Below are 72,089 nucleotides of genomic sequence, written 5' to 3'. Positions count from 1 at the left end.
TGGATGGAGACACACACACACAGGGATGGATGGATGGATGGACACACACACACACAGGGATGGATGGACGGACACACAGGGATGGACGGACACACAGGGATGGACGGACACACAGGGATGGACGGACACACACACAGGGATGGACAGGCATGTCTCACCCTCGGCTTATACACGAGTCAATAAGTTTGCCAGTTTTTTTGGGGGTAAATTGGGGGCCTCGGCTTATATTCGGGTCGGCCTATACTCGAGTATATACGGTAAGTACACAGAACACCAACAAAAGAATCACAAACTGCACAGATACACCAGTAAAGAACATATACTATGCACAGGAAGGTAGGTTGGCAACCTGCTGGAATACATACATACATGCCCTAGCAGCCCTACCATCCTAAGCTACAACCTATGTGGACTATGTAGAAGTCCATCAGTGGTTACAGTGCCTCATAGCTCTTTGTACAAGCAGTATTGAACAAGCAAATAATATACTGTATGCTTTGCTTTAAAATTGATATAGTATAATATAGTATAATGTTTGAAATACATTTTTAACTTATCCTGAAAAATGCTTCAGCTTACACCAAATAAATATACTGTATATATTGGTTTGTGCCGATCACACTTGTTATTTTGATAAGGGAGGGGAAAAAACGATCTTACCATTTTATAAAAGGTATATATTTGAGTTGCATATGCCTCACATATGCTAAATGCAATTATCTGCTTAGTAGCCCCATGCTTCTGTATTTCTGCTTGTTTGACATAAATGCTAAACAGTGGTCATCAATTTCACAACACATTAAAGGCCATGGGAATCGTTAGCACCAAGGACCTGCAGCACCTGCCCTGCATTTCTTAGGCCGCGTACACACGCGGGGACTGTTCGCTCAACTTTGTTCGTCAAACAGTTTCAGCGGACAGTCCGCTCAAAATTAGCATGGACGGACATGGCCACACACGACGTACGAACAGTTTGCTGAAACCGTGCGCGATGACGTGAACGGCACGTACGACGGGACTAGAAAACGACGTCCTATACACTGCAATGCAACCTTCGGCGTATAAATTCTTTCTGAGCATGCGCGGAACTTTGTTTGACGAACAAGCCTACACACGAGGGGACTGTTCGCTGAAACAAGGTTTCAGCGGACAGTTTTTCGGAAATTCCGAAAAACCTTGTTCAGCAGACTGTTCGCTGAAACTGTCCGCTGAAAGCCCACACACGAGCGGACTGTCCGCTGAAACACTGTTGAGCGGACAAAGTTGAGCGAACAGTCCCCGCGTGTGTACGCGGCCTTACTGGTGGCTCTGGGCCCCACCATTTTTTTTAATTGCAGTCCAAATCAGTGCGATGCAGACTTTGAGGCACTGCACCAATTCCCAAAAGTAGTTCCTACACTACTGGTGACTTGGGGGGTGATTTCAAAAGACATTTGTGCTTGAACCTGCACAGATGTCTTTCAAATTGCCCTAAAACTTGCACTGCAATGCAGGTTTGAAATCAGCTGAACTTGGGCAATTTCAAACCCGCCCTCAGTGTGAACGAGGGCTGAATGACAGCCACAGTGTTCCCAAGCCTGCACCTCCCTGTCCTAGCTCTGCTGTTAAGTGACTCAGATGCACTGTCTGTGTAGGTCCAACAAACAGCAAGCAGGTTATAGCACCAGCCAGCAAAGGACACCCTTTCAGGTTCAAGAAGTTACCTCCTAAACTTTGAGGTGCTTATATTCATGTAGGCTGTCCTGCAAAAGGAGAGGAGCAGTCATCTGGGACAGCAAGCCAGATCCTGCATCTACAATGCACATACTTTGAGCTGTGGTACACTTCAAATAAAAGGATATAAGTATTTTTATCCAATTTAGTGCATATTGAATAGGCTACCTAAACACAACCCATGTCAATGGACACAAAGGTGTGATTCCAGGTTAAAGACCTTTCCTGTTGAGAGACATTGCGTTACTACAAGGAATGCAATAAAAAGTGTAAGAAGGCAATCAGGATGGCTTAAATGACCATAAGAGACACATAGCGGAGGAAAGGAAAAAAAATCCCAAGAAATTTTTCAAATCTATTAACACTAAAAAAGTAAGATCAGAGCACATTGGCCCGATAAAGGATGATGGGAAATGGGGATGAATGGAAGTTGGTTACAAATGACAAGGCAAATTCAACTGCACTAAATGCATTCTTCTCCTCAGTTTTTACAAAGGAAAAGGTGGGGTAAAACAACCATGAGTGTACTATTAATAAGACATCATAGGGGGGCGTGGCTACCGCGCAGCTGGATGGATGTGTAAAGACACAGCTCCGCTCCAGCTTTCCGGACCAGTGGCAATAGCGACGGAACCGCTCTACAAACAACGCTCAGAACGAGCCAGAGACAGCGGGCAAGCTCGAGGGATGGCCCGCAAATGAAAAAATGGAGTGCAGCTAAAGAAAATCCAAGATTTCTTTTCCCCGCGAGATCGGGGCTTTTCTCAAGATGGCGCCGCAGCCGGGAACACTTCCCCTTCCTCCTCGGGAGACACGAGATCGGAGGCATCTAGCCCTGGCATGCAGCACAGCCTGGCTTCCAGTAAACCGGCCGCATCCACACCGCTCTCCCGCAGTCCAGCGAAGTCCAAACCATGATTGGAGGACTCTGCCCCACAGCATGACACAGCGCTGGAGCTCATGGATGATACGAGAGAGCTGGTGGATCCATTCACTGCATTTCCCACTATGGGTAAGCCAGTTTCAGATACCACACTTAAAGTGGTTGTAAACCCTTACAAACCACTTTGACCTACAGGTAAGCCTAGATTAAGGCTTATCTGTAGGTCCAAGAAATATCTCCTAAACATACACGGTTTAGGAGATATTTACAAAAAGACAGGCACCGCTGTCTACGGCGCATGCGACGTAGACAGTGGCACGCAGGCGCACTGAGCGGGCTGTAGATCACGGCGATATGCCGCTCGTGTCGGCTCCCATGCGCATGCGCGGGAGTGACTTCTTCGCGGCTCCGGCGAATCACAGCGCCGGAGCAGCGAGACCCAGAAGTCACTCTGGGATACATGGCAGCGGTGAAGATGAAGAAGAAGGGCTTCGTTCTCAGGTAAGTTATTCATAATGAGCTAGTATGCTATGCATACCAACTCATTATGCCTTTGCCTTGCAGGTTACATTTAAAAAAAATATATAAAGTGCCTTTACTTCCTGTTTAAAGACATGTTAGTGTCCCTTTGCAGCTCTATGCATAGAGACATGATGCAGTGTGTTACTGCATTTAAAACTGAGCTGAGCATGTTGGAAGGAAGGGTGACCCACATTGAATCTAAAATGGGGGACTTTGAGGCATCACATAACACAGTAATTGATGCACACAATGAAGATGCTGAGGAACTTGCGTGACTTAGAGCTAAAGTTGCGGAACTGGAAGACAGCAGGTCGCGGAGGAACAATGTTAAGATCCACGGGGTCCCTGAGACAGTTCCCCCTAGGCAGCTCCAACAATACACCCAAGATCTAATCAAAGCCATCGTTCCTACCAGAAAACATACCTCGAGATGTCCTGATGCGTGTCCGCTTTTTCCAGGTAAAGGAACAATTGATGACTGCATTTCGCAAAAACCAACGACCCCGGAAAAATATGCGCACATCCAACTATTCGCAGACCTATCGCAGCATACGATGCAAAAATGCAAATCACTAATGTCTGTGATCAACGCTCTACGTAACCACAATATACCATACCGCTGGGGATACCCCGTGAAACTGACAGGTACCCATGAAGGGAGCAACCTCAGTGATCACGGATCTGGAGGAAGGTCTGAAGCTTCTCAGATCACTGAACATCCTACCTGACCATCCCGTGGAGGTCTCTTCCCCACCGACAAAATAAGATAACCAATATGAGTGGCACACAGTGTCCAGAAGGAAGAGGGGTAAACAGCATAGCCCTACAGCAACTACCTTTAAGAAATAGGTTCTAATCTATACTGGTTCAGAGAAGTTCTGGAGGTTTCAGTTGCGACCCCTCTCTGAGTTATGAGCAGATGTTTTGCCCGCGGAATCACACCTCGATATGACTTTTATTATGCTATCCGTTCTTTTTTTTATAATTTTTTAATCTCACAGTTTCTTCCCCAGTTCTCCTTTCTAAAGAGAGGTCTTTACCCAGTGGTCTGGCCTCCTGGAGGTTCTCAGCATCCTCCCTGGAGTCGGAGGCGATCTCCCCTACTTGGAAACCAACTGGCTAACTCCAAGGACACTACCTCTTATGCAACAATCACTAAGGTACGATCATCTTTTTGTCTACCCACTCTCTCCAAATGGCTATAAAAATAGCTTCATTTAATGTAAATGATCTAAATCACCTGCCCAAAAGAACATCCAACTGGAAAGAAGCCACAGAACTCCAAGTGGATATTTGGTGTCTTCAAGAGACTCAGTTTGCTCATGGCAATGTCCTTTACCTCCAAAGCCGTAAGTTTCATAGTTTCATAGATAGTAAGGTTGAATAAAGACACCAGTCCATACAGTTCAACCTGAGTGTCTACAATTGTCCCCATCCTTGTACATTGCACACTCACATCGGTCCCTACCCTCAAGGAGCCCACAATCAAAGGTCCCTATTCATATACTAGGGCCAATTTTGGACAGAAGCCAATTAACCTACATTAAGTTCCCTCATATTTTCTCTGCACCAGCCCCTACTAAACAGAAAGGAGTACTTATCGCAGTCAGAGAATTCGTGTCTTTGAAAGTACTACATACCCTTACCGACCCAGCAGGCAGATATCTTATTCTGGTAGGAGAATTCAATAATAGAGTATTGACTATAGCAAACTTGTATGCCCCAAATTCACACCGGATCTGTTTCCTAAGTAGACTATACCAGAAAATTTATGAAATCAAGCAAGGCTCACTGGTGATCTGTGGAGACCACAACACCACTGTAGACCACACTATGGACACCACTTCTAAGTCCAGAAGACCCTCCCCCTCACTACAACCCTTATTGCATTCTGAAGATCTATTCGATGTGTGGAGGATTCAACATGGCAACGCAAAAGATTATACTTACCACTCCGCTAGGCACAATTCTTACTCCAGAATAGACTTGATAATGGTGGACAAAATGCTACTGCAGGCAGTGTCCTCCTCATGTGAAGACTTTTGAAAACAACCTAGTGGAATTTTTTGCTTTGAACTCTGGTTCAGTAACCGAACCTGCAATGCTATGGTGTGCCCATAAGGCATTTATAAGGGGGATTATGTTTCAAATATGTGCTTTAGAAAAGAGACGGAGGACACAGAAGTTTGACTCACCCATGGCTGAGCTTAAAAATTTAGAAAATCTAAGTAAGACAACACCGAACTCGGCCATAGCCCAAAAAATAATCCAGATTAGACATGACCTCAGACTCCTATATATAGAGCAATGTGAGAAACATGTTCAGTTCTTAAAACTATCTCCTTACTCAGCAGGTAACAGAGCAGGCAAACTCTTGGCTTGAAGGCTTAAAACAGCTAGAGCTAAAACTAAAATTGCATACTTGCTACATCCCTCGGATAATCGCGAAATAGTCAACCCAAAAGAGATAGCCAACTCTTTTGCTCAATATTATGAATTTTACGAAATTTATATAACTTGAAAACAGATTCTAGTACCCACCAGCTAAATGATATAGCCATCCAAGCATTCCTAGAAAAAAATAAAACTGCCATTCCTCTCGCAAACACAATTTGACTCTCTTAATGAGCCTATGACGGAGTCTGAGGTCATGAAAGTGATTAACACCTTGCCACTAAACCAATCACCAGGCCCGGACGTCTTGCCAAATGAATACTTCAAAAAGTTCCAGTCTAGCCTAACACCAACACTTATGAATGTGTTCTCTGCTGCGATGTCCTCCGCTTATTTTCCCACAGAAATGCTGAAGGCCTTTGTGGTAAAAATTCCAAAACCAGGTAAGGAGCTAACCTCTCCCCAAATTTTAGGCCAATATCATTTATAGCACATAGGCTACTCCCCCTCTTACCCTCCCTCATCAAATCAGACCGATCAGGATTTACCCCGGGTAGGCAAGCTGCAGATGCCACCAGGAGGGTACGTGGTGTTATGCAGTGTGCTCACTCTTGTCGGACGCCTTCTCTGCTCCTCTCTTTGGATGCGGAGAAGGCATTCGACAGAGTTCATTGGGGATATATGAGAAACGCACTGCAGAAGTTCGGCTTCAGGGGTCCTATTTTGTCAGCTATATTAGCGTTGTACTCCTCCCCATGTGCCCAAGTCTATACCTCTAACTTACTTTCGGATACATTCACCATATCCAATGGTACTAGGCAAGGATGCCACCATTTCCCCTACAATTTTCAATTTATTAATGGAGCCCTTAGTGGAAACAATTCAAACCCACCCCAAGATAGCAGGTTTCACTATCTGAGGACAAACCCATAAAATACATTTATTTGCAGATGACATCATACTGTTTCTAACAACCCCTAAAGTCTCCCTATTACATACCCATAACACTCTAACTGAATTTAGTAAAATTTCCTTTTACAAAATAAATTTTACAAAATCCTTAATCCTTGAGATGAACCGCTGTTAAAACATATTTACGTGAACGGTTCTCATATACCTGGAGTGGACCAAGTATTACATACTTGGGCATAAAACTAATGAAAAATTTACAACACTTGGCAGCAGCCAACTATATGCCTCTAATTGATAAATTATCTAAAGAAACAAAATGGATAGCAAACGTAGAGTTGACGTGGTCAGGGAGGCTGGCTTCGTTTAAGATGCTAATACTGCCACAGATACTCTATGTTTTCAGAACACTGACAATCCCAGTACCAAATAAATATATCAAGAGCCTCAATGCTTTACTTTCAAACTACATTTGGAAGTCAAAGAAACCTAGATGTGCCAAAACCTTACTGATCAAGCACAGACTAGCAGGGGGCATGGGATATATAGATCTCAAAGATTATCTCACAGCAGCAACCCTAACCCAAATTAATTCCTGGCTAGACCCTCTAAATGACTTTCCATGGCGCAACATCGAGGAAGCACTATGCCCAACCAAAAACCTAAAAAACCTCCTACTATTGGATATTTGGAAACAATTTCCCTTACAGGGATTGCCTCTTACCATCCAGGCCTCTCTGCTAGCTTGGAGAGGCCTGTGCGCAGTCTCGGCCCCGAACCAAGACTTAATAGATATACCACTGCCTCTTTTCATATTAGCCCATGCTATTCCCAACCTGAATGTCGCCGGATGGTACCAGAAAGGTATCAACTTAGTGGAGGACCTCTACTCAGGCAACATCCTGGTTCCCTTTGCAGAACTAGGTTCGGTACACAGTGTTCTCCCCTGTGCTGGAGGAACTGTGGAGAAATAGGAAATCTATTACACATGTTCTGGTCTTACAAACACCTAATTGGCTTCTGGAATTCTATTTTCCATATGATTTGGACCATTACTGGAGTACTAACTTGTCTAACCCGGCCTTGGCGATTCTCAATTTAGGCATTGATACCTTTGCGTTAAAGTTTAGAACAGTGATTACCCACATTTTGTTGGGAGCTAGAACCTTGATAGCGACCCATTGGGAAGCAAATAAAGCACCAAATGTATCAGAGGTCTTCAGAACTACCCAGGTTCACTATGCCTATGAGTCCCTCTTGGCTGGTAGAGCTGGGCGGAAAAAATATTTTCATAGGGAATGGAACTTGTGACAGAACCCACTGTCACTGTGTGTTTTGGAGGGGGGTGTGCTCTCGCCTCCTACCCACAGACTATGGCCCAGCAGAGAACATGAGGGCTATTTGCCGTCTCCCACCACCTGGAGAAGATGCCACCTCCAGACATTTGTGTTGGTTTGTTCATCGGAACTGGGTGAACTCGGGATCTGTGGCTGGGCTTGTGGAGTCATTCCTGGCTATATAAACCTATTGGCCCGTCTGGGTCAAATATATACTTTTATTCCACAATGTACTTTTAGCTGATAAAGATAGATACAAAATGATACTGAGATAATGTAATGCTACATCCCTTCTCCCCCCCCCCCCCCTTGTTGCTGTGTTTAATTGTGTTGGGTCATGGCATGTAGACAAAAGGTCTGGACTGGAGACACATCCCAGCAGGGGATATGTAAGGAGGGGCTGCCTGCTTATCATAATCTCTTTATGTGTTTCAACTGTAGTTGTTTGAATATACAAGTGTTGAGTTTCCATTGGTCCTTCCTTGTCCCCTACCCCCTCTATGACAAGGCTAAGGAGAGTGCCCCTAACTGTGTTTAAAGTGTATGTTTGAAACTTAATAAACAGTTTATGCTTTGGCTGTTTAACCCTCAACACCTGTGTGGCTTGTCTTGTGATTGAGGGGTTAAGGGCTGGTTATGGTGAATCTGCAGGCTGCGGGTGCATTTAGAGGACAGGAGACACAGGTCTGGAGGACATGCTCAGCAGGAGTATCCGAGATCCATCGCAGTGGTGGCAGTAGTGGGACATCTCCTGCAGTCCAGGACATCCAAATCACCACAGGTATTCAAGATCCGGGCAGCCGCCGCGGAGCGATACAGAGACCAGCCAACATGAGAGCAGAGTTCAGGAGGAGGCTGCAAGGCATGCGGAAGCAACATCGGGGACCAACAACAGAGCACACCATGCTTGGCTGGGAGGATGTGATCCGCCGGCAACTCTGGCAAGAGACGCTAAGCCACGAGTGGCGCCATCAGGGGAAGATCCTTCCCTCCTCCACAGAGATGTACTGGACGCAGTACCGTGCGCGAGAGGTGTTCCTGATGGAACAACCGCGAGATGAGTGGAAGATGGAGCTTGGAAGATTGGTTCGGGAAGAGATGAGGCTGGATGCCAGCTATAGAGCCCTCCGGTGGTTCGCAGCTCAACTTTGGCCAGGTACAGCAGATGGCAGCCCAACAGAAGGCGTTGGCTATGGCGGCGTGGGGCTGCTCCATCAAAAAATGTACAGAGACCCAGACTTTGGGAGCATGGAGGAGTGACGGCTGGAAGACATCCTGGACTTCCGAGATGAGGTGCTGGACCTCCCAGAAGAGGCATGTGACCTGGAGGAATTGGAGTTCCTGGTTGAGCAGGAATGGGAGCTTGAGATTGCCTACAAGCGGCTCTTTGATGGTGATCAGCAGCCTGGCATGGCTCCCGTTGCCTGGGACTGTCCGGGAGAAATAGCTGACAGTCGTGAAGATGCAGAGCAAATGGGGCCAGGGGTGTCCCTACGTTTTCCCGTCCTAACCGCAATGGAAGAAGCGGCGATGTTACAGAGGGCAGTACGAGTGCTAGAACGCCGGAACGCATCAGAGGTTCCCCAAGCAGTGAGACAAGCTAATAGCATAAAAATCTCAGAAGGGGGAGTTGAGACGGGCGCTGGAAGGCTGGTAGATGGTGATCAGCAGAAAGTCCAGAGTATTGCATCCGTTGCCCCAGCAGAAGCACTGGCTACGAGGCAGAGCGTCGCTGGCCTCTGCCCACCCTCAGAGTTAGATCCAGGGAGACAGAGGGATGACCCCAGTGAGCTGTTTGCCCAGCAGCAGATATTCCCACAGGGAGTGGAGAAAGCAATTGTCCCTCCCAAGCACTTGGACAGTACCCCAGTGTTTATATCCCCAGCAGAAGCGTTGGCAACGGAGCAGAGCGCCGCTGGCCTCTGCCCACCCTCAGAATTGGATTTGGAGAGTCCAAGAGATGATCTTTGGGAGCTGTTTCCCCAGCAGCCGATATCCCCACTGGGAGTGGAGAAGGCCATTCTACCTCCCCAGCACTTGGACACTACCCCAGTGTTTATCCCCCAGCAGAAGCGCTGGCTACGGGGCAGAGTGCCGCTGGCCCCTGTCCAGCCCTAAGTATGCTTTTGGAGGGTTTGGGAGACAGCCCCAGTCAGAAGTCGCCCCAGCAGCTGCTCACAGAACCAGGAGGGGAGAATATCCTTCCCCGTCTCCAGTGGCTGAACTCTACCTTTGTATATGTCCCCCCAGCAGAAGTTCTGGCTACGGGGCAGAGTGCTGTTGGTCTCTGGCCAGCATCAGAAAAAGAGATGGATAGTCCGGGAGATAGTCCCTGCAAGATATCTCCCCAGCAGCTGGTAACTACACCAGGAGAAAATCAAGTACATTTTCCTCCCCAATGGCTTAGCACTACCAACCTAAGCTCCCTACCAGCTGAAGCGCTGGCATCAGGGCAGAGGATTATTCAGCTCCCCCCAATACCTGCAACCAGGCCCCGGATCAGGGGTGTACGGACAGCTGTTCCCACTCTGCAGCGGCTGTTTTTATTCACGGGAGACCGTATGTGCGGTTTTACTCCCCAGCGCCAGAGTCATACTTTTCCTTTTCCTGTTTGCCCGGGGTGGGAATTTGTGACTAACGCAGGTCCAGACCAGTTGAGGGTCAGGGACCTGGTTAGTCTGTTTTTAAAAGGGGAGAAATGTGACAGAACCCACTGTCACTGTGTGTTTTGGAGGGGGGTGTGCTCTCGCCTCCTACCCACAGACTATGGCCCAGCAGAGAACATGATATCTGGAGGGCTATTTGCCATCTCCCATCACCTGGAGAAGATGCCACCTCCAGACATTTGTGTCGGTTTGTTCATCGGAACCGGGTGAACGCAGGATCTGTGGCTGGGCTTGTGGAGTCGTTCCTGGCTATATAAACCTATTGGCCTGTCTGGGTCAAATATATACTTTTATTCCACAATGCACTTTTAGCTGATAAAGACAGATACAAAATGATACTGAGATAATGTAATTCTACGTCCCTCCCCCCCCCTCCCCCCACCTCTTGTTGCTGTGTTTAATTGTGTTGGGTCATGGCATGTAGACAAAAGGTCTGGACTGGAGACACATCCCAGCAGGGGATGTGTAAGGAGGGGCTGCCGGCTTATCATAATCTCTTTATGTGTTTCAACTGTAGTTGTTTGAATATACAAGTGTTGAGTTTCCATTGGTCCTTCCTTGTCCCCTACCCTCTCTATGACAAGGCTAAGGGGAGTGCCCCTAACTGTGTTTAAAGTGTATGTTTGAAACTCAATAAACAGTTTATGCTATGGATGTTTAACCCGTCAACACCTGTGTGGCTTGTCTCGTGATTGAGGGGTTAAGGGCTAGTTATGGCGAATCTGCAGGCTGCGGGTGCATTTGGAGGACAGGAGACACAGGTCTGGCGGAGATGCTCAACAGGAGTATCCGAGATCCGTCACAGAACTTGTGGAGGATTTGGATCAAAGATAATTAATGGAATATTAGACTCAGATATGATAAGCTCTATTTATTGATAGTCAAATTAAACAGGATTACCAGACGACTAACCCATCCCTAACCTATTCCTTTCCCCATCCCTCCCCTTTCCCATTGTAACTTTCTTTTTCTTTTCAAATGTTTTTATTGAGATTTTTAGCAGAGTTAGTTACAACAAGGGTTACAAAACAAAAAAAATAAAAAATATATAGTAATAAAAGTAACATAACACAGTATAATGTAGTGACAGGGTTTTCTCAGCATAATATAGCATAGAAACAAATAATCCACAATAAAGAATAAAGTAGTATTCCTAAGTATCTAATATTCATAGTCATAAAGGGACTCGAACAAGAGTAAGTCTCTTAAAATTTGTATAATAAAGTCTGTAATATAATTATTGTAAGATTTATAAATAGCGATATGGATAATGGCCACTTCTGGACCCCAAGACACCCCTCACAGGGATCTATCTGTGTCTTGGAGTACCTAGGCCAACATCCTAAAGGAAATTCAAACACAGTAGTTATCTTTTATGAAGGAAAATAAAGATCTATTCTTACTCCGTAGCTCAATTCAGATAAACAAATATGTAATATATTTGTCACTTTGCTATGAAATTATTTTTAAAGCCATCCAAAAAAAAATATTAAAACGCACAGGAGTTCTTTCTTCTATATGATTAAAGAATCAGCATTATCTAAATTGTGGAAGTATAATTTTTGTACCATGTACTCCAAGGTTCCCATAGTTGTTGTTCCTTAATATATAGGGATTTGTCATTAGGAAATAACAATTCATAGGAGTGGTGGAGTTGGGTTAATTCTATAACTTCTGTCATAGTAGGAAGAGAGTCAGTTTTCCATTTTCTAGTTATGGATAGTCTCGCAGCTAAAAGTATATGTGTTACTACTTTACGATATTGTTTGGGAATCATATGTAAATTCATATACAGAATGGCTAGTTCTGGTGAAAGTTGAAGGACAATACCTGTTACGGAAGTGAGTAAATGAGAGATTGCCTGCCAGTAGTTATGTAAGCTTGGGCAGTCCCACATAATATGAAATAGGGTCCCCAATTGGGTACAATTTCTCCAGCAATTAGGTGACGAGTTCCCCTTGAATTTTGCTAGGCTATGTGGAGTCAGGTATTGTCTTTGAACAATTTTTTGTGCCAGTTCCCATAATGTAACACATGCAGTGGCCCTATATATGCTTCGTAGGGAAGCCATCCATTGTTTAATTGAAAAGTCTTGCCCCAAATCTTGTTCCCATTTAAGGAAGGAAGGTAGTTTGCTGGGTATGTTTTTTTCCCCTAGAATTGGGTATATTGTAGCTACTCCTTTCTGTGAGGTGGCATGGTTATTGAGGAAAGACCATATTTTAACCGGGATTGAAGCTCTGAGTTGTGGATTGTGTAGCAGACACTTTTCTATTTGAATATATGTAGATCGCTCAGAATTCGGAAGCTGTAATTCATTACTTAACTGAGAAAAAGACATTAATGAGCCCTGTTGGAAGAAGGAACCAAGTTTGATATCCCCACCCAAATTCCAGTCGTGTATTTGTACGCCAGGAATTAATGTTGGTATAATTGTTAGAGGAGGGTTTAACACCGTGATTGGAGTTTTATCCCATTTGTATGTGATGATTCTCTGCCAAGAGTGTAGCGTCGCTTTCACCGTTGGTGGGTATTGAGCTGTAATTGTGGACTTAATTTTCCTACTAAGTAACCAGAATTGCATATTAGGCTGTCGTGTGATGTCTTTCTCAATTTGTCCCCATAAAGTTTTAGGAGTAGGCAAGAACCATTCTTGCAATTGGGTCAAAAGAGTTGCGTCATAATAATCCTGTAGATCAGGTACGGTCGCACCACCTACCGTATATACTCGAGTATAAGCCGAGATTTTCAGCCTCTTTTTTGAGGCTGAAAGTGCCCCCCTCGGCTTATACTCGAGTCATCGCTGTCTGCCCGCTCGATCAGCGTGTCGAGCAGACAGACAGCGGCCATTCTATTCAAAAGCCGCGCCTCCGGCTCCGCCTTCGCCTGTGATAGGCGGAACACTGAATTTCCCAGCAGCCTGTGTTCCGCCTATCACGGACATCGTATCATCCTCGTACTACGGACGAGGATGATACGACGTCTGTGATAGGCGGAACACAGGCTGCTGGGAAATTCAGTGTTCCGCCTATCACAGGCGAAGGCGGCGGCGCAGCTTTTGAACTTTACAATGGCCGCCGACGAAGAGGGCACGGGACGGCACGGCACGGGACGGGACGGGACGGGGGCAAGGCAAGGCACGACACGGGACGGATGCAAGGAGGCAAGGCACGGCACGGGACGGAGGCAAGGAGGCAAGGCACGGGACGGAGGCTCGGGACAAAGGTAGGCTGGACACACACACACACACACACACACACACACACACACACATGGATGGAGACACACACAGGGATGGATGGATGGATGGAGACACACACACACAGGGATGGATGGATGGATGGAGACACACACACACAGGGATGGATGGATGGATGGATGGAGACACACACACACAGGGATGGATGGATGGATGGACACACACACACACAGGGATGGATGGACGGACACACAGGGATGGACGGACACACAGGGATGGACGGACACACAGGGATGGACGGACACACACACAGGGATGGACAGGCATGTCTCACCCTCGGCTTATACACGAGTCAATAAGTTTGCCAGTTTTTTTGGGGGTAAATTGGGGGCCTCGGCTTATATTCGGGTCGGCCTATACTCGAGTATATACGGTATATTTCTATGTTTAATTAGTATATGGTATGCGCAACGGGATTTTTTGCCATTCCATAGATATTTTCCCAAACTGCTTTGTAAGGATTTAAAGTAGTATTTAGGGATACATATTGGAAGGGACCTGAGTTGATATAATAATTTTGGTAAGGTCATCATTTTGAAAGCTGCCAGGCGACCAGCCCATGTAAATTCGAATTTACTAAGTGTTGTCAGATCTGTTTCAAAATGTTTCTTAAATGGTAAAAAAGTTTGTTTTAAATAACTGTTTTGTTTTGTTAGTGAGAGTGATTCCTAAGTAAGAAATCCCCTCGTCTTTCCAGTGGTAGGGGTATTTATTAGACAATAACTGCCTGGTTGTGTTATCTAATCCTAGGTCTAAAATATTGGACTTAGTTTCATTGATTTTATAATATGATGCTGCTCCAAATGTCGTTAGTATATTTTGGAGATTCGGGAGAGATGAAATAGGATCAGACACTATAAGCACTATGTCATCTGCGAACAGACTTATTTTATTATCTATTTGCCCAATTTTTATACCAGATAGTTTTGTGTCAGATCGTATACGTTCTGCTAGAGGTTCGATGGCTAAATTAAATATTAAAGGAGATAAGGGGCAAACTTGTCGTGTTCCATTCGAGATGCTAAAGGGCCTAGACATCATATCATTTGTGTATACTCTTGCTGAGGGGCCCTTATACAGTGCAAAAATTGCCGATAAAATATTTCCACGAAAGCCAAATTTTAAAAGCACTGACTGTAAATAGCCCCAATGGACCCTATCAAACGCCTTCTCTGCATCCAAAGAAAGGAGCAGAGAAGGCGTTTGATGTCTCTCAGTGAAGTGTATAATATCAATCAGACGTCTTGTTGCATCTGAAGATTGTCGACCTTTAGTAAAGCCAGATTGATCTTTGTGAATGAGGTCTGGTATGTAGTTCATCAGTCGATTCGCTATTGCTTTGGCGTATATTTTGATGTCAATGTTCAATAATGAAATCGGTCTGAAATTTTGGGGAGCATTGGGATCTTTGCCTGGTTTCGGCAGTGTTATGATCAAGGCCTGAAGCATCTCAGCCGGAAATTCTGATTTGGATGCCGCTTCGTTAAAAAGTGAGCATAAGTGGGGAGCCAGTATATCTCGAAGTAATTTATAGTATTCTCCTATCATTCCATCTGGGCCCGGAGATTTATTGTTGGGCAGGGAGTCTATAGTTCTAGCAATTTCTTCCACTGAAAATGGGACGTTAAGATCAGAGATTTGATCAGTAGTTAATGATGGGAGACTAATAGTATCCAAGAAATCACTTATTATCTTTGGGGTAGGTGTGGGAGTTTGAGAATCATCTTTAAGATTGTAAAGGGAGCTATTAACAGCTAAATGCATTCGCTATGTCTTGGGGGTCTTGCAATTTTTCTCTAGTAATAGGGTGGTATAGATATGGAATCTTTGATTTGGAATATCTGCCTTTGATCCGAAGTGCCATGTTTTTTCCTGCTTTGTTGCTAGTATGGTAATATTTAGCTTTAAGTTTTCTAGTATGTTTTTCAAATGTATCCAATAAAGTCGTTCTGAGTTCCTGTCGTAATATTTGTAGTTTAGTTTTCAGTTGTTGTGATGGGTGAGATTGGTTTTGGAAATCAAATGTTTTAATGTCAGCAGTAAGTTTCTCAATGAGTTTCGTTTTATTTTTCCTGAATTGAGCATTCAGTTGCATTAGGATTCCCCTACTAAATGCTTTATGAGCACCCCATAGGGTGGCGGAGTCTGACACCGATCCCACATTATATTTAAAGAATTTAGTTATCTGGTTTTGTATAGCTGTAGCATAGGTAGGCATTTTGATAAGATATGCATTTGTTCTCCATAGAAAATGGGTCGTTTGAGAGTGTTTAGGTAGAATAGTCATACTAATTGGGGCATGATCAGTCCAAGTGATGGGTGCAATGTCAGACTCCCTCACCCGCTGCAATAACCACTTATCCGTAAAAATATAATCGATACGAGTATAGGTATTATGTACCAGGGAATGATATGTGTATTCACGATCTCCAGGATGATGGCATCTCCATACATCATAGAGATTGCTTTTATTCAAAAAAGTTTTAAGTGCACAGTTGGTTCTGGTTTTGGGATTAGAAGTGTCTAGTTCTTGTTCATGTATTGTGTTGAAGTCTCCACAAATTATTAAGGCACCTTTTCGGCATTTACCTATTTTTCTCATCAGGCCATTCAGAAAATGGGATTGCCTTTTATTAGGCGCATACACATTTACCAATGTAGTAAGTGTATTATCAATGGTACATATTAACATGAGGTATCGTCCATTGGTATCTACAATAGATTCATGCAATTGAAAATTAACTGAATTATGTATGGCAATAAGTACTCCTCTTTTTTTCTGTTGGCCTGATGCTGTAAATATGTGAGGAAAGTTCTTATGGGTGCAAGTGGGAGTAGCGCCCGTTTTGAAATGGGTTTCCTGTATACACAATATTTGACATCGCTGGGTGTTAGCCATTTGCCACATCGACGCTCTTTTTGCTGGATGGTTAAGACCATTAGTATTTAAAGATATTAACTTTATACTCATAAAAGGATATTAATAAGATGGAAAAAGTAAGTACATACTACCCTGATAATAGCTTTAAATTCTACTTCCATGTGAACAATCTGTAGTCTGAAATGACTATGAATGTCCAAAAATTTAGTGACTGAAAAGTTTTGATTCAAATTTTGTAGGTTCACAACATACCTGTCCCTTTGAATGCTATGAGTTGTGTATAGGATACTGTGAAGAAAAAAATAAAAGTAAAAGCACAAACAAAAATATAACCAAACATTAAACTTAACTTGCAGTGGTAAACATTTCAATGTATACTGCAACATTAGAATGGGGAATTAGTTCAAAGGTCAGCTGTTCCAAAGATTTAGTATCGCACGGCACGGCGGGCAAGCTGATAGATCGGTTTCCTATAGATAGGATTGTATTTTGACCGGATCTAGTCAATGAAAGCTAATGCCATTGTGGCGTAAGTTTCTCCAGATTCTTCTTAGCTCCGATAGGTGGAGTTGGTTCGGGGATAATACCCCATGCGTGAAGTAACTTAATGCCTTGTTCCACAGAAGTGATTGTATGGTAGGTGCCGTTCTTCTGTATCAGTAGTTTAGATGGTTGTTTCCAACGGTATTCAATTTTATGATTACGCAGAGCTTTTGTAATCGTGGAAAGTTGTCTTCTCATATCTAGAGTATGTTTAGACAAGTCAGCATAAATCTGTATTGTATTATATGGTTGTGGAAGTTGTCCTAGATGTCGCACTTTATATAGGATTTGTTCTTTAACATGGTAGAAGTGTACTCTAAGTAGTACATCACGTGGTATCTGTGGAGGGAGAAATGACGGTTTCGGAATCCGATGGATACGATCAATTGTGAGCTCTAAGGCTGGTATAGCTGGCAGCAAGTTGGAGAATAAGTCAGTGGCATATTTTTTAAGATCAGACTGCTGTATATTTTCAGGGATACCCCTGATTTTGAGATTGTTCTTCCTTGAGCGGTCTTCTAAATCTGCGATTTTAAATTTAAGCCACTCTTTTTCAGCTTTATTTTCTTCATGAGCATCTATTAAATCATTAATAGTATTGGTCATGTCTCCCATAGAGTTCTCAATAGTGTGTACTCTTTCACCTAAGGAGTTCACTGCTTTGGAGAATTGATTTGTGAGTTGTAAAATATCCGTATGAAGCGAAGTATGTAAAGTTAATAGCATTTCTTTTAATTGGGTGTCCAGAATAGGCTGGTTATTAGTGGGGAATGCGGCTATAGATGAAGCTATAGGAGTTATGACTGTGTTATCTTGACTAATATGAGGTATTTTATAGCTTACCTCCTGGCCTGTGAAATCCAGTTTGATACGAGTTTTAGCTGGGCTGCGACATGTAGGACTGAGGTAATCTTCCTCATGAGGAGATTCCAGATATGTTTTCTGAGGTGATTACTCTAGAGCAGCATCAGGCCTGTCAGTGTATTGCGCTCTCCCTGAGGAGGCTGTTGCTGGTACAGCAGCTGTGAGAGGATCTGTGCCATCTTTTTTTCTCCCTCCCGCTGACTGAGAGGAGAATGTCGTTAGTTTTTTCATTTTCCGTTCGTCTTTCCGCTTTTTTGACATCACCTTCGGATTCAGGAACTCTTCCGTTGTCTGTTCGTATCTTTTTTACCGATATTCGCTGTGAATTGTCGCTAATATGCCCGTTCGTGTCACAGAGCTCTCTCACAGAGCTTCCATTCAGCTCATGCGCTGGCCACGCCCCCTCCCCATTGTAACTTTCTAATTGTTTCGGTTTCTACAAATGCATTACTGAAATCTATGATATTGTTTAGAGCTACCTGGAATATGACTGCTTTATGGCAACTAGTATAAGAATTGTGAATGTAAACTACAGTTTTCTATGTAGCCACTTATGATTGTCAATTTACATAAAGGTATATTGCAGCCTGTATTTCTGAATAATATCTTCATGTAATTATGCTGTTGACTCTTTTTCATGTGATGCAATGTTCTTTCACTTTGCTACATTTATTTGTTTGTTATACTTTGTGAAAACTCAATAAAAAACTATTTACAAAAAAATAAGACATCAGAGGAGGTATCCTGGAGATAACAGAAGCTGGTGTCCAAAATAGACTTAGAAAATCTTAACACAAGTTAATCACCAGGACCAGGTGGCTTGCACCCAAGAGTCCTTGAAGAATACAGTCAGGTTATAGACAGACAAATTCCTCATTTGTATGGACAGCATACTGACAGGAATGGTACCAGCTGATTAGCAAATGCCTAACATGGTACAGATATTCAATAAAAGGCCAAGACATATATCTGGGAACTACAGACCAGCCAGTCCAACATCAATAGTACTATATGTAAAATATTGGAGTGGATGATAAGGGACTACAGTATATCCATGAATTTGCTCACTATTAGTAATCAGCATGGATTTATGAAAGGTTGTTCTTGTGAAACCAAATCTGTTAACACTCTAAGAGGAAGGGAGCTGCCATTTAGAGAAGGGAAGCCTGGTGGATGCGATATATCTGTATTGTCGAAAAGCATTAGAGTTCCCCATTAATTTACAAACTGGGGTCTGTAGGCATGGACCATAGGGTGTCTACAAAGAGTGGTGATAAAGAGTGAGTTCTCAGAATGGTCTAGAGTGATAAGTGGTGTACCCCAAGGCTCTGTCCTGGGACCAAGTCTTTATAATTTATTCATAAATGACATAACAGGTTGGTATAAATAGATCTATCTCAGTGCTTGACAATACAAAGCTACCTAGGGCAATAACTTCACAAGAAGATATAGAACCTTACAAGGAGACCTAAAAAAATAATGGGGTGGGCAACTACATGGCAAATTAGTTCATTTAATGTTGAAAAATGTAAAGTAATGCAATTGGGTGCTAAAAACTTGAATGCAAGTTATTCGCTAGGCAGAGAACATCTGGGAGAATCTAGGATGAAAAAGAACTGGGGGTCCTAGTATATCCCAGGCTCATCAATGACATTATATGCCAAGCAGCAGCAAGCATAACTATCAGAATATTATCATGCATAAAAAAGGGAATTTACTCAAGAGAGAAAAATATACTCATGTCACTTTTTAAAACTCTGGTTCAGCCACATCTTGAGTATGCCATCCATTTCTGGTCACCAGTCCTCAGAAGGGAGGTGCTTGAACTGCGAGGAACGACTACAAACATTAAACATATTTTCTCTAGAGAAGAGATGTATGAGAGGAGATATGATATTAATATACAATACCTCAATGGTGATCCCAGAATAGTAAGAAAACTATTCAGTCTCAGGGAGTGTAAGAAGACACGGGGCCACTTACTGAAATTGGAGGAGAAACAGCTTAACCTTAAACAGCGTAGGGTTTTTTTCACTGTCAGGACATTAAAGAGAAACTGCAGTCTGCTCACATAATTTTAAATAAAAACACCTTTGCCATTCTGAAGTTTCCCTCCAACCACTTTGCATAAAATTTTATATATACTGTGATTCTGTACTTGCCAAATATGCTGCAGAAATCTCCTTCCACTAAGTCTGGCTGCATCCATTTTAACTGTGGGCAGCTGAAGCTGCTGCCTGTCCACATCCTGGATTTACACAGACATGCAGACACACACCCCCAGCTCTGCAGCTTTCATTGGCCCTCTTATGACTCATGCCCTCTCCCCTCTTGGCAAACTCTCACAAGAGAGAGAGAACTGTGAATGATGGCATACGCCTAGGCTAATGACCAGAGAAGAAACAGGAAGAGGGCTGTATAAGGTATTTACTGGCAGAAAAAAATGTTTTACTATCCAAAGTTAAAACAACAAGGGCAGAAGATTTAATAGATGAAAAGATGAAAAATGGCTGAAGGTCCACTTTAAGGATGTGGAATTCACTTTCACAATTGGTGGTGTTAGTGTGAAGTATTGATAGTTTTAGAAAACTCTCGGATGGGTATCTTAGCACACACAGTATACAGGGGTGTGGGAAATTATTTTTGATATCAACACACACCCTCACAGGTTGAACTGGATGGACTGGTGTTTTTTTTTTCAACCTTACCAACTATGTAACTATGTTGCAGGCCTGTTTCCAAATCAATCAGCCAAAAATCAGTCAGAGGAATCCCCTGACAACTCAAGAACAGTCTGTTCCAGAGGAGAAGGCTCAAGGACTAGCAAAAAGGACATCAATTGAGAAAGCCCTCCCAGAGGGTTAGAAACCATCCTCACCCTGCCAGAGTCCAGCAATGTCTTGGTTTGAAGAGAACAGCTGGTGTCTATCTTAAATTACAGACTTCCTAACACAGAAAGAGAGACTGCACAAGCAGGGGATGCCATGGTAAAACTCTGGAATAGGGAACAGGCGCACGTGCACTCCCAAGATGCCGGCGTAAGCCTGGAGCTCCGCACAGTGCCGGCCATGCAGAGATAGCAGCAGGAACCAGCAGACAGAAGCTCCCAAAATAACAGGAGGTGGCTGCGGATACACCCGGGCCCCTTTTTATGCTGAGTAGGCACATAAGATGAGCTCTGGGGCCACAGTTTGAGACCTCGGAAGGTCGAGCAGAATCCAAGACGGCGGCCGCGTCTCGGCCACGAGACTAGGCCACAGCTGAATCCTCCACAGTGGGCAGGCAAGTTGTGCACCCTGCATTCCTCACATATGCCCCACAGTCCCCTTTGTCCCCTCTCTTGCCACCCTCTCACCTGCATCCATAGTATCCCTAATAGAGCGCTCTATAGGGCCTTTTGGACTGTCCTCTCTGGAAGCAACCCCCACTCACCCAGACTCTATAGCTACACAAGCTGCACAGGCTCTTGATGTTCCCTTCAATGTTTCTGAATTGTTTTCCAAAATCTCAGAATTGCTGGACAAAGGTTTGAGAGCATATTTTCAGAACCTGGGAGCCAGGACTGAACACAGAGCACAAGCTGGATGTTACGATATGCAAGGCAAACCAGAATACTGACCATTTGCATTTTATGCAAGAACAGCTTGATACTGCTCAAGCCTGGAACGATGATCTTGAGAATCGATCGAGAAGAGACAATTTTCAGATCAGAGGGTTACCGGAAACCGTTACTGATGTACAGTCTGCAGTCCAGGATGTTATCAAATCCTTGATCCTTAGGGTCCCAGTTAAGGATGAGCCGAACACCCCCCTGTTCGGTTCGCACCAGAACCTGCGAACAGACCTAAACTTCGTGTGAACTTTAAAACTCTATTAAAGTCTATGGGACTCGAACGTTCACAATCTAAAGTGCTAATTTTAAAGGCTAATATGCAAGTTACTGTCCTAAAAAGTGTTTGGGGACCTGGGTCCTGCCCCAGGGGACATGGATCAATGCAAAAAAAAGTTTTAAAAACTGCAGTTTTTTCAGGAGCAGTGATTTTAATAACAATTAAAGTGAAACAATAAAAGCGTAATATTCCTTTAAATTTCGTACCTGGGGGGTGTCTATAGTATGCCTGTGAAGGGGCGCATGTTTCCCGTGCTTAAAACTGTCCCTGCACAAAGTGTCATTTGTGCAGGAAAAAAAGTCTTTTAAAATCACTTGCGGCTATATTGTCGGCTCCCGTAATACAGAGAACACTCAATGAGTGTTCTCTGTATTAGCCGACAAGTCATTCATTGATAAAAAAAAAAAAAGTGTGGGGACTCCTCTAAATTCAATTACCAGGCCCTTCAGGTCTGGTATGGATATTAAGGGGAACCCCGTGTCAAATAAAAAAAAAAATTGATGTGGGGGTCCCCCTAAATATCCATAACAGACCCTTCAGGTCTGGTATGGATATTAAGGGGAACCCCGTGTCAAATAAAAAAAAAAAATTGATGTGGGGGTCCCCCTTAATATCCATAGCAGACCCTTCAGGTCTGGTATGGATATTAAGGGGAACCCAGCATCAAATGAAAAAAAAATGACGTGGGGGTCCCCCTAAAAATCCATACCAGACCCTTTATCCGAGCATGCAACCTGGCAGGCCGCAGGAAAAGAGGGGGGGACGAGAGAGTGCCCCCCCTCCTGAACCGTACCAGACCACATGCCCTCAACATTGGGAGGATGCTTTGGGGGTCTGTGACCCCTCAAAGCACCATGTCCCCATGTTGATGTGGAGAAGGGCCTCATCCCCACAACCCTGAGCGGTGGTTGTGGGGGTCTGCCAGCGGGGAACTTATCAGAATCTGGAAGCCCCCTTTAACAAGGGGACCCTCAGATCCTGCCCCCCTGTTTGAAATGGTAAGGGGGTACAAAAGTACCCCTACCATTTCACAAAGAAAGTGTAAAAATGGTTAAATAAGACAAACACACATTTGAAAAATTCCTTTATTAAAAATAAAAAAAAATAAAAAAAGATTCCAGCGGTGCTAATCCACTCTTGCTATCCAGCGATGGATGATCATATCCAGTGACGGGGGATCTCTCAGTCCAGCGCTGTCCATACATCCATCTTCTGTCTCCACTGCAGAGACACTGCGGGGATCCCAGCGCTGACGTTTCTTATATTAGGAGGGCGAGGGCCACCCGTCACCTGACCCCGCCCCCTCTGACGCTGGTGAGGGGAGCCAGGGATTCCCTTTTGATGTATGGGTGACCCTGGCCCCTCTGATGTAACGAAACCTGCGTTACATCAGAGGGGGGCAGGGTCACCCATATGTCACTGGGGAACCCAATAGCTTTCCTCACCAGCATCAGAGGGGGCAGGGTCAGGTGACGGGTGGCCCCGCCCTCCTAATATAAGAAACGTCAGAGCTGGGATCCCCGCAGTGTCTCCGCAGTGGAGACAGAAGACGGATGTATGGACAGCGCTGGACTGAGAGATCCCCCGTAGTTGGATATGATCATCCATCGCTGGATAGCAAGAGTGGATTAGCACAGCTGGAATCTTTTCTTTATTTTTTTTATTTTTAATAAAGGAATTTTTCAAAAGTGTGTTTGTCTTATTTAACCATTTTTACACTTTCTTTGTGAAATGGTAGGGGTCTTCTTTATGTTCCTTGATGGTATGTCTGTGTAAATTCATCCTTGCTTGCAACTTCTGTCCTGTTTTACCAACATAAGATCCTTTGCTGCACCTTTTGCATTGGATGAGGTACACCACATTACTGGAGGTACAGTTGTAAGATCCCATGATATTGAAGGTCCCATTTGTGTGTGTGACACTTTTGGATAGACTGATCTGGTTGCATAGTTTGCAACGCTTTTTATTGCAGGGTTTACTTCCATTATTTGTGACTTCATAATCAGAGTTAAGTTTTCTGCTGATTAGTTTGTGTCTGAGGTTGGGTGGTTGTCTGAAAGCCAATAATGGGGTTTTTTGGAATATTCCTTTCAGAGTTTCATCCTCTGTTATAATGGGTTGTAAATCTTTGATTATCTTTTTGATCCCTTCTAGTGCTGGGTTGTATGTGGTGACTAGAGGTACTCGGTTATTTGTTTTTTTCTGTGTATTGGAGGAGATTTTCTTGAAAACCCAAAGAAAAAAAAAAAGATTCACAAGCCAGGAAATCTAGGCAGACCCATTTTAACAGGTATGAATACACTTACCGAACATATCTCAAGCCTTGTAGAAAACATGTTAAAACCTTTAGTCATGAACACTGCAAGTTTCCTAGAAGACACCACTGATTTTCTGAACAAGCTTAACAATATACATTACCACCAAATACACTTCTAGTTACCATGGAAGTAGAATCTCTGTACAGTAACATCCCTCACAAGGATGGGTTGGTGGCATGTCACAGATTATTATCAATAATGGAAGCAAACCCTGCAATAAAAAGCGCTGCAAACTATGCAACCAGATCAATCTATCCAAAAGTGTCACACACACAAATGGGACCTTCAATATCATAGGATCTTCCAACTGTACCTCCAGTAATGTGGTGTACCTCATCCAATGAAAAAGGTGCAGCAAAGGATCTTATGTTGGGGAAACAAGTTGCAAGCGATGATGAATTTACACAGACATACCATCAAGGAACATAAAGAAGACAGTTTATGCACACCTGTGGGACATCACTTCTCACAACCGGACCACACTATAGAAGACCTCAATGTTTTAGTTCTTAAAGGGTATTTCAGAACTATCCAAGAAAGGAAAACCTTTGAACTAAGAATGATAATTCTTTTTGACACAAAAAAATGGCCTGAATTTAGATATAGGTTTCCTTACCCATAATACTAAAGTTTTACAACCCCCTCTGTGACTAGCACCCCCACCCCCTCAAACTTTTGCATATCTCTCCCTCTGTCTTATCTCACTAACTCTGCTGTTATCTTTATTGCCATTGATTTGTATGTGTTTTTTTTTTCTCTCCTTTCCCTCAGAGGTGTTTTTTTTTTTGGTTTTGTTTTTACATTCTGCTTAAAAATTTGGAAATCAGTACTGCTTGGACCTTGAAGAAGGGGACATACCCCGAAAGCTTGTACTGAAAAATTGTATGTTAGTGTAAATAAAAAAAGTATCACGGAAAGTACTCAATTTTCTCTGTCACAATTGCACTAATATGGCTACAATCACATTAAGTATTCCAAACACTGTAAATGTAACTTTAAAATGGAACTCAGAGACCCAGAGGGAAGATTCCTGCTAGTGAAAGGTGGGATTGATGATAGATTATATACATTCATTTCTTACTATGCTCCCAATAGAGGGCAGTTACAGTTCTTCAGACAAATGTTTAACACCCTTGGCCCACTTATGGAGGGTGTCATAACTATGGGCGGTGACTCCAATACAGCCTTCGATACTGGTCTTGACAAATCTAAACCACTTAAAGCACAATCAGTTAGACCCGGCAAAGCTAGTAGCCAAATAGCGCAACAGATTTTTCAGTCTGGATTAACTGACATTTGCTGGGAACTAAATTCAAACGCACAAGATTTTACCCATTTCTCAAACCCACACCAATCTTATTCATGTATAAATCACATCCTGCTCTAAACTAATCACATTCCATCTGCCCTTACATCCTCTATCTTAGATGTAGCTTGGTCAGATCATTCCATGGTTCTATTGGCATTGCGCCAAGACAATCGCAGACAACACGCCCCCATTGGACTCTCAATCAGTCTATGTTGAAGGATCCTATTAAGGTGACTGAAATACAGGGGGCTCTGATGGAATACTTTCACCTCAATGATGTGGGCAATGTTTCTGCAGAGACTCTATGTACTGCTCACAAGGCAACCATTAGAGGTCAATTTCTACAGATTGCAGCACAACGAAAGAAGGAGAGGGCAATAGACATAGAGAGACTGGAGAGAGATTTCATTACTATGAGCAAATACCACAAAAACGACCCCACTAAAGTCCTTAGTTCTACTCTCAATGCTGCTCGAGTGACACTTTAAATGTGGCCCTCACAGCAAAAGAGGATAAATCTATCAGATGGACTGGGGCCAAATTTTACCAGAAAAAAGACAAAATAGGACCCATGCTTTCTCATAAATTGTCCCCCAGACTTCACTCCCACACCCTACCCAAAATTAAACAGGCTTACCCTGAACACACAGCTCATAATGAATGCTTTTCAGGAATTCTATGCTGATTCATATAAAACAGATAAAAATCAAACTCCACTAAAGTAGAAAAAATCCTGTATGATTTACATTTGCCAACACTGACAGATAATCATAGAGCAGAAATGGATGCTCCCATTTCCGTTGAGGAGGTGTCAGATGTTGTCAAAGCATTAAAGGGCAGGACAGCACCAGGGCCGGATGGATTCTCCATGCCCTACTATAAAACTTTTTCTGAAATCCTAGCCCCATACCTCACTAGATTCTTCAATTCCATGACTAAGGGCACCCCAATAGGTAACCAACTCAATATGGTGTATTCCCATAATAACCAAACGAGGCAAACATGCCAGCCAGATAGGAAACTACAGACCCAATTCCCTAATTAATAACCATCTGAAAATATCATGTAAAGTATTAGCAAACCGATTAGCATCCTTCATAGGTTTATATATCCATAAGGACCAGGTTGGGTTTATTCCTGGCTAGCAGGGTCCGGACCAAGTGAGAAGAGCGGTTGATCTTATAACAATAATGCAGTCGGAATAGGGGGAAGAAATAAACAAGAAGGTATGATTTTATCATTGGACCTTCAGAAGGCATTCGATTTAATTTTGTGGCCATATCTCTTTGCGGTCCTTAGACGCTGGGGATTTGGCCCAAATATTTTAGGAATCCTGGAGGCCTTATACTCTACACCAGAAGCTAGAATCAGACTTCAGGGACTCTTCTCCAACCCAATTAAGATTGCCAGGAGCATACGTCAGGGCCGTCCCCTCTCTCCCCTGATATTCGTAATAATGATCAAATCCTTGGCGATAGCCATCCGTTAATAATCCAAATATCCGGGAGGTCCAGTGTGGCCAAGTATCTCATAAATGCACTCTATTCGCATATGATCTGCTGCTCTTTGTTACCTCCCCAACTTCCTCCTTACCCGAGATATGTTCTTTGCTTAATGCGCTTGTGGCAATATCAGGTCTCAGAGTGAACATGTATAAATCTCAGGCTATGAATGTATCTCTCCCAGGCTCTCTAGTCTCTCACTTACAGGAAACCTATAAATTTAGCTGGAATAATTCCTCTATTAAATATTTAGGACTTAACATCACTCCCATGATTGAGAGTCTTTATCGAGCAAATTACCCCTCAATGTACCAAAAACTAGAAGCTGATCTTAGGAACTGGAAATCACACAACATAGCTTGGACAGGCAGAATCAACTCGGTCTAGATGACCCTTTTACCAAGGCTTCTGTATCTATTTTGTTCCCTTTCTATCCTGATTAGAAGGGACCACCTGAAAACTTTTCAAGATAAACTTACTAAATTCCTTTGGAACAAGAAAGGACCATGTCTATCACATCGCAACCTATTTAATCATCCTAAACAAGGGGGCTTAGGTCTACCAAATCTTTTATGGTACTATGAAGCTGCTCAATTAGCACAACTGTCTGCTATATACCTTAAAGTTGAGAAGCCAGACTGTATAACAATTGAAAGACAAGCGGTACCTACATTCACCCTAGACTACTTATTATGGTGCCCACCCAAAAGCAGACCCTGCATCCTCTCCTCAACGCTCTTGCGCTCACTCACTATGTGGGACTCACTTAGGAGATTTCCTTCATTGGTCTCTGAACTGCAACCATCAGCTCATTTGTTCTGAAATCCTTTATTCCAACCAGGCATGGACATTAAGGCTTTCAAATGGTGGCTGGACAAGGGGGCGTACCGCATTGGACATTTTCTCTCTTACACAGGCCAGCTACCCCTCAAATATTTAGAAAAAGAGCTGGACCTCCCTTCCATAGAAAAGTTTAGATTTCACCAGATCTCCTGTTTAGTCCGCTCCATCCAGGAAAATAAACCCAACCAACAAAATATGAAAGCTGGTGTGGACAATCCATGGAGCAGAGGCGGGGGATTTCTGTAAACCATGAGTCACTTGCTTCTAATTCTGATAAATGACCATACATGTTGGCCTGGGAAAAGGACCTCCCGACCGACTGGGATCTGGAGGACTGCTATAAGAACTATTCTCAATCGATCAAAGGCATCTACAATACCTTGCTCATAGAGGTCAACGTCAAAATATTCACAAGATGGTACCTGGTGCCCACAAGATTAGCTGCTTTGTTCCCTTCCACTTAACCTCTATGGTTTCAGGGGCTGCTAGGGACTGGGTTCTATGATTCACACATGGTGGAAATGTCCCAAACTCCGGGGATTCTGGAATAGGGCCTTTCACCTCATATGCAGGGTCACAGGCTGTGCTATTCCTCAAACACCAGAGATCGCCTTGCTCAATCGCATTGTGCCGCATGTGCCTAAAACCACCCGTAAACGTATTGTGTTTATATTGACAGGAGACAAAATGATCATTGCCAAAGCATGGAAGAGGCCCTCAGTATCACTATTATCCATGAAAAGAAAGGTTTCATGTATAATGGTACAGGAAAAAATGGTCAGCTCCTTATTGGACAAGACCACTCAATTCAAAGCTATATGGGAACGCTGGGCTCAGTATCTGGGAATTTCCCTGATGCCAGGCATAGATAGTAACACCAATCACTGATCATTGGAACATGCATCAGGCAGAAAGGCATCCTCTCCTCTTCTCTTTACTATCCCTCCTTTTTTCCTTTCCCTCTTACGTTCTCTCCCCCTTAACTTTTCCATTTGACTTTATAGTCTTTCCTTAACTACCTAGGAATTCTCAGGTATGAACACTGGTTTATCACACTAACTTTAGATTTTTAGACCTATGGGAACATGATCTTGCACCCACATCGGAGTCTGCAAGGTCCTTTGGCCTGGGCAATGCAGGATGATAATGATATAACACCTATTCCTTAAGTAAGAAGTCTATGGACGAGACTAGACGTTGAAGGGGGAGACCTCTGCACCTCTTTAGACACATCATGATCCCTTTTAGGGTGTCTGAGGAGGAGCAAGACCTCAATCCTCCCTAGAGTTGATAGGTGTCTAATACGATAATGAGTAGCCACAGCACATACTTATCTTCTACTTTGTTAGTACTCATTGTTTCACCGGTATGTTAACTAGTAGACTATTGTTATATTCTATGTTTTCACTGTAAATTCTGCTGTAATGTTATTACTATGTTGAAAATAAAAAACTTTTTAATGATAAAAACTCTGGAATGGGAAAAAATGTGCTATACCAGGAAAGTTTTAAAGACCCACAAAGTTTGAGCCAATCAGTCCCACTTGATCATGATCCAAATGTGCTAGTACTGGGTATTTGTTCATTTTTATCTGGACAAGTATTACAGAGGATAGGACTCTGATTCATACTAAAGAGTCAGGTCCTTACCAGGGAGGGGGCAGTAGGAACTGACCAATGTCAAGAGAACCCTCAGGAGAAGGATAGGGCTGAAGAGAATCAAACATAAAAATGGGTGAAAAGATCTTAGGTTTAAATGTATACTATTCCCAAAGAAAGGCTCCTAGCATAGTAAGAATCAGTTATCCCAGGTAGCGATGAAACCAAAGCTAGGAAGATGCACAATGGGATCCAGTAATAGCAGAATGGAGAGAAAAGGCTGTTGAAGGAGGTGTCTAATTCATGGGTCTAGAGTGGATGCTACGGGAAGGGGGGGGGGGGGTAGCATGAACAAACAGGTCCTCAATTCAAAAAGTGAGAGTGCAACTTTCTGCCAAATGCCAAGAAGATGAGACAGAGGTCTTGTGGCTTCAAGATGTTCAGCTTGTTTTGAAGGTAGACTCTGGTTGACTACAAGGTAGTACTGAATATTGGGGTTTCTCCCCCCCCCCCATCCACAGATCTCTATCATTGTGGCAGGCACACAGTTTAACCAGCAGTGGTGTTGGCAATTAAATTAGCAGGTCTTAAGAGACACCTTCTCTTAAAGAAATGTGTTCATTGAATGTTTCTTCAACATCCCAGGCAGGTTGCCAAAGTGTCCCCATATCTGAACTGACATTACCCCATGAGAGATGCTTAGGCCTCCATGCAAGATTAGATGCTTGTAATAGGCCATCACTGCTGGAGTGTGGGATTTCTGACATTTGTAAAAGCTCCAGGACATTGTGATGGGGGAGTGTACATTAAGAGATATGGTCAAAAGTGGCATGGTCACTTCCGGTTCCGGCGCCGTATATGGTAGCTGCGCATTCTCACAGCTCCCGCTCCAGGCGGCCTGAAAAAACAGCCTGAGAGGCCCCCGCAGCCCATCCACCACCACCGTGTGTCCCTCACCACCCCCCAGGCACAGATGGACCGCTTTGTTGTAAAAAAATGGTGCCCGCTTGTACGTGGCCATGGCAGCTCCACTGGACAGGCAGCAAATTGAGCCCCCGGCTTTGGCCTACTTGCACGCCACTGCGAACGCCCAGCCAATGGACATGGAGGTGCGTGGCAGCTCTGCCCAGGTACCCCCTGCCTTGCTCACCGCAACACCCCAGGGGTCAGCTCCCCCATTGTCCCTGCAAAACCCTGCCAGCGGTGAATGTCCCCAACCCCCCCTGCCAGGAGAGGGTGGCTATACCCACCGAATTGCACAGACAGTGGTGGCCCTCCTGAACCCCATGATCGCAGCCTCTGTGGAGAAAGCGGTTAATGCTGGCATGAAGCAGCTAAAGGCGCAACTAACCGAACATACCACCAGACTAAATGAACTAGAACATCACGTCTCAGAGGTAGAAGATGAACTTTACCAAGCACAAGCCACAGACCAATGCCAAGATAAAACTAACCAATACATCAGGGATATGCAATTAGCGGACCTCCAGCTGTTGGAGAACTACAAGTCCCATGAGGCATTGCAAGACTCTGACAGCCACAAGCATGACACCCAAAGGCAGAGGCATGATGGGACTTGTAGTTTTAAAACAGCTGGAGGTCCGCTTATTGCAGATCCCTGCAATACATCATCCAAAAATTGGAAGACCTGGAAAATAGATACAGAAGGAGCAACCTGTGTTTTGCAGGCATCCCTGAATCGCTCCAATCTGCTGCTTTAGCTGATTTTTGCTCAAAACGCATTCCCGAAGCCATCTGGCAGGCCCGTTTACTGTGGAATGTGCACACCGTAAGGGAACCTTCAATGCCGAACGCAAATCCCCCCGGCCCATCATTGCCAAATATCTCAACTAGGCCGGTCTCACTTCTCCTTCAGGAATTTCGGCAATCCCCTGATCTTCAAATTGACAGGGTGAAAATCCTCATCTTTGCCGACTATTCTATTGAGGTCTCCAAGAAGAGAAAAGCCTTCCAACTGATCTGTTCCAAATTGTTCAAACAGCAAATAAAATTCACCCTGGCATTCCCGGCAACCTTACGCCTTAAGTCACCTAAAGGAGAACAACTTTCATTCCAGGATCCCTCAGAAGCGGAGTCCTATCTTCATTCGCTTAGGCCGGACTCACTTCCCCACACACCTTCCAAATCTGCAGTCAGCCTTCGCTCTCTGGAACAGTGTAGCCCACTTAAAGACTCTCCCAAACGTTTCAGGCCCGCGTTTCCTGACCACCGAAACTGCAACACCCTGCGCTGAAACCTTCTGGTCCCCCTAAGGATCTCTACTTCTCTACCTCAGGTCGTATGACTTGTATCCTATTGTGTGTTTTTACTTTCCAGGCAGCTATCACACCCTGATCTGTTGCAGGGTCCCTCCAGCAGCAGACCAGATCCAGCATTTGGACACTGACCCCTGTTCAGGTCACTTGGGCATCCAGCTTTCCTTGCTCAGGCCTCCCATTGCATGGACACTGGCCTCCTGAGATTCCCAGCACTGTTTTTTTTTTTCTGTTTTTTGCTTACAGCCGTACTACCAGGCCTCCCAGCCACGGTTTTTCTCACAATGTTAGCGTGCTCCTTTCCTCAGTTTTATCCAATTATAATATGCTATAATGTCATTCTTATTTTATATTTATACTTATTTCTTTTTGTGTGCCTTGTCTCCCTCAAGAGTGCACTGTGCACCCAGCCTGGCTCTTTTCTCTAAAGCACCCACCCCAGGCCGCCCTCAGGTCCTACCAGTGACTCTGGGGCGCTCAGGCACTTTTGTTATCCCTTACTTCCGTACAGGGTCCTGTATGGGGACTTTCTCCACCTGAGGGCTAGATACCTATGTCAAGTTTCTATTATCCCACTCAGATCGCTAGAACCACGGCCTCTCTGTAAATTCTTCCCACCATTGAATCTCTTAGGGTAGTATCATGGAATGTGAAGGGTCTCCGTTCCCCCAATAAGAGAATGAAGATCCTTTGCCACCTTAAATGGTTAAAGACTGACATAGCCTTATTACAAGAAACTCATCTCCCAGCTTCTGACTTCCATCGTATGCAGAAACTCTGGGTGGGCTCGGTTCTGGGGTCAGCATCAGTTGGACGAAAAGCTGGTGTCCTCCTCCTGATTCACAGGAACCTCCCATGTTCTGTGCTCTCCACTTACACAGATGACCAAGGACGGTTTCTCATGACCCGAGTTAAAATAGACTCCAAGGAACTATTGATTTCCAATATATACGCCCCCAACAGCCCGCCCAAATCCTTTTATTGTCAGCTATCCACATGGCTCCTTAATACCACCCATCTTCCCCATTTAATTGGGGGAGACTAACGATATCATGGTTCCCACAGATGACAGGTCTTCTCTAAAACTCTCTCCTCTGAATCCCCCCCACCACCCCCTCCCTGTTTGCTTCCACCATGGAATCCTTACATCTCACAGACCTTTGGCGGTTATCCCATCCAATAGATAGAGAATTCACATTCTATTCTAACCCCCACAAGGTTCTCACTAGGATTGACTACTTTTTTGGATCTGACAACCTTGTACCTCTGATTTTGGACTCAGGGGTTGAAGACATAGTCATTTCGGACCATGCCCCCATAACACTCACACTGAACCATTTGGACCTCCCCCCACATCCTAACATTTGGCGCTTCCCCTCTTTCCTCCACAACAATACTGACTTCAGGAAATATATGGAACGCTCCTGGGCGCAGTTCTCCTCAGCCAATTCTCCGCACTCGAGTGATCCGAACCTCCTATGGGATGCTGGTAAAGCATTCCTATGGGGTCGGATCATATCTTATGCCTCCACTTTTAGAAAAAATGCCATGGCCCAAATTAGCTAGTACCAGACTTCACAGAGCACAACTCTCCATTGCCATCTCCACCTCCTCTGCGGTCAGAGATGAATGGTCTGCTGCTAAATCTGCCTTTGACTCCTGGGCAACTACCCTCAAACTCATCAAAAGAGCACATTTCGACGTCACCCTCCATAAATTTGAGAATAAGTTCAGCAAGCTTCTCTCCAGGCTTTGTAAAGGCCCTTCTCGGCCAACCCACATCACCACACTTCGTGACCACTCGGGATCCGTCCATGCTACCCCTCCGGGCATAAACAAGACTATGCTGGATTTTTACACGGCCCTCTATGGCCCAGGCCCAATTGACAAGACTGCAGCCCGTTCTTTCCTAGATAAGGTACAAATACCAACCATCTCATCTACCCTGTTGGAGTCCCTGAATTCCCCTATCACAGCCGACGAAATAGAGCACACCATTAGAAGCCTCCGCCCTTCAAAAGCTCCCGGCCCAGACGGTTTCAATAGCGAGTTTTACAAAACTCTTTCAAATATCACGGTACCTATACTTCATTCGGTCTTCTCTAGCATCTGGTCAGGTGGCCCCTATCTTCCCACGGGCAATCAAGCCATCATCAAACTCCTCGCCAAAAAGGGAAAGGATCCACTGGAACAAGGTTCCTACAAGCCTATATCTTTGCTCAACCTGGATGTAAAAATCCTGTCAAAAATAGTAGCCTCCAGGCTAGCGGCAATCCTTCCTGACTTCATACACCCTGCCCAATCCGGATTTGTAAAAGGACATACACCCACCTTGAATATACGCAAGGTGCTTTTAGCCCTCGAACAAGCCAAACTAGACCCCAGGGGAGATTACACCATCATCACCCTAGACGCAGAAAAGGCCTTTGATAATGTAAGCTTTGACTGGCTCTCACTTTCACTTGCCAAAATGTTTTTTTTGGGCCCCTTCTGCCACCTCATAAACTCTATGTACACAGCCCCCTCAGCTAGATTGGTTGCAGTGGGACTCCTCTCTGAGGAATTCCACCTTTACAAAGGGACCAGGCAAGGATGTCCTTTGTCCCCCCTATTATTTAACATCACCTTGGAACCCCTCTCCAGATTCCTATCCCATGATGCTCCCCTACGGGGCATCAATGTAGGCTCTACGGAACTCCGCACATCTCTGTTCGCAGATGACGTCCTCATCTTCACATCCAATCCCTCAGCTGACATACAGCACATTAAAAATATTTTTGACGACTTCAGGATATGCTTGGGACTCCGTATTAATTACTCCAAAAGTGAAATACTCCCCATTGGCAATCACTCCTTACCCCCTTGGACGCAACACTCCATATTCCGGGTTGCCCCTCACACATTACCTACCTAGGGATAAAGATAGGGAAACTACCTTCCTCCCTCTACCATCTCAACTACCCCCCTCTCTTTGCTAAACTTAATCAAAAGTTGTCATACTGGATGGATCTGCCCCTGGGAAGGTGCCACCTTGTCAAAATGATAAGCTTTGCCAGGTTGCTGTACCCTTTACAAACTATCCCTTTACTGTTAAATCATAAAGATGTATCGGCTCTAAACTCCCAAATCTCTAAATTTATCTGGCATGGCAAAAAGCCTTGTATAGCATTCAAGAAGCTGTACCTTCCCAGGAGTGAAGGGGGCATTGGTTTACCTCATATTAGAATGTATAACCTTGACTGTCTGCTAAGGTCCAGTCTAGATTGGTTAACTCAACAATCACATCACTTAAACTATGTCATGGAGTCTGCAATGGCCCACCCTTATTCCTTGGTGCCCCCCCCCCCCCCCACCATCAACACAATCTTCTACTACGGGACACAGCTCTGACCTGGAGAGAGATCAAAAAAATCCTCAAGCTCCCGCCTTTCATCTCATCCCACCTACCCATCCAAGGTAACCTATGGCAGCAACGTGGCCTCTCCAAATTCTCTGCTCTGTGTGATGCCTCTACTGGGAAACCGCTACCTTTTTTGACTCTATCTACCTTATTCTCCTTGTCTTCCTCTCACGCCTTTTATCACAAAAAATGCATCAGCTTTCTCTCCAGCACTTGCAAAGTGGATTCCCTGAGATTCAAACCTAGCTTCTTGGACCGCCTACTACAGAATGGGCACTATTCAATCTCGGATATATACAAACCTCTACTAAAGGACTTCTCACCACCACTCTCATCATCCTCTGTGGCCAACTGGTGCAAAGATTTCCCAGACTCCGACCTAGTTGAAAAGCTCCTCTCTGGCCTCCGGGAGGTTCTCCGCCTAATACCAAATGAAACCTGGAGGGAAACTCAGCTCAAAATTGCACACAGGGCCTATATTCCCTTCCTCTCCTCCAAATCCAGCGAGGTTGGAACCTCTTGCCCCTTATGTTCAGTCTCTAGACCCTCTCTTTCACACCATTTCTGGTCTTGTTCCTTCATCTCCTCATTCTGGGATCAGGTCATATCATTCATACTGGAGGTCACCTTGCTGAAACTGCCCAAGGACCCCCTCCTTATGATTTTTGGCTACTGGGACCCCCTACTGTTACCCTGGTCCTTATCTTCCAAGGCTTCTACTCTTCCAAGGCCGGTCGGCAACCCTTCCTCAAGAGACTGGATCCTGATTTGCCTACTTATTGCAAGGAGACTCATCCTCAGGAATTGGCTTTCATCTCAAAGCCCGCCCATCATTCAACTCAAGAAAGAATGTCTTCTGTACAGAGAACAACTCCTCTTGGACTTTAAAGAACCCAAATCCAGATCTCGTTTCTTTCTTAGGTGGCAAGCTTTCATCTCCTCAGCTCTTTCCTCAGATGACCAATTGGCGCTACATACACTCTCCTTCTCCTTTGATGAGCCAATCCCTGAGGACTCGCAAACCTAAATTTTACCCTCCACCTGTCATCTCCTCTGGTTGGTACAACACCCGATGGTCATCCTCTGGATCTCATCCTGTTGTATTCATATTGCAGCCCGCTACTCCCCCTCTCCTCCTTCCCCTGTCTCCCCGGTTATTACCCCTTTCTATCTCACTAACCGTTTTTTCAGGGGTTAGTACACAAATCCATCCAGTTTCCTCTCTCATTTATTTTCCTAGCTACTGTACTCTAGCGTTATTCTACGAGAGGACCAACCATGTTCTCACTAAATTCAATTTCTTGTGTTAAACAGGCTGTTTACATCCCCACAACATTAGTTGTTTTGGCTTTTATACTTATTATGCCATTTGTTACCATATGCTTTGTTTGTATGATACATGTTATTACTCTATGAATCTCATTTGATCTTGTGCAGTATTACTCGAAAAATGTCTGATGATAACCTGTACAAATGTCCTGTGGATTCCGAATAAAAACATAAAAAAAAGTGACATTGTTTAAAAAATCCATGTCACTGTCAACCAAGTACAGAGAGTAATTCCAATTAATTCAAATTGAGACCTATGTAGAGGGTCAAGCTGTGTGTCAGTAAAATCCCTAAAGATAAGAACACTTATAAGAACACTATCAACCTGTTAAGTTGTACAACTGACATGTCTACAGTGGACTAAACAAAAAAATCCCTTTCAAAACAAAAATGATCCCTCACATGGGTGGCACAGTGGTGTAGTGGTTAGCACTCTCACCTAGAAGTAAGAAGGGTCGCTGGTTCAAATCCCAACCATGACACTATCTGCTTGGAGTTTGCATGTTCTCCCTGTGACTGCGTGGGGTTTCCTCCCATACTCCAAAGTCATGCAGGTAGGTCAATTAGCTTCTGTCCAAAATTGACCCTAGTACATGAATGGGCACCTTGGATTGCAGGCTCTTTGAGGGTAGGGACTGATGCGAGTATGCAATGCACAGGGATAGGGACAATTGTAGAAACTCACTCAGGTTGAACTGGATGGACTGGTGTCTTTATTCAACCTTACTAACTATGTAACTATGTAACATTGTCAAGAGGGGCTTATGGTTTTATTGGCCCCCATAGAAAAAATGTTTTAAATACAGAGTGTATTGGGAGGTATAAACACCCTAGAACTAGAACAGTAGTCTGACTGCTTCTCCAAATGAAGTGTTGATCATACTGTATCAATCAGGTTAGAAACAACTACTTGTTCATATGGTCATATGGGCCACACCAGAGATTGTGCCATAATCTGGATAGTGCTCTGCACCTAATTACTACAATACACAAAAATCTGGAAGGCAGCATCATGCAGAGCCCTGTGCTCAAAGGTAATATTCCAGGTTAGTCCATAATCTTTAGTCCAGGTAAGGCCTCGAAAGCTATTTCCGAGGATCTGCTGAACAATTTACCTAGTGTGTAGTGACTAGTTCCAGCACTGCTTTTGAATTCTTGACTGAAATAACTGAATAAAAAATATCTACAATGTAATAAATATCTTTATTGAAATAAAACATAAGAAAGAAAGAAAAAATAAAATTAAAAAGCCTAACAAAAACATAGATTATTTCTCAGTGTAAAAAATGTGTCCAACCACCTCAGACGCTAGCAAAAAAACTGAAGCATTACAGCTAGAAGTGGGACACATGAGGGCTGGCTTAGCGTATTTTGTTTGCTAGTTTCCCAACCTCCTAAATACACCCCAGAATGAAGAAAACATATTTATTAATTGGAAAAACACAGGTAATTATATAGTGCTTCCACCTTCATAATTATGAACATAATCTGTATGTTTTTATCTATTCTGTTATTTTTGTGTTTGATATTTATTTAATTGCTTAATAATGTAGCAGATAATGTGCTAGTAACAGTAATGATGGGGTAATTGCATAGTACTCACAGCGCTACCACTAATCCTTAACTGTTTGGCTCTATTATGTTATGGTATCCATGACAACCTAGCTGTGATATAAATATTAAAATTTACCTTTCATTATATTTATTGGGATTTAGTAAAACACAACTGATGTCTGACGGGTATGAAAAATGAAAAGGTGATCTAGTGAGGGGCAAAACATAAATGAAACAGTAAAAAAATCCATTCAAATCATTTTTTCCTATTGGATATTTGGTAAAACATTACCCAATCTGTAGTCTATATATCAGCTATTTGTTTGCTGTCTAATGAAGGCTGCCTAAACTCAGAGGTATTGCAGACTTAAACAGTCTCTTTAAAAAAAAAATCTGTCAAAGCAGTGAGGTTGTAATTAATAAAGAGTTGATATGAAGTAGTTTATATCGTTTTATAGTAAATCTATGCCTTAGCCCAATAATGGCACATTCAAACATTATCAGAACAGTATAATTTATTGTTATATACAATATAATGTAAACTATATTTGGAAAGCAGAGTAGCGCTACCCTAAAGTGTTAAAAAAAACAGAACTAAACTAAATGTGCACCCCTTGTACACTATATGACAATATATTTGGAAACTGCATATACATCTTGAATTCTGTAAAAATAATGTGAATATAAAACCTAGTGCAAAAAATTACAGTATCTCACAAAAGTGAGTACATCCCTCACATTTTTGTAAATATTTTATTATATCTTTTGATGTGACAACACTGAAGAAATTACACTTTGCTACAATGAAAAGTAGTGAGTGTACAGCTTGTATAACAGTGTAAATTTGCTGCCCCTTCAAAATAACTCAACACACAGCCATTAATGTCTAAACCTCTGGCAACAAATGGAAATGTCCAAATTGGGCCCAAAGCGTCAATATTTTGTGTGGCCACCATTATTGTATTGTATATTATAGCTCCCCAGTGCTGGCAGCAATCATGCAGCCCCAGACCATAACACTCCCACCACCCTGCTTGACTGTAGGCAAGACACACTTGTCTTTGTACTCCTCACCTAGTTATCACCACACACGCTTGACACCATCTGAACCAAATAAGTTTATCTTGGTCTCATCAGACCACAGGACATGGTTCCAGTAATCCATGTCCTTAGTCTAGTGGTCTTCAGCAAACTGTTTGCAGGCTTTCTTGTGCACCATCATTAGAAGAAGCTTCCTTCTAGGATGACAACCATGCAGGCCAATTTGATATAGTGTGCGGCACATGGTCTGAGCGCTGACAGTCTGACCCCCAAGCCTTCAACCTCTGCAGCAATGCTGGCAATATTCATATGTCTTTTGACACTGAGCACATGCACTCAACTTCTTTGGTCGATCATGGCAAGGCCTGTTCTGAGTGGAACCTGTCCTGTTAAACCAGGGATCTCCAAACTACAGCCCTCCAGCTGTTGCAGAACTACACATACTGTGAGGCATTGGAAAAATCTGACAATCACAGACATGACTAGGCATGATGGGAATTGTAGTTCCTGAACAACTGGAGGGCCATAGTTTGGAGACCCTTGTGTTAAACCGTTGTATGATCTTGGCCACTGTGCTGCAGCTCAGTTTCAGGGTCTTGGCAATCTTCTTGTAGCCTAGGCCACCTTTATGCAGAGCAACAATTCTTTTTTTCAGATCTGCAGAGAGTTCTTTGCCATGAGGTGCCATGTTGAACTTACAGTGACCAGTATGAGAACATGAGAGAGATGACATCAAATTTAACACACCTGCTCCCCATTCACTCCTGAGACCTTGCAACTCCTGAGTCACATGACACCAAGAAGGGAATATGGCTAATTGGGCCCAATGTGGACATTTTCACTTACTTGTTTTGCCAGCGGTTTAGACATCAATGGCTGTGTGTTGAGTTATTTTAAGGGGGCAGCACATTTACACTGTTATACAAGCTGTACACTCACTACTTTACATTGTAGCAAAGTGTAATTTCTTCAGTTTTGTTGCATGTCAATATGATATAAGATATAATAAAAAAATTACAAAAATGTGAGGGGTGAATTCACTTTTGTGAGATACTGTATATAAACAACTTGCTAACCACTAACTGTACATTTACTGCTAGCGGTTGGCACAGCCAGACATGGAAATGTGCTGCTACCTTGTTAAACCACTGCTTGTAATTGGATACAACACGAGTTTGTCACCAGGTTACAGCCAATAATTTGTGTTTACAACCCCACAGAACACAGAACAGCAATCTGGCTGTTTCTTCTCCCTAAAATCAAGTCTGAGTTCAAGGAGAAAACAGCACACATACAGTTGTTAGGCATACAGTTAACCCCTTGATTGGCCTTTTGATCACTTCTGTCACTCATTAGAGTCATTAGTACAGAGTACAGTGTACACTATTGTCACAGAACCCTATCGCACTCTGCTCAAATGCTTCCATTAGTACACTGCTTTCTCCGGTCTGGACCTTCAGATATCAGATATTATAGCCACATGTTTTAACCAAGAACCAGGTGAGACTAGCTCAGTTACAAACTGGAGCATGGAATGTTTATTTGAACAAACTCACATCAAAATATATACACCAGGAAGACATCCCTTCCTTGTGATCATATTACCCTAACAATACAACTTTACCCAGAAACATAATTAACTAGTCATTTAAACCAGCCTAGGTGAATACACTATTTGGCCCCTACAACAGTGAATACAACGGGCACCCTATTAAAAGTGTAAACACATCCCACAGGGGTTTGCTGTCAAAGACAAAAGGTGTGTCAGTTAGCACAATTAACAATAAAAACAGTGATCTCCCTCCTCCTCCACCTAGTAGGCAACAGACTATAGCAAGAGACCTCAGTAGCAGACTGTTCAGCACCTACATTGAAGAGATCAATGTGCCCAGTTCTTTCCATTAACATGTATAGTTCAGAATCAAACAAACCAGGAATAGTCTTTATATATTTCCTGGGAGATATTGTGGCTACATATTACTGCCCCATCTGAAGTAATCCAAACCTCATTCCCAGTGCCCTATGAATGGTGGTCCATCATTAGAGAATGATCTGCTTTCTCCCTGGGCAGTGGGTAAGAGGCTTGCTCCCAGTCCTCTACAGAAGCCCCCATCTTGGTCAGGTCTGTCACAATTTTTATCACTGATCACTGTATTAGTGTCATTAGCGATGCCAGTCAGTTAGTGTCCCTCCTAGCCAGTGTCAGCACCTGATTGCCTGCCACACTATCACAGTCACACCACCATTATCATGATCACCGCCATTAGCAGTATAGGACTTGATTTACTAAGAATAAGGAGAAGCAATGATCGTTGTACTTATAATTGCACCTAATTAAAACAATTAAGACTAGGTGAACAGAAAAGTGTGGCGGAGTCCTAAATAAATATGGAATATTCTTGAAAGAGAAGTATGGCTATGTATTTTTTTTTAGGTTCATACTTACCTAGGTGGATTCAGCATCGGCCCGAAGCTGCATCTGTCCCCCGATGCCTCCACACTGAGAACCGGGCGATCGAACATCACAGATTCTGACAGTTCCATGAACAGAGAGCTGTAGATTGTCAGTCACAGCTCTCTGCTCTTCTCCTTCCTCACTCATTGGAGTGCTGCACTGTGGAAGGGGTGGGGGCAGCTGGCTCAGTCTCTCAGCAGCTCGCTGAGAGGCTGAGCGAGGTGTCAGTCCAGGCACCTGGCAGAGCCAGACTCCCATTGTCGGGACTGACATCAGCAGAGAGCGGACTTAATGTCACTGTGCAAAATGAATTGCACTCCTGTGATGCGTAGGAAAAGTCCAGCCAAACAAGCTTTGGCTGGACTTGTCCTTTTATAAAAAAGCACGTTCCCTTAAGGACAGAATAACTCCTCATTGCATAGCTCCTCCTCCCAAAAACCTAATGTTTCAGGATCTGAACGTTTTTTTTTCGTGCAAAAGGTGGAAGATGTGTAAAACATCTCAAACTACTCGCATTTCTACCCTTTCTTCCTCTTCCACATCCAAAAGGTATGACATTAAATATTTTATAACATGTCATACCAAATGAGTTGTGTACCTCCTGAGCTGTAACCATGGCCAGCTTTTAACACTGCAAGTTTTTTCTTTGCCTCACTGTAAGTGTTGCTCTTTTTATTCAATAAACTCGTTTAAACTGATTCACGTTATAAGACTTCTGCATGTTCAAATTACTTACATGCTCCTGTGGTGAGTGGATCTCACCCAAAGAAAGGATTATGCTGCTGCGAGATGGCTGTGGAGACACGTTTACTGATAAGCATTTGCAGCGAAGTGATCACAGGCTGTGTTTGATCTCTGTGATGGAGATCTATATGTAAGAGGCTAATTGTTGTACCAGAAGCACATCCTTTCTTAAACTGGAGTACTGCTTGGAGTGAATTAGGAATGTGCAGCACTTAGCACTGCCACTTTATTAATGACACCATCTTTGATGGACTTTCAGTTTAACTTGTCACATATTTTTCAGATATTGTTCGTAATTTATCTTAATTTTTTGTGACCATTGCATGTTTGCCCAGTATATTAGAACTTGCAGACCAAATTAGTTGTGTACCTCCTGCGCTGTACATGGGGTCTTCAGTATGTGGAGAGGACCGCAAGGGCATTAAGTGTTAAGTGTAAATTTGTGACCATTTAAATAACATCAAAAAGGGTTCACTTTCCCATAGCTTGTCGAAACATTTTGACCAACACATGCCATGGTAGGAACCCTGCCTCATTAAAAGTGGTAAGCATTGAGAAATACTCTCCTCATTGGAGGGGGAGCAACTTCAAGAGACAAATAAATATCCATTGTGAGACACGATGGACATTTGATTTAAAAATCTTATCATCCTTGGGGGTCTCAATGTTGAATGGGACATAAACTCTTTCAATAACAATAGTTAGATTATTCCTGTCCCATTCACCACATTTGTTAGATATTTCATGTTAAACGCTCTGTGGGAGCGATAGAGTGGAAGAACATTGGAGAGGTTCCAATCTTAAAAAATCGATCTCTCAGAATGAAACAAAGTGGATCCACAGATTGTATACTTTAAGTCCCCAAGATATCAATATTGATCTTGATTTAAATTGCTTCCTGTCTAATATGCAATACTTGTAATAATAATATTAATTTAGATTTCAATTGATACTGTCTAATTGGCAACAATTTAATTTATCCACTATTTCAGGAATTCTATTTTTATTTTATTTTTATTTTTAATTTCTATTTGTATTCATTTTTATTATTATTATTATTATTATTATTTATTTTTATTTTATTTTTAATTTTATCTTTTTTTTATTTTTTATTTTCATTTTATTTTTATTTCCATTTTTATTTATTTCAATGTATTATTTACTATTTTTTGTTTACATTTTTGTTTTGATTTTCTTTATTTTATTTTTATTTTATTTTGAAGATTCCTGATATGATGGGTCTATTCACATGAAAGATAATAAATATAGTATAGCAAACCAAGTTCCTTATTTTACTATAATTGCTCTAATTTTTATATATGTTTTTATTGTATAATTTATCTCAAATATTTTAAATATATAAGAACGGATGTTTGTCATTCTGTTTTTGTCAATTAAAGTTTTATATAATGCAATGCGAACCAACATGATGATGATGCAGGCTATAGAGTGATCTTACTTCCTCTAATCGTGATTGGCATTTTGCTCCACCTTTTTAGGAGGAGTCTTTTACTTGTAACTTGTATAAATGTCATGTGATGTCTGTGATGTTGCACTGGAGGAGGGGCGAAACACCTCAGCGTAATTTCCCATCTACAGTCTAGCCACTGACACCTTTTCCTGCCTCCGTGGAATGCATGCCAGCTGAGCGGCGATCGCGGAATTTTGTTCTGAATGTTCGTTTTTCCATTGCATCCTGTAAGTAGCTTAATGCGCAGTTCTTTGAATGAATTCTCACAATATTTCACCATATTTAGTCTCTTTTCTTATCGGTGGAACATTTATATGAAAATCCCCCTGCAATCCAGTGTGCACTTGTTGGTTTTTTGATTCCCTCTACACCATCAGTTTATACATTTGCCTAATCAGCTGGTTGGTGAGTTCAGCCCAAGAAGTGGACATATTGTGTTGCATGTTTAGTATGTTGGACCCTCTATTGATTTAATCAATTTTGATGGACACTATATTTTTATCATTTGCACATATGATGATATTTTAGGTACAATTATGATGGATATATATATTTTTTCAATTTTGAGCATATATACTTTGTCACTATTGCTAGCGCTGTTCTCACTGGTATAGCATTTTCTCAAGTTTTAGCACTTTTTTTACAGCAGCTGCAAAATTATTTTTATTTAATTTCATTTTTTGTATGGATATTTTGCTTTTTATTTTGTTTTATTTATCACGCTGAGCGCCAGTTTTCTGTTTTACATATCCATCCTACCTGGCTCATATAAAAGCATTAAAAAGGCCTTCTGAGACACTGGTTGACAGCTGTAAGAGTGGTTATATCGCCCCACTGGTGGTCGGCATATGCTCCATCGTTGATTGAGTGGATTTCAGAGATGGATTATATTGAGAGGATGGAGACTCTCTTGTCGCAGGAGATGGACACTTATGAACAATGTTGCCAAATTTGGCTGCCGTGGAAGGCGCTAAGGGAATCCCGTGAATTACGGAATCTGATTGGAGGTTGGAGGTAGGATATGAAACCGGTGCAGAGTTGGGTTGAGCGAAGCGACTTTGGCTTCAGTAGTTATCTCGGGTAGTTCTAATATTTTTTTTCCCTTTCGTCTTGCTAGGGTTTGGTGTGTGGATATATGTTTTATATTTTACTATAATGTGGTATGTTCTTTATTATTACTTATAGGATGTGGATTTTTTTTTCCTTTGTTTTTGTGTTTGTTTGTTTGTTGATTCTGTAAAATTCTTAAAATTGTCAATAAAATCAGAATTGAGAGAATATATTTTTTTATGTTTTTTTTTTTATAATATACATTCTTTTGGAATCATCTTTACCTTCAATAATGTTCGCCTACAGTTCTAGTAAGCAGTTCATAGTTTTCTGGACATGATGTCTCCATGGTGGCACAATGTTTTTTGTATTTGGTTGGTGCATTTTCAGTGTCATTTCCTCTTTTAATTCTGCTTGCTGACATTGCACGGCATCCTCCAATCATAGAAGATGACAGTTTGAGTGGAGTGGAGTGCACGTGTGACGTCATCACGGCTGGCATGATGGGTGACACCGTGGCTGGCTTTTAACGCTGCACGTTTTTTCTTTGCCTCACTCTAAGTGTTAGGCCGCGTACACACGCGCGGACTGTTCGCCCAACTTTGTCCGTCAAACAGTTTCGGCAAACAGTCCGCTCAAAATTAGCATGGACGGACATGGCCACACACGACGAACGAACAGTTTGCTGAAACCATGCGCGACGACGTGAACGGCACGTACGACGGGACGAAAAATACGACGTCCTATACACTGCATTATAACTTTCGGCGTGAAAATCCTTTCTGAGCATGCGCGCAACTTTGTTTGACGAACAAGCCTACACACGAGCGGACTGTTCGCTGAAACAAGGTTTCAGCGGACAGTTTTACGGAATTTCCGAAAAACCTTGTTCGTCAAACTGTCCGCTGAAACTGTCCGCTGAAAGCCCACACACGAGCGGACTGTCCGCCCAAACACTGTTCAGCGGACAAAGTTGGGCGAACAGTCCGCCCGTGTGTACGCGGCCTTACTCTTTTTATTCAATAAACTTGTTTAAACTGATCATGTTATGAGGCTTCTGCCTGTTCATATTACTTACATGCTCCTGTGGTGAGTGGATCTCACCCAGAGTTGCCAACGGGTGCACCCATCAGTGCTAGCACCCGAGTCCTGTTGCTGTGTCCATTGCAGCTCCCGTGGCACCGGATTTGATTGACAGCAGCAGGAGCCAATCTCTCCCACTGCTATCAATTTGTCCAATGAGGAGAGAGACAGTGCTCGTGCACATCATTGGATGAAATGGATTCAGGTAAGGAAAAGTGGGGGTCTGGGAGGCAACTACAGCACAGAAAGTTTTTCACCTTAATGCATAGAATGCAAGCAGGTGAAAAACCTTAAGGTTTTATAACAACTTTAAGGCCTGCTTTTGTGTGCTCTTCTTCCTTCCAAGTAGCACCTCTCTCAATCTGCTGTGGGGGCGAGGCTTGATATCTCCACACAAAGCACTGCTGATTTCTCTTGGCATGGCTGCTAGGGTTGCCACCTTTTCTTTAAGCCAATCCCAAACACTTTAACGGCACACAGTAAACATTTTTTGTATACACTATAGGATTGTAAAAGACCTGGGACACCTTTAGGTGTCCCCAAGGAGAGCAGCAATGTAGAGTCCCAGAGTGAACAGTGGGTGTGGCTAAATTGTGTTAACAGTTGTAAGGGCTTAAAGGGGCATGGTTATATAAATCAAAAGCATTTTTGTACCCATAAAATATACTAAGACTACTAAAACAAATGTTGTTGTAATAATATGAACTTGTCCTACCTTATACAGTAAGTCGACAGTGGCAGTCAGTAGAGCAGTAGATGGTGTGTGGATAGTGTCAGCAGGGCAGAGATTGTTGTCAGTAGGGGAAAGTTTGGTATCAGTAGGGCAGTGGACAGTATCAGTAGAGCAGTGGATGGTGCCAGTAAAGCAGTGGGCCATGTCAGTAGGGCAGAGGTTGGTGTCAATAGGGCAGTGGACATTGTCAGTAGGGAGAGGTTGGTGTCAGTAAGACTGTGGACCATGTCAATAGGGAAGAGGTTGGTATCAGGAGGTAGGCAGGAGGCAGTGAACAGTGTCAATAGACAAGTGGACAGTGTCAGTAGAGCAGTGGATTATGTCAGCCATTAGAGCAGTGGATGGTGTCAGTAGGACAGAGGACGTTGTCAGTAGGGTAATGGACGGTGTCAGTAGATTTTTATTTTTTTAGGAGCCTTTGGTAACATATTAAGGATCTAAACAGTTTTGGGACAGAGAAAAGAATTGAGGACACTGATTCCCCAGTCCTGTTCTCTGCAGCCCTAACTTCACTGGACAATGAATGAAAGGAAAGTGCTCTATGCTTAGTGGCTTCCCATTCATTCACAAACCGAACTATAGTAAACACAGTATACTATGCTTCAGATATTAATTAACAGAGCGAGTGATCAGTACGGATCACTCACTGTTCACTCAGAAAGACCCCTTGATCTGATTTCAATCCTGACACATCGCAGCAGCTGAAAGCGTAAGAAAGAGAGGGTAGCCAACAAAGCTGGGGGTGGAGAAGCTTTGACTTCAAGGCAGCAATGTAGCAGGCTGAATCTTGGGGTCTGGATCCTGGCTTCTCTGCAGTCAGCGGCAATGGGGGCTCACAGAGCAGTTGGTGGTGTGTGAGCTGGGCTCCCTGTAAATGCAGCTCAGTGGCTCAGCCGGGTCAGTCCAGCCTGACCCAACCTCTGAAATCTCAGCAAGTGTCAGTACTGCAGACTTTGGACACTCTCAATTTGATGCCAACCTTCAAGTTGGCACCCAGGACATGTGTCCCCCCCCAACAGTTTCAGCCCTGAGTGTAGACCACTAAGACACTGAACTGAGCACAACTGTATCTGGAATATACAGCAGTACTATGATTAAAGAATTCACATATATAAATAGAATTCAATATTTTCAAATATAAATATTGAAATATGAATTAAACATTAACAAATACTTGATATATAATACAGATGTACTGTAATGCTACAGACGATTGGACATTCCAACAACAAAATCCTGGATTTATTTACCATTGATGTTGGCTCAAACTTGTCTTGCATACACACGGTTGCACAAGTGTTGTCGGAAATGCTGAATGTCAAGAACGCGGTGACGTACAACACGTACGACGAGCCGAGAAAAATTAAGTTCAATAGCCAGTGCTGCTCTTCTGCTTGATTTTAAGCATGCGTGGAATTTTGTGTGTCGGAATTGTGTATACACAATCAAAATTTACGACAACGGATTTTGTTGTTGGAAAATTTGAGAACCAGCTCTCAAATTTTGTTTGGCGGAAATTCCGACAAAAAATGTCCATGCATCACGTGCATGACTGTTCATTCTTTAACCTCCCTAGCAGTAATCCCGAGTGGGGCTCAGGATTAATATTCAGTACCAAAAGCGGTAACCCCGAGCCACACTTGGGATTACACCACAGTATCCAGGTACAGTTACTTACCTTGTCACTAGTGTATGGCTGGCTCCTGAAGAGCATGCGCTATGTGTTTTTGAAATTTAAAGTTACACCTAAACTGCAGTTTGGTTTGGGTATTATTATTCCAAATTTTGACCTCAGCATCAGTCTGACTGGACTATGGGGTGTTCGGCCTGGCCATAGGGGGCACTGTCTCCTTTAACCACTTTCAGACCGGACCATTTTGCTGGTAAATGACCAGAGGTCTTTTTACACTTTGGCACTGCGCTGCTTTAACTGGTAATTGCGCGGTCATGCAATGTTGTACCCAAACAAAATTTGCGTCCTTTTCTTCCCACAAATAGAGCTTTCTTTTGATGGTATTTGATTGCCTCTGCGATTTTTATTTTTTGCGATATAAACGTAAAAAGACCGCAAATTTTGAAAAAAAATGATATTTTCTACTTTTTGTTATTAGAAAAATCCAATAAACTCAATTTTAGTCATACATTTAGGCCAAAATGTATTCAGCCACATGTCTTTGGTAAAAAAAAAGTCAATAATTGTATATTTATTGGTTTGCGCAAAAGTTGTCACATCTACAAACTAAGGTACGTTTTCTGGAATTTACGCAGCTTTTAGTTTACGACTGCCTATCTCATTTCTTGAGGTGCTAAAATGGCAGGGCAGTACAAAACCCCCCCAAATGACCCCATTTTGGAAAGTAGACCCCCTAAGGAAATTGATAAGAGGCATGTTGAGCCCATTGAATATTTTATTTTTTTGCCTCAAGCGATTGAATAATGACAAAAAAAAAATATATTTTTTTTTTTACACAAAGTTGTCACTAAATGATATATTGCTCACACATGCTATGGGCGTATGTGAAATGACACCCCAAAATAAATTCTGCTGCTTCTCCTGAGTATGGGGATACCACATATGTGGGACTTTTTGGGAGCCTAGCCGCGTACGGGGCCCCGAAAACCAAGCACCGCCTTCAGGCTTTCTAAGGGCGTAAATTTTTGAGTTCACTTCTCACTACCTATTACAGTTTTGAAGGCCATAAAATGCCAAGATGGCACAAAACCCCCACAAATGACCCCATTTTAGAAAGTAGACACCCCAAGCTATTTGCTGAGAGGCATGTTGAGTTCATGGAATATTTTATATTTTGCCACAAGTTGCGGGAAAATTACAAACTTTTTTTTTTTTTTTTTTTTTAACAAAGTTGTCACTAAATGATATATTGCTCATGCATGCCATGGGCATATGTGAAATGACACCCCAAAATAAATTCTGCTGCTTCTCCTGAGTACGGGGATACCACATATGTGGGACTTTTTGGGAGCCTAGCCGCGTACGGGGCCCCGAAAACCAAGCACCGCCTTCAGGCTTTCTAAGGGCGTAAATTTTTGAGTTCACTTCTCACTACCTATTACAGTTTTGAAGGCCATAAAATGCCAAGATGGCACAAAACCCCCACAAATGACCCCATTTTAGAAAGTAGACACCCCAAGCTATTTGCTGAGAGGCATGTTGAGTCCATGGAATATTTTATATTTTGCCACAAGTTGCGGGAAAATTACAAACTTTTTTTTTTTTTTTTTTTTTTTCACAAAGTTGTCACTAAATGATATATTGCTCACGCATGCCATGGGCATATGTGAAATGACCCCTCAAAATAAATTCTGCTGCTTCTCCTGAGTACGGGGATACCACATATGTGGGACTTTTTGGGAGCCTAGCCGCGTACGGGGCCCCGAAAACCAAGCACCGCCTTCAGGCTTTCTAAGGGCGTTACAGTTTTGAAGGCCATAAAATGCCAAGATGGCACAAACCCCCCCCAAATGACCCCATTTTGGAAAGTAGACACCCCTAAATTTAGGGGTACACTAGTGAGACTAGGTAATAAATGGCGGGTGCCCTGAAACTATAAAAAAATAACTAACCAACCAGCGTCACCTGTAACAGTTATATGGTGATCACTGGTGAAAGGGTTAACTAGGGGGCAATTAGGGGGCTTTATGCGGTAGTATATGGGGGTCCCTGGCGCTATAAAAAGCTGCAGCGAACCTAAATACCTACCTGCCTAACTAGCGTCACCTGTGACACTAATACAGCGATCAGAAAAACGATCGCTTATTAGGCTGGGTTCACACTGGAGCGATGCGGGAACGCCATGAATGCGCGGCGGGTTCCCGCATCGCATGCCTCCCAGCGGCAGTTCACACTGCCCTATGCGAACTGCTGGGAGTGTCAGTGAAATGTTACTGACACCCCCAGATCAGTTCGCATATCGCAGTGCGATCTGCAAACTCGGATCGCATGGTGTGAACACCCATGCGATCCGATTCTGCTGCGGGCCAAAAAAAGGGTCCCGTGCGAATTTGCGGCGGGTGCGGCGAATGGCTGAACTCGAATCGCACAGAGATCGGATGTGATTTGCACTGCAGTGCGGTGCGAATCACATCCGTTCTCATAAACCGCTGCAATGTGAACCCAGCCTTAGTGACACTGGCGACGGGGGGTGATCACGGGGTTAAACCTTTATTGGGGGGGTTAGGGGGGTACCTTAGAACTAAAGGGGGCTAACCCTAACTGCCCTAACAGTTATTAGTCACAAATGACACCCGCCGGGTGATCAGGGGGTTAAACCTTTATTAGGTAATAAATGGCGGGTGCCCTGACACTATAAAAAAATAACTAACCAACCAGCGTCACCTGTAACAGTTATATGGTGATCACTGGTGAAAGGGTTAACTAGGGGGCAATCAGGGGGCTTTATGCGGTAGTATATGGGGGTCCCTGGCACTATAAAAAGCTGCGGCGAACCTAAATACCTACCTGCCTAACTAGCGTCACCTGTGACACTAATACGGCGATCAGAAAAATGATCGCTTATTAGGCTGGGTTCACACTGGAGCGATGCGGAAACGCCGCGAATCCGCGGCGGGTTCCCGCATCGCATGCCTCCCGGCGGCAGTTCACACTGCCCTATGCGAACTGCTGGGAGTGTCAGTGAAATGTTATTGACACCCCCAGATCAGTTCGCATATCGCAGTGCGATCTGCAAACTCGGATCGCATGGTGTGAACACCCATGCGATCCGATTCTGCTGCGGGCCAAAAAAAGGGTCCCGTGCGAATTTGCGGCGGGTGCGGCGGGTGTGGCGGGTGCGGCGGGTGCGGCGAATGGCTGAACTCGAATCGCACAGAGATCGGATGTGATTTGCACTGCAGTGCGGTGCGAATCACATTCGTTCTCATAAACCGCTGCAATGTGAACCCAGCCTTAGTGACACTGGCGACGGGGGGTGATCACGGGGTTAAACCTTTATTGGGGGGGTTAGGGGGGTACATTAGAACTAAAGGGGGCTAACTCTAACTGCCCTAACAGTTATTACAGTCACAAATGACACCAATGCAAAAAAAAAAAAAAAAAAATGACATTGGTGTCACTGTGACTGGGGGGCAGGGGTAATTGGGGGGGTGATCGGGGGGTAAAGGGGGGGTGTGAGTGTGCCTGGCATGTTCTACTGTGTGTGTAGAGTGTTGGTGCAACTCACCGATCCGCTCTCCTCCGTGTCGGAACGAAAAATACCGACACGGAGGAGAGAATACATCACTTCCTCTCCTGTGTTTACATTACAGGAGAGGAAGTGATGTCACCGGGGATTTCTATTCGTCGGGAGCGATCGCGAGGGGGTGGCCATGAATGAATGGCCGCCCCCTCGTCCCGGATCGCTCCCGGACGAAAACCGACCGCCGCAGGCACCGGGCGGGGGCCCGATCGGGCCCCCGACCCGCGGGAGGCAAGGGACGTACATGTATGTCCTTATGCCTGCCCGTGCCATTCTACCGACGTACATCGGCGTGCGGCGGTCGGCAACTGGTTAATAGGCAAACTAAACACAGTCTGATTGGGTGCTATAAGGTTACTTTCTCTCTGAGCCAGCCCAGTGAGAGTGTCACTCTTGCTGTGTCTTCTGGGAGAGGGTACTTAAGATGCAGATGTCACGTGGTTCGAGGTTCTGGTCCAGAAGTATGTTCTGACTCCATGGTCCTGGTCCTCCTGACCACCCCTCAGAGGCCTGCTCAGCAAGAGCCTGGAAGCTCAGCTGGAAAGGACACCAGGTGACCCCACACTCGTACGGTATCACCGGACCGGCTGCAAGATACTGGTACCGTATGAGAGTTCTCTAATTTTATCCTTCAGTTACAACCAAGTCTGTGAGAGAGACTTTTCATTCCAAGTTCTACAACCAAGTCTGTGGCAGAGACTTTGCTTTATCCGAATCATCTGTCAGTTGCTAAATTCACTAAAAAGGGATTTATCCGATAGTTGTAATATCCAGTTGCGAATGGCTATTCCCTGGATTGCATAGAGAGAGACATTCAAGTGTCAGCAGTTCCAAGAGTACCTGAGCTTTTCTACCTATACCCTCTATTCCCTAATGAGAGACTCTTTTGTTCAATGTTTTTTTGCAAATAAAAATCTCTAAAGTGGATCAAGTGTCAGTCCCTGGAGTTCATTGGGCCATCTACCTCGGGAAACCCCTAGACGCACACGAGGTGAAGAAGGTAACGGTAAGCCCAAAAATAATCAGCCGCTCCTTTGGGGGTCAGCGCTACACTAGAATCTTGCAATGTCCTCCCGCTATATCCTCCAGCTGGATCCTCCACCCGATGCATCAATGTTCCGGGCTCCACAAAGAAAGTGTAAAAAAATAGTTAAAAAAGACACACATACCATTGGAATCTTTTTTTTAAAAATAAAGGACTTTTGCAACAGTGTGTGTGTGTCTTTTTTAACTACTTTTTACCCTTTATTTGTGAAATGGTAGGGGTACTTTTGTACCCCCTTACTATTTCAAACAGGGGGGGCCGGGATCTGGGGGTTCCATTGTTAAAGGGGGCTTCCAGATTCTGATAAGCCCCCCGCCCGCAGGCCCCCACAACCACCGGCCAGGGTTGTGGGGATGAGGCCCTTGTCCTCATCAACATGGGGACAAGGTGCTTTGGGGGGGACCCCAAAGCATCCTCCCAATGGTGAGGGCATGTGGCCGGGTACGGTTCAGGAGGGGGGTGCTCTCTTGTCCCCCCCCCCTTTTCCTGCAGCCTGCCAGGTTGCGTGCTCGAATAAAGGGTCTGGTATGGATTTTTAGGGGGAACTTCATGCCATTTTTTTTAAGTTTGGCGTGGAGTTCCCCTTAATGTCCATACCAGACCTGAAGGGCCTGGTAATTGAATTTGGGGGAACCCCAGGCTTTTTTTTTTATCAATGACTTTCAATGACTGTTCCCTGTATTACAGGGAGCTGACAATTCATTATATTTGTAAGTGATTTTAAATGACTTTTTTTCCTGCAAAAATGACAATTATGGCTCAGGGGGTTAAGTCCACGCCCCACACTATATAAGGCTGCCTGCACGTCAGCCTTGCTTAGTGTGTTGCTGGCAGAGAAAGAGAGAGAAAGAGAGTAATTTATTTTACTCTGATCAGGCAGTTTATTTAGCTTGCTAGATCTCACTGCAGATCCTTCCTGCTGTACTGTTTCTAATCTACTACAGGCAGGCAGTTGATTCAGTTAGCTGCCGTGTATTTATATATATATACAGTATATATATATATATATATATATATATATATATAGATAGATAGATATACAGTTGCAAAAAATCTGATCTTCATCTAAGTCACAACAATAGACAATCACATTCTACTTAAACTAATAACACACAAAGAATTAAATGCTACCGTGTTTTTATTTAACACACCATGTAAACATTCACAGTGCAGGTGGAAAAAGTATGTAATCCCCTAGACTAATGAGATCTCCAAGAGCTAACTGGAGTGACGTGTCAGCCAACTGAAGTCCAATCAATCAGATGAGATTGAAGGTGTTCGTTACAGCTGCCCTGCTCTATAAAAAACACACACTAGTTCTGGGTTTGCTTTTCACAAGAAGCATTGCCTGATGCGAATGATGCCTCGCACAAAAGATCTCTCAGAAGACCTACGATTAAGAATTTTTGACTTGCATAAAGCTGGAAAGGGTTATAAAAGTATCTCCAAAAGCCTTGCTGTTCATCAGTCCATGGTAAGACAAATTGTCTATAAATGGAGAAAGTTCAGCACTGCTGCTACTCTCCCTAGGAGTGGGTGTCCTGTAAAAATGACTGCAAGAGCACAGCGCAGACTGCTCAATGAGGTGAAGAAGAATCCTAGAGTGTCAGCTAAAGACTTACAAAAGTCTCTGGCATATGCTAACATACCTATTAGCAATTCTACGATATGTAAAACACTAAACAAGAATGAATTTCATGGGAGGATACCACAGAGGAAGCCACTGCTGTCCAAAAAAAACATTGCTGCATGTTTACAGTTTGCACAAGAGCACCTGGATGTTCCACAGCAGTACTGGCAAGATATTCTGTGGACAGATGAAACCAAAGTTGAGTTGTTTGGAAGAAACACATAACACTATGTGTGTAAAAAAAGAGGCACAGCACACCAACATCAAAACCTCATCCCAACTGTGAAGTATGGTGGTGGGGACATCATGGTTTGGGGCTGCTTTGCTGCATCAGGGCCTGGACGGATTGCTATCATTGAAGGAAAAATGAATTCCCAAGTTAATCAAGACATTTGCAGGAGAACTTAAGGCCATCTGTCCACCAGCTGAAGCTCAACAGAAGATGGGTGTTGCAACAGGACGACCCAAAGCATAGAAGTAAATCAACAACAGAATGGCTTAAACAGAAGAAAATACGCCTTCTGGAGTGGTCCTGACCTCAACTCGATTGAGATTGAGATGCTGTGACATGACCTCAAAAAAGCGATTTACACCAGACATCCCAAGAATATTCCTGAACTGAAACAGTTCTGTAAAGAGGAATGGTCAAGAATTACTCCTGACGGTTGTGCACGTCTGATCTGCAACTACAGTAAATGTTGTCTATTTTTGCGACTTAGATAAAGATCAGATCACATTTTATGACCAATTTGTGCAGAAATCCATATCATTCCAAAAGGGTTCACATATATATATATATATATATATATATATATATACACACACACTCACACACTGTATCCTGTGTAGCTAGATCTCACTACAGGCCATTCCTGGTGTACGTATCCAAATACACTTTCAGGCAGGCAGGCAGGTGATTCAGTGACCTGCAGTGCATAAAATATATATATACACTGTCTCCTACATATATATACACCCATATATATATATATATATATATATATATATATATATATATATATATAAATATAACCACATATATACATATATATCCACCCCACCGGTTTCGTAATTCGACTTCAACAGAGGGCCCTCTGTTGAAGTCGAATGACAAAACCGCTCAGGGCCTGACCAGCACGGAAACCGGAAATGACGTTATGCACTCCACCGCGCTCTACCTTCTACCCGGAAGTGTTATACAGTGTCTGCAAGGAACAACACACTTCCAGCGGACAGCTGGAGATGGTGATAGCGTCCTCTATTTTATTTCTTTATGCTCGTTGATAAGGGGGGTTTCTACTGTATGGGTATTTTGCATTATAATAAACAGGATTACGCAATGTACATCTATCCATATTTTATGATGCAATCGGAGTACCTATACCAGTGGACCTTCTGGATAAGTGGGGTGTCAGCACAGAGTTTGTACCCCAGAGGGGTGTGTGCTTAACAAGGTGGATAATTGCATTCTTACTCTGGTAAGAGTTGGTCGTGGTGTTTGCCATTGCCCTATGGTTTCATTACCATCAATTTTTTATTTCTATTCTAATTTTATTTTTAGCACTGTTTTAGTATTTATCTGATGCAAAGAGGACTTTAGCCCTGGTGATACTACTGTAATATTATATCTAAATAGCTGCTTAGTCTTATTTTATGTTTTGATTTCCATCTCTATTTTATATTGGTAATTTTATATTTTTATTTTTTGCTTTATCTATATATACATTTTTTGTCGATTTTAATGTCTGAGACATCGACATATGATATCGAATAGTTCAACACATCTACCTGCTGCTGGCACTGTAGGATTGAGGTGGTGCTGAGTGGGTGACCAATAGGCCATAGTTATACCTCATTTATCTATTTAAATACAATCTCCTACATGTATATCCACTGAATTCTAGTCTAGCCAAGCCTATATCTGACTGCAGGTAGTTCCTGGTGTACATTTTCAAATACATGTTCAGGCAGGCAGGCAGGTGATTCAGTGATCTGCAGTGCAAAAAATATATACACTATACTGTCTCCTACATATATATCCACTGCATTCTAGTCTAGCCAAGCCTATATCTGACTGAAGGCCATTGCTGATGTACGTTTTCAAATACAATTTCAAGCAGGCAGGCAAGTGATTCAGTGATCTGCAGTGCATTAAATATATATACAGTCTCCAACATATATATATCCACTGCATTCTAGTCTAGCCAATCCTATATCTGACTGCAGGTAGTTCCTGGTGTACGTTTTAAAATACACTTTCTGGCAGGCAGGCAGGTGATTTAGTGATTCGCAGTGCATAAACAAAATAAATAAATAAATAAATTATATATATATATATATATATATATATATATATATATATATATATATATATATATACACACACATACATACACACACAGTCTCCTACATATATATATATCCACTGCATTCTAGTCTAGCCAAGCCTATATCTGACTGCAGGCCATTCCTGGTGTAGTTTTTCTAGTAAACTTCAGGCTGTGTTTTGCTAATTCAATTTTACAGCATTTCTGGAAGGCCACCAAGGAAAGGCAGATGCTCACATGCCACTAAAAGAGGGCAAGCAGGGTCTGTGTCTACAGCCAACAGTGCTGGTCATGGATATGGTGCATCCTCAGCATGTGGCCATGGGGCACACTTGTCCTTTTTTTGGCAGCTGGCCATGTTGAGTCACAACATGCAGAAGAGTTGGTAGACGGGATGACAAAGCCGTCCTCCTCCTCCTCATCCTCTGTCACCCAGGCTAAGAGAAGTTTGGCTGCCAAAGCGGTATATTCCATCGGCTCAATGGCATCAGTCACTCCTTCCCTAGCCTCACCATCATGTCCTGAGGAGTCCCCTAAACTATTTGACAACAGTGTTGGGTATATGCTGCAGGAGGATGGGCAGCATTTTGAAGGCTCCGAGATTGGTTCCCAGGTTGAGGTTGAAGGCAGTAACGTGAGCCCCAGAAGGACAAGAAACTGATTACGTGTAATAGGGTAATGAGCTATACAATGTTTGTTACATTCCTTGTTGTGCCTTATGTATCTTTGCCTGATATACCCTGTTAAATAAATAAAGAATTTACAAAAAAAGAAACTGACAGTCATGTCCCCCCAGCTGCAGCATACTGCCAGGTTTGCTCCAGTGGCAAGGAGGGAGGGGATGATGAGGTCACTGATTCTATGTGGGTGCCTGATAGAAGAGAGGAGGAGGAGGAGGTGGCACAGATCCAAACGAGGCATGGTGCCCTCTAGGGGCCAGCTTAAGGACAGCAAACCAACTGCATCACACTGCAGAGTTCCTCATGTGCAGGGCCACTTATTTCCAAAAGTTCTTTGATGTGAGCCTTTTTTGAGATGTGTGCAGCAGATCGCACCGTTGCTGTTTGCAACATATGTCTGAAGTGTATCAAGCGTGGCCAAAACAGCAGCTTCTTGGGCACCACATGCTTGACCAGACATATGTCGACCTCTCATGCAGTCCATTGGCAACAGTACTTGAAAGACACACAAAAGAACAAGGAGGACCTCTCCTTGCTCCTCATCAGCTGGGGTCTCCAACCCCACTATACTTTCATTCCTCTTAGAGACCTGCACTGAGAGTAATGAAGGTGTAGAATTAGATATCCCAAGCACTTGCAGGGAATCTGCTAGCAGGATACCTAAATCTGTAGCAGGCAAATTTACCCCAGTTGCTAAACCATCAAAAGAAATTCAGTCCCAGCCATCCACATGCTCAGCGGCTGAATCCTAGCTTGGCTAAATTGCTAGCACTCCAACTGTTGCATTTTCAGCTGGTAGACTCTGCCCCCTTTTGAGAATTTGTGGAATGTGCGGTACCTCAGTGGCAAATTCCCAAGCACCATTTTTATTTCTCGGAAGGCCATTCTGGGTCCCTACTGGAATGTGGAAGGCAATGTATTGGCCTCGCTGGACAGGGCGGTCAGCAGTAAGGTGCATATTAACGCTGACTCATGGTCCAGCAGGCATGGACAGGGAGGTTACCATTCTTTCACGGCGCACTGGGTAACCCTGCTGGTAGCTGGGAAGGATGCAGGACAGGGTGCAGTAATGTTGGAGCATGTTCTGCCACCACGCCTCCAAAATGCTGATAGTGGTGACTCTGCCACACCTCTATCCTCCACCCCTACTCTTATTCTTCCTCTATGGCCTCTTCCTGTGCAGATTTGTCCTGTAGAACCAGCGGTGCTCTGTAGTCATTCTAGGGGACAGGAGCCACACTGTGGCAGAGATTCTGGCAGCTCTACAGGGGCAGTTTCAGAGGCTGGTTGACACCATGCCAGCTTCAGGCAGGAATGGTGGTTTGTGACAATGGCACCAACCTCCTCTCTACCCTCCGACAGGGACACTTGACCCATTTTCTTTGTTTGACTCACGTCCTTAATTTGGCGGTACAGCAGTTCTTGTGCAGGTACAGAATCTTCTGAGACAGGCCAGGAAAGTCTATGAGCATTTCTGCCTGTCATATAATGCCAGTGCTCGGCTGGATGACCTACAAAAGAAATGCAACTTGCCCAAGAACCGCTTCATTTGTAACATACCCACCAGGTGAAACTCAACATTTGCAATGCTGCAGTGGCTGCACATGCAGCGGAGGGCCATCAATGAGTACCTGTGCGGGTATGGCACCAGGACAGGGTCAGGGGAGCTTGGCTTTTTCCGCCACTCCAGTGGCTAATGATCAAGGATGCATGTACTGTCCTGTCACCATTTGAGGCCGCCACCAGGATGGTGAGCAGTGACAGTGCATGAATCAGTGATACTGACCCTCTTGTCTTCCTGTTGGAGCACACGCTGCATGGAATAATGGACAGGGCCCTTGAGGCAGCACAGAGGGAACAAGAGGAGCAAGAGGAGGACTTCCTTACCTCTCAAGGCCCCCCTTTATCTGGATAGTACATGATCCACATTACAAGGGTAAGGCCTTGCAGAAAGGTTTGTGCAATGTGTTTCCAGAGCCTGGGAGGTTGCAATTTCCTGGTCCTTCTGGACGTGTTGCTGAGGCTTTGGTCAGTCACAGAAGGAGCGATGGAGAAGGTGGCCGTCTGACCAATGCTTTCAGACAATTTTTTAGTCCGCAGCACCAAGGTCTGATCAGTTCCACAACCATCGCCAGCATCTGATTTACATGGTGCAGGAATACCTTGGGGCAAGATCAGACTTGGAGACCTTTCCAACCGAAAATCCACTGGGTTACTGGGTCTTGAGGATGGATCACTGGCCAGAGCTTGCACAGTTTGTAATTGAGCTACTGACCTGTCCTACGTCCAGCATTCTATCTGAACGCACATTCAGTGCTGCTGGAGGCTTTGTAACCGATCAGAGAGTGCGCCTTTCCACAGACTCGGTTGATCAACTCACCTTCATAAAAATGAATCAGTCTTGGATCACCAGTTACCAAGCACCTGATGATGATGTAACTAATTCATTTTTTTATGAATGTGAGATTCCTTGAAGACTATGTTGATGCTGAGTGACTATCCTATTCCTCCTCAATGTTCATGTTGGTAGCTTCTAAGAACCTTTTTGGTTCTGGGCACCAGCACTAGTGCCTACAGTCCAATTTTTCTGCTCCTGTTTAACAGGGGCATGTAATTACAATTTTTGCTGTAATATTTTGCAACAGGGCTTGTTCCTGCGCTCAACAGCAGAATCTATGAGAGGTTACAGTGTTGTGGCACCACCACCACTGCCTAAGACCCAATTTTCTGCCCCTGTTTAAAAGGGGCGTGTAATTACAATTTTTAATCTAATATTTCACAGCAGGGTCCGTTTCTGTGCCCATCAAGAGTAACTGTGAGGGCTTACAGCGTTATGGTACCACCAACACCTAAGGCCCAAATTTCTGCAGAGTATATAGGGCAGGCCATATAGTATATACAGGTGGTTCCCTACTTTCAAACATCTGACTTACAAATGATTCCTACTTACAAATGGAGGGAGACAACAGGAAGTGAGAGGAAATCTACCCCTAGGAAGGGAAATTCTCTCCTGTAAGAGTTAATATGGGAAAAAGGTGTTTTCCTAAAACCCCAAATTTTCAAAATCCAATTGTCATTGGGACAGAAAGTGAGGTGAAATCTTCTGAACAGGGGCACAGACAGCAAAACAAATGTTACAGGGGTGATAACCCTTCCCTATGTTATCCAAAATGCTTAAAAATAGATTTTTGTTGGCTGGAGCTACACTTAAAAAATTTACCTGTTCCAAATTACAAACAGATTAAACTTAAGAACAAACCTACAGTCCCTATCTTGTTTGTAACCCTGGGACAGCCTGTATACTGCTGTTCAGAGTATATAGGGCCTGGGTGCCTCACACCTTTTCTTTTTTTAATTTGGGTGCAGGGTTCCCCTTAATATCCATACAAGACCCAAAGTGCCTGGTAATGGGCTGGGGGGTTACCCATGCCGTTTTTCTCAATATGTTTATCAATATTGCCGGGACCCGACATTAAATTACAGCCGCAAGCAGTTTTAAATGGCCTTTATTCCTTTAGAAATGTCATTTTGTGCAGGGACTGTTCTAAACACAGGAAAAATGTGCCACTTTACAGGCATACTATAGACCCCCCCCCCCCCTCCCCGGTATGATATTTAAAGGAATATTTCACTTTTATTGTTTCACTTTAAGCATCATTAAAATCATTGCTCCTGAAAAAACGTCTGTTTTTAAAACTTTCTTTTGCATTGATACATGTCGCCTGGGGCAGGATCCCGGGCCCCCAAACCCTTTATAATACAATAACATATTGGCCTTTAAAATTCACACTTTTGATTTCTCACGTTCGAGTCCCATAGACTTTAATGGTGATTTAATGGTTACTGAACATCATTACTGCTGATTGGTTGCTAAAGGTTACTGCACATCATTATTGCTCACTAATTGATTGCTAGAGATTACATGTGATCACTACTGTTCACTGATTGGTTGCTAGAGGTTACTGTGCATCACTGCCATTTACTTATTGGTTGCTATAGGATACAGTCCATGGCTCACCCCTGTACCCTGTGTCCACATGACACTCCTGTACCCTGTGTCCACGGCTCACCCCTATACCCTGCGTCCACAGCTCCCCCTGTACACTGTGTCCACGGCTCTCCCCTGTACTCTGTGTCCATAGCTCGACCCTGTACCCTGCGTCCATGGCTCGCCCCTGTACCCAGCATCCATGGCTTTCCCCTGGAACTTGCATTCTATGGCTCACCCCTGTACCCTGCGTTCAATGGCTCACCCCTGTACCCTGCATCCATGGCTCACCACTGTACCTGTGTGAACAACACAACTCTCCCCCCCCCCCCACAAGCACACTTTGCGCAGTGTTACTGACTAGAAAAGGAGGGAGATGGGGAGGGGGGCGAGCAGGGAACACAGAGAGATGCTCTGCTGCCCACAGTCCCTGTCACAGCCATTCTGACAGAGAAGGAAGCGCGGTGTTCAACAGCGGCAAGAGGCTCCAGCACATACAGCCAACATGTCTCTCTTGTCACAGTGAGTGGGGCCACTTGTAATAACTGAAGAGCAGGAAGGGGGAGGGGATCGGCTGCACTCGCTCTGCACCACGCTAAAGGTAGCCATGGAGAGGAGGAGGGAGGGGAACACTCTGACACATCGGCGTCCCCTCCTCTGTGGTGCCAGGGTGTGCTGCATTTTAATTTGGAAAATATAAACAACACACAAAATGTGTATTCATTTAAATTTGCTTTAGCAATGTTATGGTGTGTGGTTTGTGAAGACAGCTGAGGAAATTTTGGTTTAGAAATATATTATGATCGAGAGCACAAAGTGCATTATTTACCTTCTACTTATCAGATGCCAAACTGCTAAGTCTATGAGCATGTTCATTGTAAAAAGAGATATGTCCCAAATGGTAGTCTCTGAGCATGCTCAGTGTAACAAGAGATATATGCCAAATTGCAAAGTCCCTGAACATGCACAATGCACATAGCAGTATATACATAAATATTGAAAATACTGCATACAGTATATACTGCAGAGAATACACATAGAATCTCTCAATCTCTCTCTCTCTCTCTCTCTCTCTCTCTCTCTCTCTCTCTCTCTCTCTCTCTCTCTCTCTCTACAAAGGGAGGGCTTGTTTTTTTCAGCTTGTATATCTTGTAGTGATTACTGGCCCTTGGTGTCACTATCCTTTCACGGTGTACAGTATTTCTATGCGTGACTTAATTATGATACTTGGATGTATCTCTTTTTCATTGTTGTTTCTACATTTTAATATTAGTCTTACCTTAACATCTTCTTCCTTTTCTGCCCCCTCCTTCTGTTTTTCTTTCGCCACCCAATCCTAAATTGATATTAAAGGCTTTTTAAAAAAAACAAAAAACAAAAACAAACATGTCATACTCACATACTCTGTTTTGCACAGAGCAGCCCCAATCCTCCTCTTCTCAGGTCCCTCGCCAATGCTCTTGGCCCCTCTCTCCTGCCGAGTGCCCTCCAAGCAGACAGCTTGCAATTGGGGCACCCAAGCAGGCTTGTTCCAGATCCATGGCTCTGCATGTCCATTGACACACAGAGCCGTGGCTCTGCCCCACCCCATCTCTCTCCTCACTGGCTGTGATTGACAGCAGTGGGAGCCATTGGTTCCCATTACTGTCTAAGCCAATAAGAAGGGAGAGCCCCCAGAGAGTCAAGGGTCTCGCGCACATTGCTGGATCAAGATGGGGCTCAGGTAAGTATTGAGTGGGGGTGCTGCACACGAAAATTGTTTTATATTCTTGCATAGAATGCAAGACAGTAAAGAATCTTGAGTCTTTAGAACCACTTTAATAACAGTATTTGCTAAAAACAGCTGCCCTTATACCCCCTTGACGACTATTAGATTGGTATCATACAGTGTTTACCTGTGAGCTGTGTGCTTAATATAATTTTGATAGATTATGTAGACCACCCCTGTGCTCTGTATATATGGACACCACTTATCTGTATCTACTGTTTCTGTAACATTCATTATATTTTTGTTTTCAGTGCAACTTGTACTACATAACTAATTTGAATATGCTCTTTAAAACCCAATAAAAAACACAATTAAAAAAATAAAATAACTTGGTATCATACAATGTTAGAGTCTTGAATGCTGCAGGTAAGCATCACCAAATCTATAGGGAGCTGAAGCACTTAGCTTGTTCCATTGCTGAAAGAAGCCTCCCAAGGTCTGCCATCCACTGCTTGCAGACAGTTTAAGCTTCATAGGCAATATCTCCATGAAGCCCAATTAATGGATACATGGAGGCTCCTCCATATGAAAAAACATGATTGCTCTTATTATTCTAAAACACACAACTCTTACACTAGGATACCATTTTCATAGACTACCACCATCTGTCTCTTTTACATTCTGCCTCTATAGAGGTTACCTCCCTCTTTAGACCATGCCCCCATTACCACAAGGATATTCACCCTCACATTACCAGCCCATTCTAACAACTGGAAGGTAATTGATTCACTACTCACTGACCCGCTTGCTTGATCGGGCTCAAGTTATTGCTGATTTTAAAGACAATACAGCACCCAATGCCTCTCCAACCTTTTTTTGGAAAGTCCATAAAGCCACAATGAGGGGCAAACTTATAGAGCTGGGGGCCAGGAAAAAAAAAAAAAAAAAACATAATCAGCAGATGTTGACATTGCTCAAGCAGGTGGCAGATCTCAAACATATTCATAAACTATCTTACCTAAAGCTCCATTTACAACTGCCAACTCAAAATAGAGGGGTGCTAAATTCTGTGAATGGGGTAACAAACCAGGGAATTTCCTTTTATGTGCATTACAGGAAAAGAAGTCAGCCTCTTCCCTTCACAAAATTAAAGGGCCCCTTAGTGGCATGGGGCCCTTGTGCAGTGCCTGAGTGCCCAAATGGTCAGTCTGCCCCTGCTCCTACCAGAGATATGACATTTACCACATCTGATATTGCTCACTTTTCACAATTTTTACCATAAATTATATAATGTCCATTGAGTAATCGCCTTCCTACAGCCAGAAACATATTAATTTCTGGGCGGCACACTGGTGTAGTGGGTAGCACTCTCGCTTAGCTGTAAAAAGGGTCGCTGGTTCGACTCATGCTTCCTCTCACACTCCAAAAGACATGCTGGTAGGTAAATTGGCTTCTGTTCAAAATTGGCCCTAGCATATGAATGTGAGTTGGGGACCTGGGATTGTAGGCTCCTTGGGGTAGGGACCAATGTGAGTGTGGGATGTGTGTGTAGAGCGCTGGGTAAATTGTGTGTAAATTGACAGCGCTATACGAGTACCTTAAATGATAATATAATAGATGAGAATCTTAATCACTTGCCGACCGCTGTTCGCAGAAAGGTACAACTGGGCAAAGTAACATACCCGTACGTTACTCTGAAATTCCTGCTGTGCATGTCCTGCCGGCGGCGTGTGTGTCTGCCGCGAGCTCTGAGACTGGCACGGTCATGGCACAGAGCTCAAGAATGGGGAGATGCATCTCCCCGTTCTGCCTAATGACAGGACACTGATCGTCTACTCTGTTATTGGGAGCAGTGATCAGTGTCCACATCACACAAGCCCATCCCCCAGTCAGTTACAAACACTCCCCTAGGACATTTTTACAGTAAACAATGCAATTTTAAAGCATTGCTCGCTGTATTAATGTCAATGGTCCCAAAAATGTGTCAAAATTGTCCAATGTGTCTGCCATAATGTCGCAGTCATGATAAAAATCTCTGATCGCCGCCATTACTAGTAAAAAAAAAAATTATAAAAATGCCATAAAACTATCCCCTATTTTGTAGACGCTATAACTTTTGCACAAACCAATCAATAAACTCTTATTGTGATTTTTTTTACCAAAAAAAAGTAAAAGAATATGTATCGGCCTAAACTGAGGAAAAAAAATGTCTCTCCTTCCTACAGACACATGCACCAACACACACACTCAGGTTGAACTGAATGGACTGGTGTCTTTATTCAACCTTACTATGTAACTATATTCATATTCTGGATTATTTAGTTCAGGCTAATTTTCCTACTCAGTTGTCCAAGGTTCTCAAGGCTCTGAAATCAGATTTTATGGAACAATAAGTCTCCCAGGCATTGAAAAGTTTGCCTTCTTGTAAAGCCCCAAGCCAGGACAACTTCATGGCTGCATATTACAAAGTCATGCACATAACTAGCTATGTGAACTCCATAGTGGGGGAGAGGGGTTTTGCCTTGGATTTCTCTATGTACATATCACAGTCCTGTCTAAGCCAGGCAAAAACCCTACTTCCTGTGCCAGTTTCTCATTACTCAATTTAGATATAAAACTATATGCCAACGCCCTTGCCACTAGGCTTTTTCCTCTCTTCCATTGGTCATTCTCACCTGACCAAGCAGGTTTTATTTCTAGCAGAGTGGCTAGAGATAATTCTGTAAGAACACCTTTGGAACCATTTCCCTCTAATATTAGACATTATTACAATATATTGTATATGGAAATGCGGTAGGTGACATGACCCATGAGTATGCAGCGATCATACAGATCACACCTCCGTCATAAATTCATAAAGATGAAGAAAAGACTGGCCATAGTGTGAATTCATAGGATAATATTTAATAAAGATAAAAATTGTACTTACATGTATGTAGTAAAAACAAATAAATTAAGAACTCTTTCGCCAGCTCGGCAGCATACACCCGTTCACATACAGGTCACGATGACGTCAGTGCGTCAACCTCCCTACGCACGTCTACAACTGATGTCTAGTTCCCCAGACGTCAGTTGTAGACGAAACGTGTGTAGGGAGATTGACGCTCTGACGTCATAGTCATTGAATTTATGACAGAGGATAGTTAGAACATGCTCGCCGGAGGGGGTGTGGCTTGAAGATGGCGGAGTAGGAGACACACGCTCGTACAGGCTCCTGCCCTCCACCAGGTCCCTCAGTAATGCTACGGACACAGCACGCCTAGTCCTCCCCACTCTTTCTAAACAATGCGGTACAGAGAGCGTGTGATGTTACGGACATAGGCTATCGATCCCTCCTCTTCAAACAGCGTGTCATAGTAAGGGACACAGAGCAAGTATAGCAAGTGACACAAAGCAGGCGCTTACCCGGGGATGAGGAAGAAGGAGAAGGGGGCACAAAAGCCGAAGGAACAACCGGAGATAGAACGCTTCTTCCCCCATACGAGAGCGGCGGTGTCCAGGAAACAACCAGCGGGACCACGTGACTCAACGGGGGGTGGAGACAAGTCGAGAGAGGGTGCTTCGGCGCCCTCCGGAAGAGAAACGAGCGAGATGCAGGAATGAAGAAGATCTACGCCCCAGCTGCAGACGGGTAAGACGAAGGGACTACAGAGAGAGGAGGTGAGGGAGGAAAATGAGAATCCCCAGGAATACCAGGGAGATGTACAGCTACCTATGGGGAATCCAGAACTTAGAGCGCTGTTTCAAGCGCTTCCCACACGTGCAGATATTGAAACAATGGTGTCTAGGTTTGAGGATACACTTAGACGGGAGATGAAGTTGGTTCAAACTGAAGTGCAGCATCTATCAGACAGGCTACTAAGGGAGGAAGATCATAGGGTATCCCTGGAGAAGCGCGTGCACCAGCTGGAGCAGGTACAGACTTTACATGTTCTATATGTTTCTAATATGCAGTTGCAAATAGAGGAAATGGAAGATCGCAGTCGCCGTCAGAATCTGAGATTCAGGGGGATCCCTGAGACAGTAGGTCGGGACGCACTGCAGCTTACGGTACAAACTATCTGTCAACAATTGCAAGCTCTTGCCCTCCCCCAGGATTGGGAGTTTGAGAGAGTGCACAGAGCCCTAGGACCCCCGTCAACAAATATAAATAGACCGAGAGATGTTATATGCAAGTTCTTGCGTTTTTCCCAGAAAGAGTTAATAAGTCGCAAAGCATGGGAGGCAGGTGATATAGAATATGATGGAGCAAAGGTGAAAGTATTGCCTGACCTATCCCGGGCTACCCTGCAGCGAAGGGCAATGATGCGCCCACTCTTGGACAGAATTAAACATACAGGAGGGGCATATAAGTGGGGATACCCTATAGCGTTGACTGTAAGAAAAGATGCAATGACCTTTAGTCTGCGACACCCGGCAGAACTCCCGGATCTGTTCTCCTTTTTAGGAACAGAAGCCTTAGAGGTTCCGAACTGGCTCCAATCAATAACAGGACCCCTGAAAAAGCAAAGACCTTTCGAAGGGGGGATGGACTTAAACCCCCAGAGAAGAGGAGAAACTAGATAGCAATTTTCAGCGGAACAATGGGGGGGGGGGGGTGGGGTGAGACTCTGCCTGGGACCAACTTTTTTGGACTCTCTTTGAAAAATATCTGCCCCTGATTGGCCCCCCTCTCTTTTCAGGATGTCCCCCTCCCCCTTTTTTTTTTTTTTTTTTTTTTTTTTGGGGTTTCTTTAGTGTCTCCCCTGTCCCTTGAAGGAAAATTGGTAGAGGGTCCCCTCCTTTTTTTTTTTTTTTCCCCTTTTTTTTTTTCCCTCAGAAGGGGAGGGAGGGGGGGGGGAGGGTTAGATGTGGATGGGAAGATTTTTTCTGTTGTTTTGTAGTTGCACATTAGGTTTCTTTCTGGTTGGATGGGGTAAAGAAAGGGATATGTTTTTCTATTTTGATTAATGTCTTTTTTTGGTGTGTAGAGAAGAAAGAGAAGTTTGGCGGAAACACCCAAAGGGGAAAAAGGGAAAAAATGGGGTGCTCTCTGCCTACTCCTCTCTAAGGGAGTTAATAGGAGGGGGGGGAAATATTTAGTATATAAATATATAAAATATAATTTCATTTAATAATTTTTTCTTTCTCACAGTTTTTCTATGAGAATACACGAGAACACATTTGGGTAGTACTAGGAGTAATGATGAGAAGATTGGCACTAATGAGTAAAGATGATACGCAAATCTGTGAAGCGTTCCGTATTTTGGATTGAGGGGGGTGTAAATGCATAAAGCTTATAAAGGGGGGTAGGGCAAGGGAAGAGGGGGGGAAGACGAGAAAAAGGGGGAAAGGAAATATAATATGGATATGTATGAATTATATAAATATGTATATATGATAATTTGTATAAGGTATGAATGAGATTAACCCCTTCAGAAAACTCCACCATTCAATTCCAACCTATCGTAGAAGGATCTAAAAACTCCCTTTTTTCTTCTTTTTTTTTTTTTTTTTTTTTTTTTTTTTTTTTTGTGCTCCCGGGGGCTTGGGTATTTAGTTATTATACTGTTGGTTATACTGTCTATGAGAAAAGAAAAATGAAACACAAGAAATGATAAGGTAACAACACAAATAGGATAGGAGGAAGGGGGAAGGGTAAGAAGGTAGGGGTAAGAGGGGGAGGGGAAGGGGAAAGGGGGGAAGAAAGGGAAAGAAAAGGAAGGGTAAAGAGAAAGGGGAAATAATATGGGCACCTATTAAAGTGGGAGGATAGTGGGGTGTAAGAGAAATAGTGGGAGGTGGGGTAAAGAGGGGGGGGGGGAGTAGTGAAGTAGAAGATAGCGAAGGCGGGGAGGAGGTGCGGGGTAAAGGCACTTTAATTCACACTGTCACTGCGAGGGTGAATTGGGTAGGTTAAGTAGGTGTGGTAGGTATAAAGGACGGGGAAGACCCTGTGGAGTAATTAAATGGAAGGAATAGGAGTTAGAGGTAATAAGAGGAGTGAAGTTAAAGAAAGGGAAGTAGTAAGAAAGAAGTAAAACTCTAGGGGGAAAGAGAAGGGGAAAGGAAGGGGGGAGGGAGAAAGAGGGAGAAGGGAGAAGGAAGAGAAGGAAAGGTTGGAGGGGGGTTTTGGGGGGGGGGAGAGGAGGGGCGGTGGAGAGAGAGGAAATAGAAGCCAAGGGAAGAGAAAATATAAAAGGGACAGGGGAAAAGATAAGAGTATGAGAAGAAGAAGGGAGGTTAGGAAACGAGAGGAGGGAGGGGGAAGGATGGGAAGAGGAGGAGGGGAGAAAAGAAAAAAGAAAAGGGGGAAAAGGACTAGAGGAATAGAAGAGAGAGGAGGAGGAAGGATGGGGACGAGAGAATGGGGGACTACGATAGTAAATGACGGGAATTCCTCCCAATATGGAAATAAAATGTGTTATGTAGTTGAAGAAAGTTAAAAGGTTGAGAAAGAGGGGGACGGGAGGGAGGGTATAGGAGCAGAGCACTCTGGCCGATTCAAGTCAACCCCCTAAATAGGTCTGCACCCACGTGAACCGTATAATTGGAGGTTCAGAACGGGGGTGCCTCCCCTAGGGGTTGATAGGAAAGGAGGGGGGTTAGATTTAGACTAGAAAAGATCGGGGTTTCCCTTTTTTTTTGCCCACTACTGCCTTCTTATATCCCTTTGAAAGATGGAGGAGATAAGGGTAACTTCCATAAATGCAAAAGGATTAAATGTAACGGAGAAACGAAAGATACTCCTTAATGAACTAAAACGATCCAGTACGGACGTGGCGTTCATACAAGAAACACACTTCAAAAAGAGTGACCTTCCGTATCTCCAGAATAGATTTTTCCCATGTGTATACCATGTACATAATCAAGTATCGAAGTCTAAGGGAGTGTCCATCTTAATTTCGAACCGAATACCCTGGGCTCTCCTGGATACGCGGAAAGATGTAGATGGACGCTTCCTTTTTATAAAGGGACAAATAGGGGGGGCAAAAGTAACGTTAGCTACTATATATGCGCCAAATGTACATCAGGATAATTTTATAAGTAAAACTCTGACTAAATTAATGGAATTTGCAGAAGGGAAAGTGATCTTAGGTGGAGATTTGAATATACCACTAAACCCTAGGGAAGACACATCATCGGGAGTCTCATCAGTCCCTAAGGGGGTCAGGGGGAAGATAATGCGGAAGTTGCAAGAGATGCATCTAGTGGATGTATGGAGGCTGCTACACGAAGGAGAGAGAGACTATACATTTTTCTCAAATCCGCATCAACTCTACTCCCGCATCGATCTCTTTCTGATACCCCATTACTTACTGCCAGCAGTACAGAAAGTAGAGATAGGAAATATAACGTGGTCAGATCACGCACCAGTGACACTACAGATATCCATGTCATGCCCGGCTCTATCCAAGGGGCGCCAATGGCGGCTAAATGAAAGTTTGTTGCAGATTCCCGAAGTACGGGAAGATGTAGGGAAAGAAATGGAAATGTACTTCCAGATAAATGACGCCCAGGGGAGTGATCCGGGCATGATATGGGAGGCACACAAGGCGGTAATGAGAGGAGTGCTGATTAAACATGGATCTCGATTAAAGAAAATACGAGAAGAACAGATGGTAAAATTAGCAGATGAAATTCAGAAGTTGGAGACTCTCCACAAGAATATACAAATTACATCTATAGGAAATGAGCTGGCACATCTGAGGAGACAGTTGACCGATCTCCTCCGATGTAAAGCGAAGGCGGCAATACAGTTCGGCAGGAAAATTACGTATGAACTAGGGGATAAGTGCAGCAAAGCATTAGCAGGGAAACTTAAAGAAAAAGGGGAAGATGGTTTATGTCCCTCATATTAAAGGGGAAAATGGACGTCTGATCTCCCGACCCAGTGAGATAGCTAAAAGATTTGGAGAATACTACTCTGGGCTATACAACTTGTCATTACCCCAAGTACCCCAGGCTAAAATGAAGGAGTATTTATCAGCAGCAGGCTTATGTAGGCTCTCTTCCACGGAACGTAGTAGACTGGAAGCCCCTATAACGACAGAGGAGTTAAATGTAGTAATGAAAACAGTTAAACAGGGGAAAGCACCGGGGCCCGATGGATTTTCAATCCAGTACTACAAGAGTTTCCTCCCAATCTTAGGTTCGCATATGCTAAAGGCCTTTAATGCAATTGGCCAAGCCGCGGCCCTCCCACAGGATGCACTTAGAGCACATATCTCGGTAATCCCAAAGGAAGGGAAGGACCCTGCGGACTGTGGGAGTTACCGACCTATCTCATTGTTAAACTGTGATCTGAAGCTTTTCACCAAACTGTTGTCTTCTCGCCTCCAACCATTATTAAATCAACTGGTACATCGAGACCAAGTAGGGTTTATCCCTACTAGGGAGGCGAGAGACAACACGGTTAAGGTACTCAACCTGGTCCACTATGCCAATCAAACTAGAACACCCTCTATTTTTTTAAGTACAGATGCTGAAAAAGCATTTGATAGGGTGAACTGGGGGTTTATGTTCGAAGTATTGAGGCATATGGGACTAGGTGAGCATATGATAAGGTGGATATCTGGAATATACTCCTTCCCGCAAGCTTTGGTTAAAGTCAATGGGGTATTCTCAGAACCGATTAAAATCTCAAATGGGACACGGCAGGGGTGCCCACTGTCCCCTATGCTGTTCGCTCTCTCGATAGAACCGTTACTGAATAAAATTAGGCTAAATGCAGATATTAGAGGTCTACAAGTTGGAGATAGGAGCTATAAAATCTCTGCTTATGCAGATGATCTGCTGTTCTCACTGGTTAGTCCACATATCTCACTGCCAAATTTAATGAAGGAAATAGATGAGTATGGTGCATTGGCAAATTTTTAAATCAATTATTCAAAGTCAGAGGCAATGGGGGTAGCCCTTCCCTGGGAAAAACAACAATTGTTACAACCC

This window comes from Lithobates pipiens, unplaced genomic scaffold (genome assembly GCF_037356315.1).
Source record: "Lithobates pipiens isolate NorthernLeopardFrog02 unplaced genomic scaffold, aLitPip1_a1.2 Scaffold_22, whole genome shotgun sequence".
Taxonomy (NCBI): domain Eukaryota; kingdom Metazoa; phylum Chordata; class Amphibia; order Anura; family Ranidae; genus Lithobates; species Lithobates pipiens.
Note: the sequence above shows the minus strand (reverse complement) of the source record.